The sequence below is a fragment of the Chenopodium quinoa genome, unplaced genomic scaffold (assembly GCF_001683475.1).
Source record: "Chenopodium quinoa cultivar QQ74 unplaced genomic scaffold, ASM168347v1, whole genome shotgun sequence".
In the NCBI taxonomy this organism is placed as follows: domain Eukaryota; kingdom Viridiplantae; phylum Streptophyta; class Magnoliopsida; order Caryophyllales; family Amaranthaceae; genus Chenopodium; species Chenopodium quinoa.
The window spans coordinates 1747877-1819965 of NW_018744093.1; the positions used below are offsets into that span (position 1 = coordinate 1747877).

Sequence of the window (72089 nt, forward strand, 5' to 3'; positions counted from 1 at the left end):
CTCTCTGAATTCGAACCCGAAAGAATGGATGGTGGAATTAAGAATTGGTGGATGTTTGCCAAATGGAGTGATGAATATGATCAGGGAGTAGACGAATATGTAAAAAAGGCTTTTGCTACTAAGTCTCAAGGAAATCAAATATGTTGTCCTTGTTCACTTTGTCATTATCGTTTTTGGCGTAATGAAGGTGTTGTGAGAGATCACAAAATTTGTAATGGTTTTGTTCCAAGAACGGATAACTTATTAAATTTAGGGATCAATATCCAAAGAGAAGAAACTATTTTGGATAGGGATGAAGGGTCAAACCCAAATGAGTTTGACGATGACATAGTAGGGTTGTTGCATGATGCACGTGATGCTTTTAGAGAGGGTCCAAATGATGAGGCAAAAAAGTTTTTGAGATTAGTTGAAGAAGGCCAGGAAGAATTGTATCCTGGTTCCAAAAATCATTCAAAACTTTCCTTTATGATTCGCCTTTTTATTTTGAAGTTTGATCATAAGCTAACCAATGCTGCATTTGGAGATATATTGGAGCTTATAAGGGAGGTGTTGCCTGGTGCAAAGTTGCCTACTTCTTTTAATGAAGCAAAAAGTGTTTTGAAAGTGTTGGGGTTGGATTATACAAAGATCGATGCATGTCCAAATGATTGCATGATATATTGGCGTCATTATCCTGAAAAAACCAACAATAATTGAGGAAGTTAAGGAGGTTTTAGAGAGGGAGGAATTGGAATGTTTGAGAGAGAAAGATGAAATGATTCAGGTCCTAAACAAAGAGAAAGAGGATTTAGTTATAGAGTAGAAGAATTTAACAGTTAAGATGGAAAAAGCCGAAAATTGGTTATCAAAACTTGAGGGAGATAACCCAAAATGATGTGTTTGGATTTGATTTGGAAAGAGATGCTATATTTACAAGTACCCGGCGAGGGAGAATTTTATCAGTAAGGTCTCACTTGCAATGCTCTTATCTGACCTTACTACCTGTAATTTTGATCAATTAGGATGGTTAAATTATTTGAAAGATTCATCACTTGCAGAGATTTCAGTCACAGCCAAATCATGTCCAGGCAGCTTAATCCCATCTAGATGGAAGTCGGTGTCATCATTCTCTGTTACAACGAGAATCAGACCTGTAACTTCTCACCTGAGTATCTTGATGTAAGGAAAAGTTTAGGTGAGTGTCATAAGAACTTTTAGTGGAACACCAATCTAGACAACAGAAGCCACAGTCACACATATCATCATTGTTCCTCCATGGCATTTTTTGGATTCCTATTTTGAATTCTTTTACTAAATGTTTCTAAAGTGTAATCGGGTGATTACAGGTAGAAGAGAGGTGATCTTGTAAGTGCTTTAGGTCTCTAAAGGAAGAAATAAAAAAATAAGTTTAAAAACCTACGGGTTGAACAACCCTAGGCAGAGACGTAGGCATTTTTTTACCGAACTTCGTAATAATATCCGTCTCTTTTACTGCTTTTTTGCTTTATTTCTACTGCTTTTACTTCAGTTTTATTTACGCACTTGTTTTTCAGCCCTGAAGTAAATCTCAAAGCCTTGACACTGAATAGTTAAATCAGTTTATTACGCCTTTGAAAAACCCTAGGCAGAGACGTAGGCATTTTTTGCCGAACTTCGTAATAATATTTGTCTCTTTTACTGTTTTTTTGCTTTATTTTACTGCTTTTACTTCAATTTTATTTACGCAACTTGTTTTTAAGCCTTGAAGTAAATCTCAAAGCCTTGTCACTGAATAGTTAAATCAGGTACGCATTGAAACTGCGTTCGGCAAGACCTTGAAATTTAAAACTTGCGACAATTGGCCATACACTAGTAGAAAAAAAGAAATAGGCAACCCCCCTATGGCAACGGTTTATGAAAACCGTTGCCAACTTAAATGAGCGCCATTTTAAATTTCAGAGTTGGCAACGGTTAACCGTTGCCAATTTAAAAAAATAAAATAAAATAAAATGTTAAGTGTTGGCAACGGTTAACCGTTGCCAATTTAAAAAAAAAAACCCGGGTATACTGCTTCATTCAATTCCAACGTCTCTTCATTCAATTCGTTCCCTCTTCTCTTCTCTGTTTCGTCCCTCTTCTCTTCGTCCCTCTTCATTGCTTCCCTCTTCTTGCTATTCCATTGGAGCACCCGACGCAGCCGCCGCCATACGCACCACCTAGTATCTTCAATTCCATACGCAATTGCCTCCCTTCCATTGAAGCATCTTCGAGGTAAGCTACCTAGTATACCTAGGTTTCAATTACTCCATTGAATTCCTTCACATTCATGCCTTTTTTTGAGGATTTGTGTTGCATTTTAGTAATTGTAATTAGTATGTTGAAATATAGGGTTTCTCAACTACAAGCGCACGTACGGCCCCCCTCCACAACGACCCTCCATCCACATATATACTTGGGTATAGGAAATGTAAGTTCTTATTTCAAGTAATTTGAATTTCGTTCTTCAAAGCTTGCCTAAATTTGCTTGACCAGTGATTATTAATACTCAGAAGTGCATGATTGATAGAAAATGCTGGGCAGACAATACTCGAAAGTGCATGATTAGTTTAGAATGCTTGCGTGTGTGGTATTTGTGAATGAAGTTTAGGTAAAAAGCTTATAGCATGTTTTATTCAATGTAAAAAGGTTTGATGGAAAGTTTTATTTGATTGAATAATTCATAGTATTATTATGGAGAGATTTTGGCTGGTTTGGCTGTGGGTGGGCTGAGGTTGCTGCAGGCTGCTGTGGGTGGGCTGAGGTTGCTGCAAGCTGCTGTGGGTGGGCTGAGGTTGCTGCAGGCTGCTGCTATGCCTGCTTCTCTGGTTTGAGCTGTGCTGTTTTTCTGATGGCTCGGTTCTGCCTTTATGCTAAACGTGTTGTTTTCTGTAGCTGTTGTTTTTGTCCAGTTGCTATCTTGGCTGTGGGCTGTTTGGCTGGTGTTTGGTTTTGTTTTATTCTTGTTTTGGGTGTTTTTAATGTCCTAGTCCTTGCTCGAAGTACCCTTCCTAGAAGGTCCCTTCTTGTTTGAGGCTAGGTAGTGCCCCTCAATGTTGAGGCTAGGAGTATTGAAATTCTCCATTGATGATGTTCCTATGGGGAATATGTCCCAAGTTTTGGTTATTTGTTGCCCTAATTAATATAGAAATTGTTTGAAGTAGCTTATATTTGTCCTTTTTGTGTTTTACCTTTTGTGGTTGGTGTGGTTTGTTGCCCCATTTTCTCTCTAGTTCCTTAATTATATATAAGGCCCTATCTTTTCTTATTATCCATTTCTCATACTTACTAACTTTTGTTTTTTGTTTTGTTTTTTCTTTTTGCGTTTTTATAGATTCATATGTGATTTGAAGTTCAAGTTTAAGCTTGAAGACTACATATATACCTCAAGTGTGAAGTTAAAAAGAATACATTATCCATTGTATTGGTATGAATTATAAACTTCTCTAATAAGATATATATATATATATCTATCTCTTTATTGTCTTAATAAAAGTTTTTTCATGACAAACTAAATACAACAATAAATATATGAAATGTTTGCATTGCTTCATCATATGCTTAGATACCCGTTCAAGGCTTTCTCATTAGGAGAAAGTCTTGAATAGTCCCCGGTTGGGACTTTTCTTGAACATTTACTCTCACTTAGGTGGTGAATGTATGTCTTTTTTTTCCGATTTTAAGGAACATCTTGGCTTACCATTTCCTCGATCACCATGTTCTCTGGGTACATATGTGGGTAAGTAATTACCTACGTCGTTTACTTGGAGAACTGGGGGGAAATGCTGCCTGATTTTCCTTAAAATTGGAAAGTTGACATACATTCACTAGTGAGAGTAAACGTTCAAGGATGGGTTAGGTTGGAGTGATAAGGACCCTTTGGAAGCATATATTCATTTGTGTATGTATATGAAAGTTATATGCATGGTGTGTGTTTGAATTTGATTTATATATATAGTAGATGTAGCAATTATACATTATTATTCGTAATATGTTGCCATGTTTAGAGACAATTTGCTTAATGGAGAAGGATTGTGGATGGATGTATGGTAGACGTGATACATTGGAATTCTTTAATGGGGTTCAAGAGTTTTGCGAGACGGCTTCATCTTATCAGCGCAGAATGGGTTTTGAGTGCCTCTATTGTCCTTGTGTTGATTGTAATAATGTGAAGGTGGTCAATAGTGTTGATATCATTAGAGATCATGTAGTTTGTCGTGGGTTTAGGGTTAAATATCATGTGTGGATTTGGCATGGTGAAGAAGGAGAGTACAGTGGGGATGTTATTGGGTATGATGTGCATGATGATAGAAGCAATGATATCCGTGTGGACGAGGAATACAAGAATGATGAACATTTTGTTGATGATGGTGCTGAGGAGGGATTTGAGGATGATCATGTGGATGAGGTTGAGGATGAAGGTGTGGATGAGATGATGCGTGGTTTTGAAGGTGACGTGTTTGAGTCATTATCGGAGGCTTCTAAAAAGCCTTTGTATCCTGGGTGCAAAAAATACTCCAAACTATCAGCTGTGCTTACTCTTTTTAACATTAAGTCGAAGCATGGGTGGACGGACATTAGTTTTACTTCCTTGTTGAGCATGTTAAGTGAGATGTTGCCCGATGGGAATGAAATTCCTAAGTCTTACTATTACGCTAAGAAGTTCATGTGTCCATTTGGTTTGGAGTATAAAAAGATACATGCATGTCCTAATGATTGTATTCATTACCGAAATGAATATGAACAATTGGAGGAGTGTCCAAGATGCAAGAAGTCGCGCTACAAGCGAAAGAGTTGCAATGCTGGTACGAAGGGACCTCCATCTAAGGTGTTGTGGTATCTTCCCATAATTCCAAGGTTTAAGCGTCTGTTCTCTTTACCAAAAGGCGCTAAAAACTTGGGTGGCATGCAGAGGGAAGAAAGAAAAACAGAATGCTGAAGCACCCAGCCGACTCCCCGCAATGGAAGAACCTTGATATGAAGTTCGGGGAATTTGGTGATGAAGTCAGAAATTTAAGGCTTGGTTTGTGCACGGACGGGATGAATCCATTTGGCACTCTTAGTACCCAGCACAGCACATGGCCGATACTTTTAGTGATCTACAATTTGCCTCCTTGGTTGTGCATGAAACGGAAATATGTAATGCTTTCACTCTTGATATTGGGGCCAAGGCAACCTGGAAACGACATAGATGTGTTATCTTGCGCCATTGGTTGATGATTTGAGAAAGATGTGGGACGAAGGGGTTTCCGTGTTTGATGCTCATAAGAATGAGATGTTCACATTGCGTGCAACTCTTATGTGGACCGTTAATGATTTTCCTGCATATGGCAACTTGTCTGGGTATAAGAATAAAGGGAAAAAGGTATGTCCCATTTGTATTGATGATACGCCAAGCAGACGCCTTGATCATTCTTTCAAACAGGTGTATTTGAGGACAAGAAGGTTGCTCAGGCGCGATCACCCGTACCGTCGGCAGAAAAAGGCTTTCGATGGGACGGTGGAAGAGGGGACTGCTCCTAGGCCACTGACTGGTGAGGAGGTTTACGCTCGGGTTAAGGGTGTATGAACAGTATTTGAGAAATTTGAAAAAGCGGCGGAATCAGTTGCTCTCTTTAAAAAAGAATCAATCTTTTGGTTGCTCCCGTACTGGAAAGAACATGACGTTAGGCACGGTCTTGATGTAATGCATATAGAGAAGAATGTGTGTAACGCTCTTGTGGGAACGCTGATGAATATTCAAAACAAGACAAAGGACGGAAAGGGTGCACGTTTAGATTTGGAAAAGATGGGGGTGCGTCCAGAATTGTGGGTTCAGCAAAGGGTTAGTAAGGGAAAGGAACAGGAAAAGGAAAAAGAAATGGGTTCGAAAAAGGGAAAGGGGAAGAGCAAAGGAAAGGGAAAGGCCGCAGATGCGTCGAAGAAGAAAAATGAGGGAAAAGCCAAAGAGGGGAAGACCTATTTACCTCCGGCTTGCTACACATTGTCAAGGGTAGAAAAACGGATGTTTTGTGAATGTCTGTATGGCATTAAGGTTCCATCAGGGTACGCATCTAACATGAAAAGATTTGTATCCTTAAATGGAGAATTGAAGCTGACAAGTATGAAATCCCATGATTGTCATGTTCTGATGCAAGTTTTTCTACCAATTGCAATACGTGGTATTTTGCCAAAGCACGTGAGGGAAGCTATTACAAGCCTCTGTTTGTTTTTCAATACAATATGTAGCAAAGTGCTTGATCCTTGTACACTTGATGCTTTACAGGCGGATGTGGTTGTGACTTTGTGCAAATTTGAGATGTACTTCCCGCCCTCGTTTTTTGACATAATGGTGCATTTGATTCTTCATTTGGTGCGTGAGATTAAGTTGTGCGGTCCAGTGTTCATGAGGTGGTGCTATCCTTTTGAAAGACACATGGGTACATTGCAAGATAAAGTTAGGAATCGGGCTCACCCGGAAGGAAGTATGATTCAAGGGACCGTGGCCGAGGAGATTGGTAATTTTGTGGCCGACTATGTAGCCGTTGCTGAACCTATTGGTATTCCTACTTCTCGACATGAAGGTAGACTTGATGGTCATGGCACAATCGGGTCGAAACGAATGTCACCTGATCGAGAGAAGTTCTTACAAGCACACCTTTATGTGTTGCACCATGTTGCAGATGTTCACCCATATTTAGATGAGCACATGTCTAGTTTGCGTGATGAGTTTCCGTCGAAAGGTGAAAGGGCACTGATGCAGTTGCACAATAATAAGTTTGTGAGTTGGTTTCGTGATCGAGTGATGGGTGGAATGGATGAGAGTGTCGCAGCTACAGTAAGGTGGCTTGCTTATGGTCCTAGGGATGATGTTCGCTCATTTGAGGGATATGACATAAATGGGTACACATTTTGGACTAAGCGTCAAGATTTGAAATCGTCCTCGACCCAAAACAGTGGTGTAACGGTTGTGGCATCGTCAAGGGAGTTTGCAAGTGCTAAGGATAAATCACCTGTTGATGCAGAGTTGTCATACTACGGTCGAATTCAAGAAATATGGGAGCTTGATTATTGTGACTTCACGATTGCTCTTTTCCGGTGTAAGTGGGTTGATAATATCAGGCGTAACGTCAAATTTGATGACTTTACTCTTGTAGATCTTGGCAACCTGAATGATAGTGCGGAACCATTCATCCTTGCATCTCAAGCTAAGCAGGTGTTTTACGTATCTGACCCTGCCGACTCAAAATGGTCTATTGTGCTAGCCAGCAAAAGAAGAATCCTTGGTGTTGGAGATGTCGAGGATGAGGAAGAATATGATGCCTTTGATGACTCGACACCTTTCACTGTTCCTAGACCTGCTGTGCCAAATGAGATAGACGACCAAGCCAATTACATGAGATCAGACCACGATGAAGGAATATTAGATTGAGGTACTGTATAATTTCTGTTAGTTTGAATTGCAGGCGTAGAAAGAATTACAAAAATCACATTTTAGGTGAAAATGAATGAAAATGTTGAATTACTTACCCATTTTTCTTATATTCTTTTAAATGAATAAAGTAACTTGCATCACCATTTTCTATGTTTATTTGTATTATAATTAAGCAGTTTATATATGATTATAAGTTTACCTTACAATTCAGCAGCTAATAACGTGTTATGTTTGTAATGACAGGTTTTAACATCTAATGGCGGATGATCAATACCGTGTTCGAGTTGAGGATGTTGAATCTAATGATGATGATTCATCTAATGATGGGGACCAGCTATATGATGTGAACAAGGAACCTGATTTGGGTGAGCCAGAAGATCAGGCGCAAGATGTATTGGAGAGAATGATAGATGAGTTTGAAATTGTAACTGAGCAAGCGCCTCCAATCGATAATGCCATTATGGAGCCGTTTTGTGAGGATCAAAGTGGAGGGGGGGGGGGGTGCAGACACCAGCGAAGAAAAAGCAGAGGGGTCCGACGACAGCTTTCAAGAAACCTGTTGGTCCTATGGTCTTGGAATATGACAGGGTAGAGCAACCCTCAGGTAAATGGCGTCGTCAGTATGCTGGTCAAGTTGGGATTTGTGCACGCAAAATCCCCATTACGCTTCGTATGAGCGACGTACCTACAGGCTTGATTGACATGTTTTGGAATGATACCAGGGTAAGTTTTATGGAATCCACATTATTTATAAACAATTTCAATTTATTGTTATGTTATGGGAAAACTAATAATGTTTGTTATTTACGCTTGTAGAGTCTATTTAACATTCCAAATGAGTACGCCAAGCGAAGGGTGTTTGAATCCTTACTTGCAGCAAGATTCAGAAGCTTCAAGTGTAACTTAGTTCGTCGGTTTATCACAAAGAAACTTGTGAGGAAACCAAAGAACAAGAAAGGAGGTGGCAGTGATGATGATGTCATCGATGAAGAGAAACTCCCATGGCAAATATGGCCTAGCATATCGAAGGATGATTGGGAAGCTTTCGTTCTTCAAAAATGTAAAAAAGAAGAAATTGTAAGTTTAAAGAACTCTGATGAAAATTGTGTTGTAATTTATCGTCTTTTTTATTAGAAATGAAACTAACATGTATTTTTATGTAGGAAATGAGGGAGCAGAATCCAAGAATGCATTGCAAAAGCAATACCACCATCATATGGGAGCAATGACGTATGATGAATGGAGGGATACGTGGGTGAGTGAAGGAGTATACCCCACTGCGCTTCTAGGGTCCTCCACAACGCCGTCTGACTCCACGACCAGTACTTTGGTGAGTCGTGCTGGGGATTTCTTTTGCTCTATGCATTCGCGGGACAAGAAAACCGAAAAATGGTCCATCAAAGCTCCGGAAACCAAAGAAATGACAGATAAGCTAGTAAGCAACTATGAACTAGTGAACTACATTATTCATTTGCATGTATATCACTTTATATAAACACTTACTTCATGTTGCCATTTTGTTTTTGCTACAGCTTGAGTACACTGGAGAGCTTGTTGAAGACAAGCTCGTCCCGACGGTAGAGAAGGACCCCTTCACCTTGGCTATGGGAAAGCCCTACCATCCGGGACGGGTATTAGGTGCTGGGGGGAGCTTGCTAGGATGGGAGAAGGTAATGGGTCCCAAATATACCAAATCTGGAAGATCCCAAGCAAGTGTGAACTCGCCACAGAACTTTGATGCCACAGTGGCATCAATTAAAGAACAAGTGCGCAATGAGATGAGCGAAGAGTTCAATGCATGGGCGAAGCAAATGAATTTGCCGACCTTGCCCTTTTCCTCGACAAATCCGGCCGACTCAAGTAGCCACCCACGAAGACAAGGAGAACAGGAGATAAATGCACGCGAGGAGGTACATGATTAGAATTCAACTCTATAAGTTTTGATATGTTGAGTTACGTGGGTACGGTTCTAATTAATGTTTCACTATCAATACACTATTGCAGATTGGTACTCCTTCACATGCGAACTCAAGGGGGCTTGATACTCCGACACCTCATGACTTTCCTATTCTACAGGTGATTTTTTACTTACTTGTTTGGATAATGATATTGGTTTTTGGATTGTGTTGTGAAATGGTGTTTCTTCGCTGTGTTGTGTTGTTGGTGTTGCTTTGTTGATGTGATCTGTTGTTGTTGTTTGCTCTTCCTTCTCCTTCTTCTTCTCCTTCTCCTCCTCCTTCTCTTTCTCCTTCTCCTTCTCCTCTTCCTCCTCCTCTTCCTCCTCCTTCCCTTTCTTCTCCTTCTCCTTCTCTTTCTCCTTCTCCTTCTCCTCATTCTCCTCCTCCTTCTCCTTCTCCTCCTCCTCCTTCTCTTTCTTCTCCTTCTCCTTCTCCTTCTCTTTCTCCTTCTCATTCTCTTTCTCATTGGGTATCATGCGAGGAGGCTGCAGCTGCACTGCAGCAGCTGTGTAGCCTCCTCGCTGTGCACACGCTGCCCTTCTCGCCCGATTTTTGTTTTTTTTTTTTGCACTCGTTTTGGTTTTTTTTTTTTCTTTTTTTTTGCACCTAAGATACTTAGTTATGAATATTTATGGCTTGAAACAACATAAAAAAAGCAATTTCACAAGTTTTAGGTTCATTTAAAGTGTTTACGGTTCAAAATGGGCAAAATAAGTTCTAACTTGCCCATTTTTCATGATTTTAGCTCAATGCTTGAATTAACTCAAATATTACACCTAAGATACTTAGTTATGAATATTTATGGCTTGAAACAACATAAAAAACGCAATTTCACAAGTTTTAGGTTCATTTAAAGTGTTTACGGTTCAAAATGGGCAAAATGAGTTCTAACTTGCCCATTTTTCATGATTTTAGTTCAATGCTTGAATTAACTCCTATATTACACCTAAGATACTTAGTTATGAATATTTGTGGCTTGAAACAATATAAAAAAGCAAATTTACAAGTTTTAGGTTCATTTAGAGTATTTACGGTTCAAAATGGCCTAAATGAGTTCTAACTTGCCCATTTTTCATGATTTTAGCTCAATGCTTGAATTAACTCCTATATTACACCTAAAATACTTAGTTATGAATATTTATGGCTTGAAACAATATAAAAAAGCAAATTTACAAGTTTTAGGTTCATTTAGAGTATTTACGGTTCAAAATGGCCTAAATGAGTTCTAACTTGCCCATTTTTCATGATTTTAGCTCAATGCTTGAATTAACTCCTATATTACACCTAAGATACTTAGTTATGAATATTTAAATGAAGTATCTTCCTAACTGGTGCAGGAATAGACCCGTTGTGAACTTCTTCACCCGGGCGAATCATATGATGGACCTTTGAATGTTGTTTCCTATGGTAGTGCACAATCGGCCGAACAAGGTACGGTCCATCTTCGACCTCTTCTGCCTGAGCATTATTCTGTTGGGATCCATTCTGTGGTTCCCGGGTTCGAGGACATCTTAATACCTGTGCCCGTGGAGGAGGATGAGTTCACTACACTCTGGCAGCAATAGGTAGTTTTGTGCAATGGCCATCTGCTTGGATATGGTTGATGAACCAGGTAATTAAGATTTAGATTTCACGATTTAATCTTTTCTTCCCAAGAGTTGGATGGAAATCTTTTCTAACCATTTGTGTGATTTGTCTTATTAGCCATCGAGGAAAAGCCAAACTCCAAAGAAGAGGGTGGAGGGGCCAAAGAACAGGAGTGAACATGGCTCGTTGAGTGGAAAAGCGTCGATGAAGAGCCCTTCACGAGGTTCAACTACGCAAGCTACTCCATTAGTTGAAGACACGGTGCTTCAATCGCTATCTCAGGAGTTAGCTTATTTGCACAACCGTGTTTGCGTGTTGCCTAATAACAGCCCCATCCAAATCTAACTTCCTAAGGAAATGTTCCACTATGATGATGATGCAACGGCATGGCTATTCAAAGAAGATGTGAAGGAATTTCTAAGTGGTGCAATGCTTAAAATTTCCCTCATTCAAATATCCATGAGGTAATTCAACTGGTACTCAATTTGTATTATTCAGTTTAGTGGTATTTGTCGTTTGGTTTTCGATTAACATTGTGTTATCATGCATGCAGAGGACTCCAGGAGCAAATATGGGAGCTTGAATCTCCTTGTCAAGTTGGGTGGTTGTGCCCTAAGCAGATGTCCACTGCTAGAATCTTAGGCAACTCCGCTGACGTGTTGTACTATGCTGAACGGGGTATAAGGCAATCAGTGAGTGCGGGAGAAAAGTTTATATTCGTCCCATACTATGAGGAGTACGTCTGATTATGCTAGTCAAGTTCATTTGTTTTCCCAGTTTATTTGTTGTAATAGGCTAACTATTGATTTGTTTGTCTCGTGTGTAGTTATCATTGGACCCTACTTGTGATTTGTGTTTCCAGTAACACAATCTTCTACTTTGATTCTGCTCGGTTACCTCAAGTAAGAAAGCGCCTCGTGAGGTCCATACTGCAAAAGTAAGCATCTAGTTTGTTTCACTTCTTGTTATTCATTTTCATATCTTAACTAATATGTATTGATTATACTAGTCAAATTTGAACTTATTACTTTGATTTTTTGTAGTACCATGAAGAAGATAAATCCTCGATCTCCTCGAGGTCCTACATGGAAAGCACCTAAGGTAATTCACCCATGATGTTGTGATTTTCTTACTGTACAATGCTTAAGATGTTGCTTATTTGCTATGCATTTTGATTCATGTGCTTTGTTCCTCATGCTAGTGCGCACAACAGGAAAACAAAGTTGACTGTGGCCTGTACGTGATGAGATTCATGTATGACATAGTGATGAGTCATTGTACAGACACACGTTAGCTTGAAGAGGTATGCCATTTTGGTTGAAATTGCGTCCCAAAACCACTTACTTGCTCTTTTTTTGTAATCTCAAGCGTTAGGCACCTATAACTAAGTGATTATGACATGTTTTAACTAGTTATGAGTTCAATAGACAAGAATTATAGAAAATAGGCATCATAGTAGCCAAAATGGCCTTACTTGAGCCATTTTGGTTGAAATTGCGTCCCAAAACCTCTTACTTGCTCTTTTCTTGTAATCTCAAGCATTAGTCACATTTAACTAAGTGATAATGACATGTTTTAACTAGTTATGAGTTCAATAGACAAGAAATATAGAAAAAAGGCATCCTAGTAGCCAAAATGGCCTTACTTGAGCCATTTTGGTTGAAATTGCGTCCCAAAACCACTTACTTGCTCTTTTCTTGTAATCTCAAGCATTAGGCACCTATAACTAAGTGATTATGACATGTTTAACTGGTTATGAGTTCAATAGACAAGAATTATAGAAAATAGGCATCATAGTAGCCAAAATGGCCTTACTTGAGCCATTTTGGTAAGAAATTGCGTCCCAAAACCTCTTACTTGCTCTTTTCTTGTAATCTCAAGCATTAGTCACATTTAACTAAGTGATAATGACATGTTTTAACTAGTTATGAGTACAACGGTTAACGGTTAACCATTGCCAACTCAAGCAATTGGCAACGGTTAACCGTTGCCAATTATTTTTAAAAACAAAAAAAAAGGGCGCCATGGTCAATGGCAACGGTTAACCGTTGCCAATTGCTTGAGTTGGCAACGGTTTTGAACCGTTTCCAATTATTTTGGGATTTGGAAACCCTCAAATACGCAACGGTTCAAAACCGTTGCCTTTGGGGGGGTTTGAACCGTTGCCAATTTGCTCTTTTCGTGTAGTGATACTCTATTCAAATTCCCCTTCTAGAGTATACTTGTTATTATTTCATCACCCTATTGACCCTTCATCCTTGCCGGAATTCAACAAGGGGAGATAATATGTGCTATAACAAGCTTATATCAGTTGTGATTTTGACTTGGGAGTGGGCTGTACGCTTTTTTTGTATGTTTGACGGAAGTCAAAGCCATTGCTAATATGCAGGTTGTATTGTTCAAGTCCAATATTTTCTAAGTTTGTTTTCTAAGTTATAATCGGCTTTATTTTCAAAAGACAAATTCGGATTAAATATTCACTTATCTCAAGGCCTTGACCTTCACCCTTAAATGAAATACAAATAGAAATACAAATAACTGAGCTCATTGATTTCTTTTTCTTTAAGGCCACTATAGTACAAAACTGATTCATTCAAACACTAGTTTTGAAGACACTCTACGAATTATTTTACACAGCCTTGAAAATGATCTCAAGACCTTAACCCTGTATTATTAATACAACAAACAATTGACAATTGGAATAATATTTTATATTATTAATACAACAAACAATAGGAATAATATTTCGTCAATTGACAAACTTTTTGAGTATTAAACAAAACTGAAAATAATAATCATATCCTAGAACCCATATTACACATTCCAAACTGAAATGAGTTAACAATATCCAAATCCTGTAAGATTATTCAGAACATTCCACACTGGAAAAAAATACAAATAGAAATATAAGTAACTGAGCTTATTCATCTGTCACCTCAGGCATTCGGCCCCTCCTTTTCCTAGCCTTGAAGTTAACCCCAGGAACCGGTAATTCATGCATTTGCATCCAAACAAAGTTACTTCAGATTCAGATTCAAAGTACACAGGTGAAACAACTACTTTAAGATCAAACCTCACATTATTCGCTCCAACTCGTAGGGGTCCTACACTATCCCTTGCATCCCTTGGGTGTTGTTCACCGTAAGTAACATCCAATAGCTTCAACCACACAAAAAAATACAAATGGAAAAAGGTTACTCTAAACCTTATTTGATTGAAGCAGAACACTATGCATACTATGCAATATAATACAAATACAAAAGTGCTTACCCCTAGTTTCCCATAGTCGTCGGACAACAATTTGTCTGATTTTGCTGCCTTCCCAATCTGTTGCATTGTCCACACTTTAATTCTTGTAAAAACATCCCACTTAATAGGATCCCTATCTAATCGATCCAAGTAAAATATCTTCCAAATAATAAAGGCAAAACAAGCAATTACTAAACCATAAAAGCACAAGATTAAAAAAAAAAACAAGCAAAATTTTGTACGCTCTCTAGCAACTTCGACAACACTAAAGAACACCAATCGTACTCAATTGCCTCCATAGCACAACTTACGGCAGGTAGTAGGTCAGACGCAAGCCGAGGTGACTGCGTGGGACACAACACTATCTCTAAAGCAATTATCAAGAACAACGTCTTGAATTCCTCTTCCTCTCCAGCATCAAAGTACCCCTCCAATCGATTCATCATATCTGAACTTAATGGTATGCCTACAGACGTGTAGACCTGACCAGATTGTCTACCAGACTTGGACTCCCACGATTTACCATACTTGAGAATAAATCTCTGAACCTTCAAACGATCATGTTGGGTCATGGTTTTAGTACTAGGAACAGTCCTAGAACCCATTGGTATCCCTTGTACCCATCGAACCTGATTCTTTGAAAACCGAAACTCAAGTCCGTTGGGACTTCTAAGCATTTTACTGATTGGATCCATCCGTGTCATGACCCAATGTGCCAATTGCCTTGGTAAATGCATATCTAAAGCAAGATGTAAAAGACTGCCAAATCCCATCTCACAAACCCAACGTCTTCGCTTGTCATCAAATTTCTGACATATGCGCCCAAATGACTCGACGCGGCAACCTGCCAATGAAATTACAGTAATTAAGTTAATGTTCCTCTCCCACACCCACTGACAACTGAATCAACAAGAAAACTTACCCGACTTCTGGCCTTTGAATGTTCAGCTATCACCTCCGCCCTAACATTGACGGCCCCTCTATAACTTAATCCGTCATCCTAAGCACACCAGGAACTAAATACATGCATAAACCTTAATCGTGCAAACAAAGCAATTTCACACACGCAGAATTCCGTAATGTAGTACCTTAAACAATTCTAGATACAAAGGCATGGTCTTCTGCTCACATACATTACTCTTGTTACTGAGTCCATACCCCCCATACCCCTCTTCATCTTCAGCCCCAACCTTCATAACCACAACATACCAAACATTAAACCATAATTCAAAACATAAGCAAATCCCCATAAAACCACAATTCAAAACATCATCACATCCCCAGCCTAAAGAATATCTTTAAAAAAAAAAACCCTCAGCATTGTACGTTTACGCTTACCATTCCCCGCTGACATTTTCGTAATTTGTCACATAAGAATACCCACAATAACCAATCAAAACAAATCGAATCTTGACACGATTTCATACCATAACACAATATCACATAGAACGAACGAATAATGACCACCAATGAATGCATAATTCACCTCATTCCATCAAATTTAATAATGGAATGAACAGCATAATTGCACCCGTAATTAAAAAATTCCAATTATATTTCGCAAATTCCACAAATTCCATTAATTTATTCCATTTATATCCAATTAACAAACATAATCGCAACAATTCCATTTTTTAATTTCCACTTATATTCAGCTAATTCCACAAATTAACAATTAAAGTGAAACTATTACCATTTTTACTTTTTCTTTAACAGATCCGAACTGGAACTGCAACCCTAGCATCGAATTAATTCTGTCAACAGAAACAATTGACGTACAGAACATCAAACCCCAACCATAAAACATTCGAAAAACCGAAAAACAAAAAGCCTGTTCGAAATTAAATTGAATCAGAAAGAACCTGGATACACCAACAATTCGAGTTGGGACCTCCTCGACTTGAGTTCCGCCCAGAATTCGAGTTGGACCTCTTCGAGCCTCTTCGGGTTCGATTCCGCCCGAAATTCCAGTTGAGCTTCAACGAAGTCGAATTGAAAACTCAGAATTCGTGCCTTTCTTCGACTAGGGCTTCGGAGTTTTCATGAAACTCCATAAACGTCCGATGTTAACGGCGTCAATTGTGAGAAACCCAACATGAGTACAATTGGTAAACCAAGTAAAACACATCAGCAAAATGAGGCCATATGACCCATCCACCAAGTGACTTACAGTAGGTGAAATGTCGGCTATACCCCTGTGAGTAACATAACCTGTTACTCACTGTGAGTAATGGGGGCGCCCTCTAATTTAATTAATATATAAAAATTTAAAATAAAAAATTAGCTTATCACCTCGACATCCATCATTTCATCAAGACATTTGCGGATAGACCTGAACCGTGCCTCGGCTATACCCTCCCTTGTAATACTCCAAGTAGAAGAACGAGTACCATGAGAACCACATAATAGTTTTTCTCTGCGAGGCCAAAACATAGGAAAGTACTCGTAAATCCAAGCTTGTAACAATGTTAGACATCTAGAAATGCCCTCAGTCTTAGCCCTACTAGCTATCCCTAACTATCGATATAGGTTTGCCAACATGGCGACGCCCCATGCGTACCTAGAAATTCCCTCTATCCGAGGAATAAGCTCTAACAACTCTGAAGGTCGAACCTTGTTGCCACTCTTGTCCACGAATAACGTGGAACCAAATAGCAACAACATGTATCCCGTCAACTATGTATCAACATAACGACCAGCGGCACATCTCTCAATAATGGAATCTACGCGTATAACACTGCTTTTTCAATGCCCTTCATCAACGAGAGTATTTCGATCTACTCCAAGAAAAATCATGGCATCACTCTTTCAAATCAGTCGGGCTAGTCTGAGAACAAATCGAATCACCCTCAACTAGGATACGTAAGATCTCCCAAACATCATGAAGCATGATAGTCATCTCCCCCCATGGGAAATGAAAGGAGTTTGTGTCAGGCTGCCACCATTCGACAAATGCAGAAATTAGCGGTGTATCAAGGTGGCTAAACATACAACTAGAAAAATGAGATAATCCTATCATCTCCGCAGCCGTCAACATGTCCGATGTAAAACTCTTGGACCACGACTGAAGTGAAACACAAGCTCTGTCTCTGTTATGACACTTTAACATACTTCTCTTCTATCTAGCCCATATCCAAGCTGCAATATGTCCTCCAAAACTAGGGATAACACTCCCATTATGTGGGCCACCCGACACAAGTTCCTTAACTACCCACAAATCATCACCTCGGTTTTCTGTCTCTTATTAGGGCGTTGTGTACTAGTGGTGCTTTTTCTAGTATTGGAGCTACCCCTAAGCATCCCTATGAAATCCAAGCTCACCCCCGTAAGTAATAGCTCTAGGTGATGACGTAGGTGACCGTGTCGAGGTGTGCACACCCTCATCCTCTTCCTCATTCATCTCAGAAAGGCTGATTCTACCAGAATCATTCTCGTCATAATAAGAATGTGAATCCTCATCAGAATGATGATCACCCTCAACAATTGGATCTTTGCCCAATTTTTTAGCTTCCCTAGACCTCCCAATTGAAGCGTTCAAACCACGTTCAACTCAACAATAGGCGATTTTCCGGAGCCTTCCTATATTTTATATAACTAAAATAAATACATGAATTTTCTAAATATATTGTCCAGGCTTTTATTATTATTATTATTATTATTATTATTATTAGTATTATTATTATTATTATTATTATTATTATTATTATTATTATTATTATTATTATTATTATTATTATTATTATTATTATTATTATAAACACCTACAAAGTCAAACGATTTACAAGAAATTAGTGGGGAGCCGAGATACAATCTGGGCCCCCACCCCTCTAGATATAGCGAACCCAATCCTGTTAAAGATGTGAGCAGCCGCACGAGCACCAATATCATGAGTCCTAGCGAACGCCTGAACCTGCTTCAGCAATGCAACAACATCTTTCTCTAATTCCCCCAATGAAGAAAAGGAGAAAACCATAGCCAATAGCCCTGCAACGTGCCCCATACTTGTCTCACTTCCGCTGAGCTGCAGCCGCCATAACACGACCAGGAACGAAGTCAGACAACCCAGATTGAGTCAATGGAGAAGACCCCATCAAGTCAACACATACATCTAGGCCTCTATCCCAGGAGTAAAGCAACACATCTGCTGGCCGAAGAGCCCCGTCGTTCCCTCCAGTCAACCCAACGTTGACCTCCTTCCTTGCAGAAATCCCAGAGCGAAAACAAATATCAACAAGGGTATCACGAACAACGTTGTGCCGATGTTTAATACCCACCATCCCAGCACAAGACACTGCATGATCCCCATAAATATCCCCAGCAAAAACCCTTGAGCAAGCAGAACAAGGTGCCGAGACGGAGAACAAGGGAACACCCAACCGGTAGCAAAGAACACAACGGTAAGTCTTACCATTCATAATCTGACCAAGACCTGATATCGGGACCGCACGCAACCAGGCAGAAGTGTGATCACCCTGCTGGGACTTCCATAAGGCAACCTGACGCGGAGATAAGGAGAAAGTGGATTCTGCAAAAGCAGTGACCTTCGTGAAATATATATCTACCAATTTCTTCATGAGTTTGGGGGTAGCGATCTCACTAGGGTTACGCATAAGGTCAGTCTCCACAGTCCTATTAAAAAGACTAAGAGCGTTGTCGAAGCCCGGACCTGGACCAACAATACCAGAATTGCGAAGAAGCGAAGCCTGAAGACCAGAAGACTGCAAACGCGACGCAAGGAAAGCATAGTGTCGAACATCACCCGCTGAATAGACACCCAATCCTCCATAAGAAAAAGGTAAGGTGGCAAGTCGCCATTGCCAATCACCAAAACCTGGCCCCGAAGCAGTTACAATGAGCTCCACAAAACCTCGAAGGGCCACATCAAAAGAAATTTAGGCCGCTTCAAAAAGACGAGGAAGACAAGTGCGCATAGAAAAGTAGAGTTTTGAAACTCCAGTACACGCACGAAGAAGTAACAACTCACATTGGGGATCCTCAAGCTTAACAACAGCATCCATGAGCACAATGGTCTTCAACACTCTCTGCGAAACAAGCTCACCACAGAAAGAGGCATCCGCACTGACAGGACCCCCAAGCAGCTTAACACCATGAGCAGGACGAGCAATATCCGGAGGAAAGACACCGGCAAGACGGCTACAAGGGTCCTCCGAGGGCCAGAAAACTTCCGTTTTCTCAACGTTAACATGGAGGCCGAGATGAGGTCCCTCCACCAAAATCAACTCCATAACCTTTCCCTACCACCAAGGTGTCACCAATAATAGTGTCATCATCCAAATACCAAGCCTGCAAACATAAGTCGAAAGAATCCCATTATTATTATTGTTATTGTTATTGTTATTGTTATTGTTATTGTTATTGTTATTGTTATTGTTATTGTTATTGTTATTGTTATTATTATTATTATTATTATTATTATTATTATTATCTAACTAATAAATAAATTTTAAATTAAACTATAGTTAATATAAATAAATTACGACTACAACTAATAAACATGTTTAATCAAATGACATTAATGTGCGCATAATTATACAAAATTAAACCAAATTAAGGACACATATTAGATTTAAAATTATTAATTTAACTAATTATGAAAAATCAAATTAGATGCAAAACATTTATTTTGACTAATTGAATAATTTTGACTAATTATTTTTGAAATATTAAAAAAAAACAAATTTTAAAAATTTTCAAAAATAAATAAATATCGGTGGATATCTGTAGGAGATATCTCTACCATGGCAGGGACATCTCCGACATATGTCTTTACCAACAGAAGAACATTTACAGCTAATGTCCTCCACGTGGTGGAGACATCTGAAGGGGATGTCTCTACCGTGGTAGGGACATCTCCGAAAGATGTCTTCACCGTGGAAGGGACATCTCCGACAGATGTCTCCACCACGTTGAGGACATCTCCGACAGACGTTCGTAACCAACAAAAAAAACAAAAAGAAAAACTTATCGGCGCGGTGGCCGGCGTTTTTCCCCGTAGTTGCTTTCCTTGGTGAGGCATGACGGTGGTGGCGTCTATCTCGCGCTCGCCTTAGTTGACGGAGCCTCGCCAATGTTGCGTGGTGGGCTGCTATCGTTGTGAAAAGGATGTTGTCTTTTAGGCCCTGGTCGACGGAGCTTGGCCGGTGTTGAGTGGTGGGTTGCTGCCGTCGTGAAGAAGTTGTTGTCGTTTAGGTTGGTGTTGTGGGTGGTGGCAGCTTGGTGAACAGTGTGAAGGAGATGGTGGAGTATGAGGTAGATTGAATTAGGGGGAAGGGATTATTTGTAAGGGTATGTAGGTCATTTATAATGTCGTCCTAAGTATTTTCATTTCGCCGAATAGTAACTCTCTTATTATTTCAATGACTCAGCAAGGTCTTATACATACATTCCCTTTTTCTTTTTTTCTCCATTTCTCACTAGTCGTGATAAAGGGGACATGAAAATTTGATTAATTTACAAAAAATTAGCAACCATGCTTATTTAACTGAATTGTAGTTGTTAAAACTTTGTTTAAAGGAGAGTAATACCTGGTGTTATTTGGTTTCCATTGAAATAACATGCCCTTGATTCTCCAAAATGGCAGTATAAAATTTGCTAAAGTTTATCCTTGTATAGTTGGATCTAAATAGACAAGACAATTTCATCTGTTACTTTCTTTTAGTTTGATAGATTTGAATTTCAATTGAGCTTCTTAGACATGTAAGAAGACTTACCCACAACTATAGAGGATACTTTGGATCATGTATGTTTGTCCTAGTTTGCCTGTCCAAAATGAGCTTATTATAGCTCTCTTACATCAACTTTTTTGTTAGAACAATCATAAAACTGCAATTGATATTCAAATACAAGTTCACGTAGTTTTGTCCTTTCAAGTCTAGATGCTTTATTTGGATTAATGTCCATGTAATTATTTTTTCCTGTATACATGCTTTTCACCAAAATTCCCTCTAGTTTATGGTACACCTTGTATACAAAAAACAAAATAAATTAAAAAAATTTGTTTAATAATGTAACAATTTTATCTACCATTTTTTGTTATCAGCATAAAAAATATAGGTTATTTGAGAAACCTACCTTCCAATAAGTGATCCCACAGAAGAGGATGGTGTGTGGTTGAGGCCTTGGGAGTATGCTATCTAATGTTTCCGAGCATAGACAATGATCTATATAGTAATAGAAAATTATCATATTAACTAATATTCTGCCTAATTATATATCTGAACATATAAGTTTATAAACATATAGAAATCATAAGAAAAGCTTCAGAGTATATTTACAATGGTAATAAGAACAAAGCCACTTATCTCAAGGGACATCCTGCAATTTAAGGTAGAAAATCATACAGTACATCAGTCCTTGATAAAGATAATTACATATTATTTTACAAAAAAAGTCCATACATGCATGATTGGATATGCATATGTAAGGTGTATCGTAAGAAGGTTAGATGGGATTATTCATCTAATTTCTAATAATTTTTTTTATTTTTTTTGAAGGGAAGACCCGAATTCATTAATTAACCAATATCCATTTCCGCAAGCGTGATGATGCTTTCCGGAAATTGCTCAAAATTTACAATCTCATTTGCCTCCGGAGGGACAGTTCTAGCAAGGAAATGTGCAACTGTGTTTCCTCCCCTTTTAACATGGCTACAAATAAAAGAAGAAAAGCTACTACTTAAGCTGATGATACTAGAAATAAACAAGAACACATAATTATAGCCCAACTGTTTTTGTTGTATCTTCTGGACAACATTTAGAGCATCACTTTCGCACCACACATCTCTATACCCAAAACGAATGGCCAGCTCAACTCCGAAATGTATAGCAGCCGCTTCAGCAATGCAGGAATCCCACCTCCCTCGCCATCTCCTTGCCCCTGTAAACACAATATCACCATGGCTATTTCTAGCAACAACACCCAATCCCACTGCATCATCAAAAGTTGCTGCGTCCACATTGATTTTCAGAGTGCCTGCAGGTGGCTTCTTCCACGTACTATTTGATATCCCGCCATTTCCCCTCCTTCCTCCAAATACCTTTGCCGAGTATACCTGAAAATCGCTCACATACTTGGAAAAACCAGTGGCCAAAAGTATTGGGTCATGGGGTGAGTTCTCAAACAATGCTTTATTTCTACTGGTCCACATGGCCCATGCTAGTGCAGAGAAGGTGTAGACGTCATGGTGGCTGTAATGTTCAGTTACACGTTTGAAGACCTCAAAGCTCTCCTCGCCAATTTGCTGAACCTCCTCCCAGAAGCTGCTATTTTCCCACACTGAGCGCACTGTTGGGCACTTAAAAATGGCATGAGTTACCGTCTCAACATCTTCCCTACATCGTTGACAGTAGTTATCCTCAATAATGTGGCGCCTATGGAGTTCAGAATTTACTGCCATCGACTTCGAGCACGCTTTCCATATAAAATGTTTCATTTTTTGCGGGCCATTAATCTTCCAGATGTATCTCCAATTTTCAGCGCTTCCAGTATTATGCAACGTTCTCAGTCCAAGGATCCCGAGCCAATACGCTGACTTCACTGTATAAATCCCATCTGCCGTAAGTCTCCAAAAAGGGAGTCTGCATTTCCAGTGTGCAGAATAGGAATATTGCTAATTTTGTCCAAGTCAGCTTGTTGTATATGCAGTTGCATTTCCTGAATATTCCAGCGATTGTGCACGAAATCAATCAAGTCCTCCACCATTAAATTTTCATCATGCAGCCCGTTTGGTGGCGGAATAAGAGACATAGGTCCGTTTTCATCAAAAGCCCATTTGTCCTTCCAAACTTTGACACACCTTCCATTCCCTATCCTCCATTGCAGACCTTCCAGAAGTAGAGCTTTCGCCCCCCAAATACTCCTTCATCATTTGCAGTAGTCTCCACCCTTGTTTCGCTAGGAGGGCCTGGTTGAAAACCTTTAAATCTCGGAAACCCATTCCCCCCATTGCTTTTGGCCGACACAAAAAACTCCAACTCTTCCAATGCATTTTATTTTGAGTACCATTCCCCCACCAAAACCACCCTAGTATTGAATGAATCTCATCCAGTAGCCCATCGGGGATTTTAAAGATGCCCATTAGATATGTTGGAATTGCCTGTGCCGCTGCTTTGATAAGTACTTCTTTGCCCGGTCTTTAAAGGATTTTTTCCTTCCACCCTTGGAGCTTTTTCCATATTCGATCTTTTATTCCTCCAAACACTGCCTTCTTAGATCTTCCCACAACAGTTGGAATGCCTAAGTATTTTTCATGCCGGTCTACCATTTTTACCCCTAACAGATCACATATTTCTTGCTTTTTCTCTTCTGGGACCGATTTGCTGAAGACTGCCTCTGATTTGTCAAAATTTATTTTCTGACCCGATGTAACACCCCAATAATTCTCTCTTTAGAACCTGTATTAACCTGTAATAACCTGTAGTAACCTGTAAATACTTTTAATAACCTGTGAGAGAATTACTGGCGTGCTACCGCCACGTGTTCATACGTTAAGGCTAGTTTCAAATATCAGCAGCGGAAAACTAATTTAGTTTTAAAAGAAAATGTAAGTTTCAAAACTAATAATCAAAACCAAATTTAGACTTACAAGTTGGAACCATAACGACCCTTATTCAAAAACCCTGTAAAATAGGAAGCGAGTAGAGTTAGAGTCAAAATAACATCAATTTATGAAATGAAATAATCTAAATGATTAACCAACGCTCCACTCAAATCCCATCACCCTGATGCAAGTTCAGTTTATGCAAAAACCTGTGATTAGTCTGCTCCCCAATATTACAAGTGTAAGAATTGGATCATTACAAGGTCATTGAAGGCGAAGGCCATGACCAAGAGAAACACACAAAAGCACGTTATCAGCAACGCTGAGTACATACAAGCTACGAAACACAGTAAAGAGCCTTAGCATGATACTAACAAGCATTCCATACACTCAATATAATCATTGACTCGAACATATGATTCAATTGTTACTTATTACAAAGTTTTTATTTAAGTAGCATTGACCACTTTATTAATTGATTGGATTAAGCAATAGACCGGGTTGTCCCCCTGTGCTCCATTCCGGAACATTAAATAAGAAAACCCTATGCCTCCTTTCGGAAGACATTAATAAACATCCAATGGCAGACGGGCGCGACTCCGTGGCCATAGCTAGTATGAGATCTCATCTAACTCATTATAATTTTAAAAGAATTTAAAACAAGAGACTCGTAGATCAGACGGCCTCTGAAAAGTGCATGGCTAATTCCCCGTGAACCCCAACCCCTGTTTGTCATTACTCTAGATGTGCACAAATCCAGAGTTTTATTGCTCATTCTTCTTGCACTTTACGTGATTTACCAGTTTAAATTTAGTGATGACTCATATGCAAATAACACACCAATCATACATCAATCATTCAAGTTTCCAATTCAATTCTTAATTTATTAGTGACAAACAACATTTATTATTGAATTCTTTAACTACCTCGGTGTATAAACAACTTAAATGCATAAGGCACCTCATATCCACAATCACCTCATATCCACAATCTTGTCTTATAAGACTTTAACTCTTCCTTTACTCATTCCATTTCAATACAGATGAATAAGTAATTAAAATGATTCATTCCATATATACTCTTGTAGCTTTGCTTCTAAGCTCACTTTGCAAAGTATTGCATAAATAATGCTCATAAGGAAAAATCAATGCAAATTTCTCATACATGAATTAAACCAATCATCACATTTATCATCAATCAACTCATTACCAAACAATTTCAACCAATCCACAGTTTCTTAGCATGATTCTAGGTTTTTCCAAGTCCCTAAGCATGCTCCTAAATCAAGATTCCTCGTATTCTTGTACGTACCTTGAGTACACAAATTGATTGACCACTTTAAGGCTAGAAGTCACCTTCTACGAAGTCCTCTCCTAAACAAAACAACAATAGCTCAATTAATACCCAAGCAATATATTTTACAGCAATACCAAACTACTTTAAAATCCTTTAAATCATTGAAATAATGCTCTTAAATTATTCCCAATAGCCAAAGTTAGAAATTTAGTAATTCAACTATAAGTTTATATGTTAAAATCATGAAAATATAGCTTATAACATAAAATTCCAGCAACTTTAAAGTAAGGATTATAATATGGAAATTTAGTTTAAGAATATAAAACAACCTTATAAACATCTCTACTTGAAATAATCATTATATGGTAGGTTAGTATGTTAAAAACCTAAAAAAAATCCATCATAAAACCATGATTTAAAACCCTTAAAACCAAGATTAAAATCTAAAAATTTAATTTAATAGTAGAGTGTATGAATACAACAATCTAAACTTAAAATATATATTTAGAATTCAAGTAGTTTCATAAAAACTCAATTAAACCTTCAAAATTCAGTTAAACAACACTTTAAAATTTTCCTTTTTGCTAGAATTAAAAGCTTATATATTATTCTTAAAATTTCCTATATAAAAACAATAAAATACATACTTATTCATAAAATTACAGCAAGTTTAAAGCTTTATAAAAATCTAAAAATTTATTTTAAACATTAAACCTTCGTTAAAAATCAAAAATTGCCCGAAAACCATATTTAGAGGCTGAATTTGGCCACGAGAGGGTGGTGTTTACTACCAAAGGTAGTGAGTTTTAATTAAAACGTTGTTTACACACGAAAAACACTATTTTTTTTTTGCAATAATCAGACGAGTTACAGTCAAAACGTGATTAAAACGTGCTTAAGGAGAATTACGAACGGAATTCAAAAATTAATTACGAAAAAAAAAATTAGAACTTTCTATTGAATTAAACATCATCATAGTCATAGCAAAATCACAACAAAATCATGCTCAAATTGAATAACTTTAGCAATACGCTTTTAAGCCCTAAAACCATGAAAATCAAGTTTTAAACCCTAATTTCACAAATTATGTAAATCTGAAAATTTAAACTACATATCATAATTTATAAACTTGATAATTTCTCATGTTTTTAAAGAATTTAAACATTATTAAAGTAATTAAAACTAACAATATAAATTAAAATAACAATCTTTAATAATAATAAGGAAGAAGGAGAAACAAGGAAGGAAGGAGGAAGAAAGAAAACCGGCGGCCTGGTGGTTGGGCGACGGTGGTCAGGCAGCAGCAAGGGTCCTGGGCGGTGCTGTGGTGGTGGTTACGGTGGCAACAAGCTTCGACCCTTTTTTTTTTGTTTGATCGTAAATGCAGTAGGAGGGGGAAAGCTTGGGGTTTTTTTTTTTTTTTTTTTTTTTTTTTTTAAAACGTGAGATTAGAAGGGGAAATAAGGGTTTTAGTTTTTCTAGTTCTAATAAAACTAAGACTAAGGTTTGGGCTTAAAGTAAGTGGGTTTTAGGTAAAAGAATGGGTTTAGTAATTTATGGGTTGGGCTTGCATATTAATGCATGATTACAATATGGGTAGGGAAATAATTTAATGAAATAGTTTTATTAGTTTTATAAACATTAAATTTATTTGCTTAAATCATAGTAAAATAATTTATGTAAATAAATAACTATAATCAAATATTCACAAAAATATGTTAAAATATAATTTTAAATTTCACAAAATTACGGGGAAATTACACCCGAGGCCTTTTCATATACCTGCAATATTCTAGCAATCTCCATGCACTCCTCTCTATTAGCTCTTGCAAAAAGTATGCTGTCGTCAGCAAATAGTAAGTGAGAAATGCTAGGCGCATTCTTGCAAATCCTCACTCCATGGATAGAGCCATTATCTACAGCTTTAGATAAAAGACAAGAAAAAGCGTCAGCCACCATGAGAAATAAATAGGGGGACATCGGATCACCTTGTCGAAGACCACGTTGAGGAGTCACATCTCCAAATATTACTCCATTTGCCTTAAATTGAAACGAGTAACAAGACAAACATTCTACAATTCTTCTAACCCAGGAGACACAAAATCCCATTTTTAACATTATCTTTTCCACAAAACCCCATTCGACCCGATCATAAGCCTTCATCATGTCTAATTTAAGAGCCACCGCACTTTTCCTCCTTCCCCCTTTTCTTTTCATAGCATGGAAGATTTCAAAGGCTAGAAGGCATTATCTGTAATTAACCGACCCGGGACAAAAGCGCTTTGTTGGGGGGATATCATACTTTGCAAGAGGGGTTTTAATCGATTAGCAAGCATTTTGGAAATTATTTTATAAAGCACATCACAAAGACTAATTGGTCTAAACTCGGTAATCTTATGGGGATCATGACATTTGGGAATAAGAACAATACAAGCTTTACTTGTATCCGAAATGTCCACATAACCATGCCACCAATCAGTAATATAATTAACAATATCAGTATGAATAATGTGCCAAAATTTTTGATAAAAAAGAGCATGCATACCATCAAGTCCCGGTGCTTTGTTCGGATGCATCTCGAAGAGGGCCATACGAATTTCCTCTTCACTGGGGTCCTTTCGAAGCTGTGCATTCATATCTTCAGAGACTTTGCAATTTATACCACTCAGCGCCTCAACAATATTTTCAACTCCTTCTGAAGTGAAAAGCCCAGTAAAATAATTTGTGATTACACCCTCAATATCCTTTCTGCCATGCACACGAACACCATCTGCATTCTCAATTCCGGTAATGTTGTTCTTGCTTTTTCTCATGCTTGCTTTGTGGTGAAAGTAGGATGTGTTCCTATCACCATCTTTCAGTTCATTAACCCGGGCTCTCGCGTGCCAGTAAAACTCCTCAAACAAGTGAAGGTTATCAAGTTCCTCCGACACCGTTCTACACCTCTCCAAGGCCACACCGCCCATCACCCCTCTTTGCAAATTGACAAGCTTCTCTTCTGCCTCCTTAATTTTCTTCTTCACATTGCCAAAAGTTATGGATGTCCAGCTTTCCAGTTTAGCAGCACACATAGCGACTTTGAAAGGGGTATGGCCCTCGGTTGTGAGCGTCCACCCTTCTTTGACCACCGCCTCACATTCCGGGCTCGAGAGCCAATATGCCTCGAACCTAAAAAGCTTTTTTTGTCTCCTATTTTCTTCACGAACTCCAGCTCTCAATATTAAAGGGGCATGATCAGACCGTCGAGTATTTAACGGTAAATCGGTGATCAGCCCAAGGAAAAAGGCCACACCAATCCTCATTTGCTAGAAATCTCTCAAGCCTCTCCTGGACCAAAGTTTCAGGTGTTAACCCTCTCTGCCACGTGAAATGTCCTCATTTGTAGCCCAGGTCCTTCTCGCAAGTAGCATCAATGGATCTAATTAATCAATATATAGATTTTGGTAAAACTTGTTTTTGAAGTTTATTTTTAAATTTTAAAAATTAGATTTTTTTTTTAATCGACAATTTTATATTGACAATGGAAATATAGTACAGGTAAGGAAAAACACGCCACGGTAAGGAAACATGCGCCACTTAATGTATGGGTTTTTCCGAATTTCAAGATCACCTTTTAATATTTCTTACCAATTTATTATTAGGTATCAAAGATTGATGTGTAAGACTTTTTTGAGTTCATATGATTGTCAAACTATATAACCTTTTTCAAGATCTAAAACAAACAATCCAAAAAGACCTACCAACACTAATATTTTTGTAAGATACTCCTTGTACACTTCTTAACTAACAGAAATGAATTATAAAAGAACAAAGGAAAATTGCTTTACAGATTTCTCCATATATGATGATATAGGATTATGCACTTCATAACATCAAAATTAAATTATTTTTCTAATAGCACTCTAAAGTTTTATAATTTTTTAAACCAACAACACCCTATAGTTGATAAGTATTAAAGACACATATAGCAGTATGTATATTATTCAAAAATCTAAAATCTAACTAAATAATCAGACTTAATTTTGCAACTGATTACTCTTAACGACTATATACAGTGAATATATTGGTAGATTATTCAAAGTAACATATTGTCTAATTGCTCACGTCCTCAAAATTTTAAAAACAAAATAATTATATCACATTAATTTAGACAAGGTTCATATGTTAATCAAACAAAGTTTAAATGCATAAGAATAAGTAAAGAAATGAAAAAGTAATAAATAAACCAATCTAATTTTTGTACCTGTGAGATATTGTATTTGCTGATAGAGTGACGATTAGACACAGAAACCATGGTTGAATTTGCCCCTGCATCCTTGCGATCAAATTCAAAGATAGAGTTACAATAAGTAAAAATTACCAAAAGAAAACGCTACATTATATGTATATATATATACATATATGTATGTATATATATGATATATGTATATATATAGAAATGGGATCATGTGAGAACCCATGGCTTAGGTGAGAACCAAGTTAAAATGAGAGCTCATCTAACACCATTCATTTTTATTAGATGAATGGTTCAGATTTATTGGCAACAATAGTGGGAATTCATGTGGGCCACCTTGAACAAGTGTAATGATTGTTTGTAATTTTTTTTTTAATTTTTGTGCATTGGAAGACGTTGTATTCCATTGGAATTCATTCCGTCAGTCCATTGGAAGACGTTATCTTCCATTGGAATACATTCAGCCATTCTTTCTGAAAATATTATCAAAGGTTAGAGCTCATTTTTTTTTTCTGTAACTATATTAAGCATGGATTTTTCTGTTGAATGTGGTACGTCTAATGTTGTTCATGTTTGTACCCCTGGTGGAACGAAGATATAGATTCCATGTTGTGATAGTGAAATTAGACCAACTATAGGTATGAAATTTTCAAAACTTGATGAAGGTTTGCGTTTTTATGAGTCCTACGTAGCTGTTGTAGGATTTATTACTAGAAATTCGACGATCAAAAAAAGAAAAAAATGGTATTATTTCTTTTCAAATTATTGTATGTAATAAAGCTGGGTTTAAAGAAAAATGAAATAATGTGGTGACAAAGAAAGTTGATAGTATCGGGGAAGAAGATGATCATTTTGTAGAGGATATGAATGTTGAAGAAGTGGTTGTTGGTCAAGATAAAGAAGACTATCATTGTCAAGAAGCGAATACTCCTATGGTTAAAAGAAGATTGTCTACTCGAGTTGGTTGTAAGGCAAAGATGATTTTAAAGTATTGCGAAGATGGAGGTTACATTGTTTCTAATTTTGAAGAAGGGCATACTCATCCTATGTATTCATCCGAGAACTCTCATTTTCAGAAGTCCAAAAGAAAGATGACAATGTTGCATAAGAAAATGATTATTGATAATTCAAAGGTATTTGAATATGGTTTTGTTTAAAATGATTAAACTTTTAAATATGAAGTAACAATTGTGTACATATATGAAACATTAGTACTGTAATATGAAATATATATTGTTTTGGATGGAGCAATTATTGGTAATGTATGTACTCAAGTAGGTGTAAGTACAATTGTATGGAACAATGGTTTTGATAAGTGGAACAATAGTACTTATAATTGAAACATGGTTGGAGCGAGTGGTTGTAAAGGTTTAATATATACAATTATTATAACAAATGTAACAATAGGGTAATGCGGAGGAACAGTAGGTCAGATATATGGAACAATAAAGTACATTTTTGTTTCATATCACTTTCATATCATCGAATTTCGCACTATACATCAAGAATAACGTGTATTGTTATTTGTAATTAAATGTGTACCTTTTTGTTTTTTGTACACATCTATATTTAGAATCTTTTTTGCCTTTTTTTTCATAAAATTAAATATGCACTGTTAGATCTGTTTCCATATATAGCATGGTCCTCAAACAGTCTAGTGTTTTTACATTCTTTTTCATACTTTTTTTGTTGCTACACAGGTGAATATTGGTCCTGTCAAGACATACATAATGGTGAAGGAATATCTTGGTGGGTATGAGAATATAGGTGCCAGTAAGAATGACTTCAAGAATTTTCATAGAGATTTGAAGGCGTATATTGAAGGATCGGACGCCCAGATGTTTGTTGACAATTTTAAGAGGAAAAAGTTGATGTGGTCGGCTTATTTTTTTGATTACGAAATGGATGAAGACGACTGTCTATGTAGAGCTTTATGGCAGATCCTATTTGCCGGAGAAATTATGCCGTATTTGGTGATATGATCTCGTTTGATACAACCTACCAAAGCAACAGGTATCATAGTGTTATTTTTAAAGTTTTTTGAATTTTTTTTTTGGTGTTACAATTTGATGTAACATTTGTTTAAATTTACGGAACATTGGAATAAAATTACGAAACAGTAGACATAAATATCGGAATAGTAATTTCAGCGTATGTTTTATGTTTTTCAGATATAATATGGTGTTTGTTCCATTCACGGGAGTCGATCACCACAAGAAATGTGTCACTTTTGCTGCTGGTTTTATTGCAAAGGAAGATGTTGCTTCATTCCAATGACTATTTAGAACATTGCTTAAGGAAATGGGCAGTAGGGAGCCCAATTGTTTAATTACGGATCAAGATCCAGCTATGAAAATTGCTGTAAATTCTGTTTTCCGGCAATGTGAGCACATGTATTGGATATTGTACTGCAATTTATAATGACTCATTTGTGAATACTATTGTTTCAAAATATGTGTCTGATGTTTCATATTAGTTTATTGATTTTTCCAGCTGTTGTTATGATGTTAAATATTATTATTCTGAATTAAAAAAAAAAATTCCTGTTCCTAAAGACTGTTTTATTGTTTCAAATTTATGTTTTGATGTTCCATTAGGTTAATCAATTGTTACGAGAATTTGCCTAATTATTCCAATTATTTATTTTATTATTTCAAATCTTCAAGATAATGTTCCATTAGGTTAATCAATTGTTACGAGAATTTGCCTAAATATTCCAATTATTTATTTTATTATTTCAAATCTTCAAGATAATGTTCCGAAATTTTACTATAATGTTTCAGTATTAAAAGCTAATGTTCCTAAATAGTGGTCTAATGTCCCATAATTAATGTCCTTCAGATTTTGTATGTGGCACATAATGAAATAGCTGCCTGATAAAGTTGGAAGGAATATCATTCAGGAAACTGAATTTTTGAAGGAACTCAGTAAGTGTGTTTGGAATTTAGAAATTGAGGCACCTGAATTTGAAGAGAAGTGGAACAATGTTCTTGTTGAGTTTAAATTACAAGACCATGATTGGTTGAATTTGATGTTTGAGATGAGATCTATGTGGATTCCAGCGTATCTTAGAGATGTGTTTATGGGTGGTATTATGAGAACTACCTCAAGGTTAGAGAGTGAGAATAATTTTTTTACATCCTTTGTAAATCCTCACGTGTCTCTTGTGGAGTTTTTCATGAGGTATGAAACTGCGTTGGATGCACAGAGACATAGTCAGACAGAGAATGACAATGAATCACAGGAGAAATTCCCTCACTGTAAGACAAAATTGTTGATTGAGAGGCATGGTTCTGAGGTATACACCGTTTCTTTATTTTATGAATTTCAGGATGAAGTTCATAGTGCTTTTTATTCTTGTGGTGTAGACGAATTGAGGAAGGAAGATGGTATTGATGTAGCAATTGTTACTGAGGCAAATAGGAGAAGGAAATTTAAAGTTTTGTTTGAGTGCTTTAATTATGACACTACCTGCTCTTGTAAGAAGTTTTATAGGATAAGAATCCCATGCAGACATATGATATGGATGTGGAAGGCAAAGAATTCAAAAAGCATTCCAAAGCAATATATCTTAGATCGGTGGACAATAACTGCTACTCAGAAACCAGTGTTAGATATAAGTTGTTTAGACACCGATGATGATAGGAGGGTGGTGTTGAATGAAATGTGGTTGGAGATATTTTCTTGTGTGAGTTGGGTTAAAGGTCATGAGGAGGACTTTATTAAGAATATTTGAGAGTTCAAGAATAAAATTGAAGCGACAAAAAATGTGAGTGTAGTTGATACTCAGAATGTAAGGTCTAGTGAACATGATATTGAGATGTTAATAGGATGTAGCATTCCTGATGAAATACTTGTTCAGCCTCCTAAAGTGTCGAAGAATAAAGGTACAGGTGTTCATGATGGTTGTGGAACTAGTGGGTCTAAAAGATTAAAGGGCGCCAAAGAAATAGTAGTTGAACAATCTAAAAAGAAAACGAAGAGGAAATGCAGTGGCTGTGGCGCGCTAGCATATCATGATATTCGGAATTGTCCTCACAAAATATTATGATTTGTACAGTTGTTGTTCCTTCTTATGGGAATGTTTTACTCATTTTTATGTTTGTTGTAATGGAACAATAAGTTACATTTGGGAAACATCAGTTTTAATATATGTTATAACTGTTGTTGTAAACGGAACATTACAATTAATGTTTCGGAAACGTCAGTTTTAATACAATGTTTTATATTGCATTTTTGAAAAATTAATATACTTAGTTACATGGAACAATAAGTTACATTTGGGAAACATCACTTTTAACATATGTTACAACTGTTGTTGTTAACGGAACATTGCAGCTAATGTTTTGGAAACATCAGTTAAAAGAAACATTAGTTCTAATATATGTAACATTGTTTCATTTAAGGGAACAGTAGGAACATTATCTGAAACATTAAGATTCGTTTTAGCATGTTTTATATAAAAAAGTTACGGAGTATATAATATTTTTCAGAAAATGTGCAAATTGATTTTATGTGGCATCGTGTATTGATTTGACTAGTCATCTTTTTTTTAAAGTACTGGCGTGGTATGGTTGCTTTGGGAACATATTTATTATAAAGTTTAAAAGAAACCTTACAGTTGTCAGTTTCATGTTGAAACGTGTTAAGTTGTGACAATGCATGGTTTAAATTTATTTCTTACCGTTGACAATGCATGTTGTGACATTGTTTCATATTACCTAACCGTTGTTTCATTCTATATATTTATAGTTTCATTTAATACTTCTAATGTTTCATATTAATAGTTCACAATTGACAATAATGTATGCACACCTTTACATTCGAAGAAGTAACTGTTCAGATATTAATAGAAAATCATTCTAGAAACATAAAAAGATTAAAAGCTAAATTATCCAGAACATGCATAAAAATTATATATCTTACAACTAATGTGGAAACATTCATAAACATTGTTTACTAATTAACATGACGAAGCTCCTCTAATGCCCAGGTCTTTGATTTGGCTATAATTTCATCTTGTAGTTCGTTTGCAGGGCTTGTCAATATTTTCCCACAATACTCAATCCTCAGCTTCTTCATTATATCAGGCTGAAATATATTAACAATTCAAAATAAATACCGGAACAATGAACCATAAATTATGTATAAATTAATATAACAATTACACAAAAACTTACATCTTTTGGGTCGAATCCAATATCCCAACATTCATCTAGCTGCCCCATGTAAGTTTCCATGTGTTTTAGAGCGTATACACCGCAATCATTATGATTGTCATTATTTTTCCATCTCATTTCCTTCAGAGTGGTATTGAATCTGGACACTGCCCGTCCATTCCCAACTTTATTTTCATTTAGTAATTTAGCAAATGCCTTGATCTGTATAATATGAAACAATTAGATGTACCAAGGAACAATGAAACAACAAATATATACAATGAAACAATTGATATATAATATGAAACAACGTAAATAAAAAATGAAACATCAGATGTATGAAACATAAGCTATCTAACATATATAAATATGAAATAACATATATATTTACAATGAAACATATTCTATTTAATATGAAACAGCAGTTATGAAAAAATGGAACATCAGATGTATTATTTGAAACAATATATACATATATTGAAACAAATTGTATATAATAAGAAATATCAGAAATCAACAATGAAACACCAGATATACTAATTTAAACAACAAAAATTAAAAATGAAATACTAGTGATGTTTAGTGAAACAGTGTTATATTTTTACCATGGTAGCTTGGAAATTCCCGTACTTTGCATCCATTTGAACACCTTCTTCTAGTAGTCTGTTGTCTATAATTTGCATTTGCTTGCGTGAAAAATTGAAACAGAACAGATAATAGTGTTCAAATGCTGGGACGGGAAAGAAAACCTATAATGAAACAATAAGTAAGTTATATGTAACATTAAGTATGTCTTATTGAGCAAATATATATGCTAAGAATCAGTACTAGTTTAGTATCTAACCAAATCTACTTTGTCAAAAGTAGTTATTTTAGAATGCTTCATCTCGTCCATCATCCTGCTCTTGAAAGCGTTGTATCTCTCTGCAAACTTGGTATTTGGCGTAAAGTACTTGTTACCGCACAACATATTCTGTTTTTTTCCAGGTAATTAATCATTGTTATAGTTGTTAGTGTATCAAAAATATTATAGTTGTTTCTAGTGGAACATTTATTATCAATTGAAACAATGGAATATGTTAATGAAACAGATAATCGATGAAACATTAGAGCTTAATAGTGAAACAGTTAAATAATTTTAGACATAATTACCCAACATTCAGAGGTGCAGAAAAAACAGTTGATAGCGCCTGGTTGCCTTCTTTTGTTTTCCATGTTAAGGATGTGGCCCCAGGAGTCTATTATATTGTTGAGCACATATTTGTCACCTTGTAGTCCTAAAAAGTCTTCCCTAGTGATGAAGTTAAGCCCGTCATTGTACAGCTGCTCACTGAAATTGATGGGACAGTAAAACAATTGAATGAAACAATATGTATATAATATGAAACAATATAATATTGTATATAATATGAAACAATATGTATATAATATGAAACAAAGCATTCCAGAAAATTCTCACGATTTTGGGCCTGCACAAAAGGCATATTCAGCGACTGTTCTTTGTAGGGCATCAATTTTTGCTGAAATTTTTTCATTCTGCACCATGAATGGGGATCGAAGGTGCACAGGAAGATTTTGTGTGATTCTTTTTTCTCTTTGCATACCAGTCACTGGCTCCTCACAATGTTCACTTGTTATCTTATGAACGATGGATTCAGTGAGTGACTCCAACTGCTGATCCGTTGAAGATTCTTCCTGCTCTGGTGACTTTCCTTTTGCCAGGGGTGTTGGAGGCAACGCCTGTGAACCTACAAACAAATTATAGTTTGGCATGGATTCCGTTAATGGAACAATGTGTAGAACGGATTCATTGTGGGGTGTAGCTTGTGGGGTTTCAACATGCTGGGGGGGTTCATCTTGCTGTTTGTCTTTGGCCTAAAAATTTGCCCATGCTTTGTTCATTACATCACTGAGCTCAGATAAAAAAGCTGGCTCATGAAATAAGTTCTCATCTTGAGATAGAAAACCCGGGGTCTTGATTCCTTGTTGACTCATAGTGGGCTGTACTGATGTGTACTTGCCCCATACATTTCTAATGAGCTCCTTCATCTCATCTGGGATCTCCACCTCTTCAATCAATTTGTATGCCTTGTCAATCAGTGCATACATTGACTGGACATGGCCAGCAAGTTCCTTGGCTATGTTGTTGAATTCATCAAGTATAAATCCTTATAACAAACCAACAACATTTCAAATTCTAGTATTATATACAATGAAACACGTGATATAAAATATGAAACAGCAGGTAGCCAATATGAAACATCAGATTTATTATATGAAACAGCGTACACCTAACATGAAACATCCGAAATATATTACGAAACAATAATGTCATGAACAATGAAACAATAGGCATATAAAATGAAACAACATACATCTGAAATATATTGTGAAATAGTGTACACCTAAATTGAAACTGCTGAAATATATTATGAAACAACATACATCTGAAATCACATTTAATATTTATATATTGAAACAGAAATTATAAAATGAAACATCATATTTTAAATATGTAACAACATATATTCAACATGAAACAACAATAAATGAGAAGTGAGATTTATTACATGAAACAGCAGGCATCCTATATGAAACATCAGATTTATTATACGAAGCAATAGGTATACAAAATGAAACAATAGGAATATAAAATGAAACAACATACATCTGAAATCATATACATTATTTGAAACAACAGTAATATGTAATGAAACAAATGATATTTAATATGAAACAGCATACCTTAACAATGAAACATCAGGTATATTAATTGGTTTTTTTTTTTTTTATTTTTTATTTTTTTTTTAACCTTAACATCTTCGGGAGCAGAGGACGACGAAGCCCTTTATTTTCTTCACCAGAATTTGTGTTTATGGCAGTTAACCTGTCGAGGACTTTACCCTGTCCAAATCCTCTCTTCATCTCGACCTTCATCCGTTCTTGTATCATCTGCTTGTTCCAAACGGATATTAGGGGTATTGTCCATCGTGGTTGAGCTGTGCCACGCTTCATTCTATCAAAGTACATAACCTATTTAAGAAGGTATGGAAAAATGTTGGTTTAAAATATGAAACAATAGGCATTTAAAATGAAACAACATACATCTGAAATATATTGTGAAACAGAACATACATTTGAAATCACATATAATATTCAAATATTTAAACAGAAATTATAAAATGAAACACCATATGTTAAATATGTAACAACATATATTCAAAATGAAACAACAATTAATGAGGAGTAAGATTTATTACATGAAACAGCAGGCGTCCAATATGAAACATTAGATTTATTATACGAAGCAATATGCATATAAAATGAAAAAATAGGCATATAAAATGAAACAACATACATCTGAAATCATATACATTATTTGGATAATGGACCATAAATTATATATAATATACTATATGAAACAACAGTAATATGTAATGAAACAAATGATATATAATATGAAACAGCATACGTAAACAATGAAACATCAGGTATATGTATGTTGTTTCATTTTATATGCCTATTGTTTCATATTTTAAACCAACATTTTTCCATATCATCTTAAACAGGTTATGTACTTTGACAGAAGATATCAAAGTACAAATACTACCAGTTGGTTTAACATATGTAACGACAAATATATAATATGAAACAGCTGATTTTAAATATGAATATGGAACAACAGACGTTTAATATGAAACTGCAGATTTATTATATGAAACATTATATATTTAACATGAAACAACTTATATAAAATATGAAACAGCTAATACTAAAGCAAGTACTCAAATAAACAGTGTAACAGTAAGGATTATTTTAGTAACATTGTAATTATTCAGTGAAACAGTTTATTAAGATTATGAAACAATATAATTACCATCAAGAATGGCAGGGATCCTGTGAAGTATGCAGCTCCTTCCTTCCATTCTGCTACGGAGTTTATCAGATTCTCAAAGGTGTATGTACACCAGTCGTAAGTCTTAATTTGTGAGACATTCTCACAGAAATACAAAAATTTAAAATTTACAGTTGTACGAGATGTAGATCGTACACAACAATTTATGGCAGCCACAATGAAATTCTAGATGAATTCATTGGTTACATCTTCATCTTTTTGGGTCTCAATCAGTTGTATTAACACTAGTAGAAAAAAAGAATTAGGCAACCCCCCTATGGCAACGGTTCATGAAAACTGTTGCCAACTTGCTGTGAGCGCCATTTTTTTTTTTTAAAAAAATTTAGTTTTATTTGGCAACGGTTAACCGTTGCCAAATGTTAAAATTTTAAAAAAAAATAAAAATTAAAAGGGGTAGATTGGCAACGGTTAAACCGTTGCCAATTAAAAAAAAAAAAATTTCGGATTTTTTGAATACAAACAGCAAGCTGTGCACTAACGTTCTTCTTTCACCTCCAAAAACGCGCGCCTTCCTCTCCCCAAACCATTCCTCCATTGAATTGAAGCTTCCATTGAAGGGTTTTGTTCTTCTGCCTCCCTCAAGCACGCACTCCCCTGTTCTTCTGCCTCCCTCAAGCACGCACTCCCCTGTTCTTCTGCTTTCACTCCTCAAGCACGCACGCACTCAGGTCTTCTCTTCTGCCTCCCTCCATATATAGCAGCTCCTCCATTATTGAAGTATGTAGCAGCTCCTCCATTGTTATAACGCTCCTCATTGCTAGGTAAGTCGTAATAGCGCTTCTCCATTGTTATAGTTTTTGAAGAATTGGTCTTTAAATTAGTTAATATTGACAATGCAAGTTGCTTGTAATTGCTAGGGTTTGTCAAGAATTGGTCTTTTGTGTTAGCATGAATTGGGTCTGTGATGTTGGAACTTGAATAGAGTTATTTATAGTTAGAAGTTCCTTGGTATTGAAAAGATGATATACCCTTGTATCTTATTACTATCATTTGACAGATGTTTGTGATGATACCGTGTCTGTCAAACTGGCTTCGAATGAATTGAATGAAATTTTAGCAATGCACCAACTGCCCTCAACCTTGTTGCTGCTTTCATTGCTGAATTTCAGCCAAAGACATGGATAGAAAACAGTTGTTATTGTATTTAGTACAAGCTACATTTACCTATATTTCTAAATTGTTATGAGAACTTTATTTATCATCACTAATAAAGTTGAGAATTTTATTTTGTTTATAGGATAATTTAGTCTTTTTTATTTAAGAGAACAAAGTTGAGAGTTTAGGGTTTAGGGTTTAGGGTTTAGGGTTTAGGGTTTAGAGTTTAGAGTTTAGGGTTTAGGGTTTAGGGTTTAGGGTTTAGGGTTGAGAGTTTAGGGTTTAGGGTTCAGGGTTAAGGGTTTAGGGTTTAGGGTTTAGGGTTAAGGGTTAAGGGTTAAGGGTTTAGGGTTTAGGGTTTAGGGTTAAGGGTTAAGGGTTTAGGGTTTAGGGTTTGAATATACTTTTCTTTATGAGTTGCTTCTCACTATATATATGCGTGTTTCAGGCTAAGAAATGGGTGTCAAGGGCTTCTAGGGTAAGATCATCAGTTTGGAGAGTGGGCGGAAAACATCATGGTATGGTATCTTACTCTGACTGTCCTTGTCCTTGCATTGCTCACTAATATCATTCTTATCTTTTCCCTTAATCTGGTTTTCTATTTGTATTCTATATAGGTTACACTGAAAAAGATTATCAGGAATTTTTGGGCGAAGCATAGACCTTGGCATTGACCTTCTATTTGACAGTGTTGAGCCTTTATAGGTACTCAGGTATATATATATATGCCGAGTTACGTGGGTACGGTTCTAATTAATGTTTCATTATCAATACACTACTGCAGATTGATACTCCTTCACATGCAAACTCAAGGGGGCTTGATACTCCGACACCTCATCACTTTCCTATTCTACAGGTGATTTTGTGCTTACTTGTTTGGATAATGATATTTGTTTTTGGATTGTGTTGTGAAATGGTTAAGTTGGCTGTGAAATGGTCGAGTTCGCTGTGTTGTGTTGTCAGTATGCTTTGTTGATGTCGTGTGTTGTTGTTGTTTGCTCTTCCTTCTCATTCTCCTCTTCCTTCTCCTTCTCCTCATTATCCTCCTCCTTCTCTTTATCCTTCTCCTTCTCTTTCTCCTTCTCCTTCTCCTTCTCCTCCTCCTTCTCTTTCTCCTTCTCCTTCTCTTTCTCCTTCTCCTTCTCCTTCTCCTCCTCCTTCTCTTTCTTCTCCTTCTCCTTCTCCTCCTCCTCCTTCTCTTTCTTCTTTTTCTCCTTCTCTTTTTCCTTCTCCTTCTCCTTCTCCTTCTCCTTCTCCTTCTCCTTCTCCTTCTCCTTCTCCTTTTCTTTCTCATTGGGAAGCGAAGAAGGTAGGAGAGGCTGCCGGAGGGGCTGCAGCAGCTGTGCAGCACTGCTGCAGCCTGCAGCTGCAACCCTTCGCGCTCGGGTTTTTTTTTTTTTTTTTTTTTTGCACTTTTTTTGGTTTTTTTTGAACTAGCACCTAAGATAATTAGTGATGAATATGTATGGCTTGAAACAACCTTAAAAAAGCAATTTCACAAGTTTGAGGTTCATTTACAGTATTTACGGCTCGAAATGGCCTAAATGAGTTCTAACTTGCCCATTTTTCGTGATTTTAGCTCAATGCTTGATTTAACTCCTATATTACACCTAAGATACTTAGTTATGAATATTTATGGCTTGAAACGACCTAAAAAAAGCAATTCCACAAGTTTTAGGTTCATTTACAGTATTTACGGCTCGAAATGCCCTAAATGAGTTCTAACTTGCCCATTTTTCGTGATTTTAGCTCAATGCTTGATTTAGCTCCTATATTACACCTAAGATACTTAGTTATGAATATTTATGGCTTGAAACGACCTAAAAAAAGCAATTCCACAAGTTTTAGGTTCATTTACAATATTTACGGCTCGAAATGCCCTAAATGAGTTCTAACTTGCCCATTTTTCGTGATTTTAGCTCAATGCTTGATTTGACTACTATGTTACACCTAAGATACTTAGTTATGAATATTTATGGCTTGAAACGACCTAAAAAAAACAATTCCACAAGTTTTAGGTTCATTTACAGTATTTACGGGTCGAAATGCCCTAAATGAGTTCTAACTTGCCCATTTTTCGTGATTTTAGCTCAATGCTTTATTTAACTCCTATATTACATCTAAGATACTTGGTTATGAATATTTATGGCTTGAAACGACCTAAAAAAAGCAATTCCACAAGTTTTAGGTTCATTTACAGTATTTACGGCTCGAAATGCCTTAAATGAGTTCTAACTTGCCCATTTTTCGTGGTTTTAGCTCAATGCTTGATTTAACTCCTATATTACACCTAAGATACTTAGTTATGAATATTTATGGCTTGAAACGACCTAAAAAAAGCAATTCCACAAGTTTTAGGTTCATTTACAATATTTACGGCTCGGAATGGCCTAAATGAGTTCTAACTTGCCCATTTTTCGTGATTTTAGCTCAATGCTTGATTTAACTCGTATATTACACCTAAGATACTTAGTTATGTATATGTAAATGAAGTATGTTCGTAATTGGTGCAGGAAGAGACCCGTTGTGAACTTCTTCACCCAGGCGAATCATATGATGGACCTTTGCATGTTGTTGCCTATGGTAGTGCACAACCGGCCGAACAAGGTACGGTCCATGGCCGACCTCTTCTGCCTGAGCATTATTCTGTCGGGATCCATTCTGTGGTTCCCGGGTCCGAGGACCTCTTAGTACCTGTGCCCGTGGAGGAGGATGAGTTCACTACACTCTCGGCAGCAAAAGGTAGTTTTGTGCAATGGCCATCTGCTTGGATACGGTTGATGAGCCAGGTAATTAAGATTTAGATTTCACGCTTTAATCCTTAATTCCCAAGAGTTGGATGGAAATCTTTTCTAACCATTTGTGTGATCATACTTATTAGCCATCGAGGAAAATCCAAACGCCAAAGAAGAGGGTGGAGGGGCCAAAGAACAGAAGTGAACATGGCTCAGTGAGTGGAAAGGCGTCGATGAAGAGCCCTTCACGAGGTTCAGCTACGCAGCTACTCCATTAGTTGAAGACACGGTGCTTCAATCGCTATCTCAGGAGTTAGCTTATTTGCACAACCGTGTTTGCGTGTTGCCTAATGACAGCCCCATCCAAATCCAACTTCCTAAGGAAATGTTCCACTACGATGATGATGCAACGGCATGGCTATTCAAAGAAGATGTGAAGGAATTTCTAAGTGGTGCAATGCTTAACATTTCCCTCATTCAAATATCCATGAGGTAATTCAACTGGTACTCAATTTATGTTATTCAGTTTAGTGGTGTTTGTCGTTTGGTTTTCGATTAACATTGTGTTATCATGCATGCAGAGCACTCCAGGAGCAAATATGGGAGCTTGAATCTCCTTGTCAAGTTGGGTGGTTGTGCCCTGAGCAGATGTCCACTGCTAGAATCTTAGGCAACTCCGCTGACGTGTTGTACTATGCTGAACAGGGTATCAGGCAATCAGTGAGTGCAGGAGACAAGTTTATATTCGTCCCATACTATGAGGAGTACGTCTGATTATGCTAGTCAAGTTCATTTGTTTTCCCAGTTTATTTGTTGTAACAGGCTAACTATTGATTTGTTTGTCTCGTGTGTAGTTATCATTGGACCCTACTTGTGATTTGTGTTTCCAGTAACACAATCTTCTACTTTGATTCTGCTCGGTTACCTCAAGTAAGAAAGCGCCTCGTGAGGTCCATACTGCAAAAGTAAGCATCTAGTTTGTTTCACTTCTTGTTATTCATTGTCATATCTGAACTCATATGTATTGATTATAAACTTCAAATTTGAATTTATTACTTTGATTTTTTGTAGTACCATGAAGAAGATAAATCCTCGATCTCCTCGAGGTCCTACATGGAAAGCACCTAAGGTAATTCACCCATGATGTTGTGATTTTCTTACTGTACAATGCTTAAGATGTTGCTTATTTGCTATGCATTTTGATTCATGTGCTTTTTTTCCTCATGCTAGTGCGCACAACAGGAAAACGGAGTTGACTGTGGCCTATACGTGATGAGATTCATGTATGACATAGTAATGAGTCATTGTACAGACACACGTCAGCTTGAAGAGGTATGCCATTTTGGTTGAAATTGCGTCCCAAAACATCTTACTTGCTCTTTTGTTGTAGTCTCAAGCATTAGTCACATTTAACTAAGTGATAATGACATGTTTTAACTAGTTATGAGTTCAATAGACATGAATTGTAGAAAATAGGCATCCTAGTAGCCAAAATGACCTTACTTGAGCCATTTTGGTTGAAATTGAGTCCCAAAACCTCTTACTTGCTCTTTTGTTGTAATCTCAAACATTAGTCACCTATAACTAAGTGATAATGACATGTTTTAACTAGTTATGAGTTCAATAGACAAGAAATATAGAAAATAGGCATCCTATCAGCCAAAATGGCCTTACTTGAGCCATTTTGGTTGAAATTGCGTCCCAAAACCTCTTACTTGCTCTTTTCTTGTAATCTCAAGCATTATTCACCTATAACTAAGTGATAATGACATGTTTTAACTAATTATGAGTTCAATAGACAGGAAATATAGAAAATAGGCATCCTAGTAGCCAAAATGGCCTTACTTGAGCCATTTTGGTTGAAATTGAGTCCCAAAACCTCTTACTTGCTCTTTTGTTGTAATCCCAAACATTAGTCACCTATAACTAAGTGATAATGACATGTTTTAACTAGTTATGAGTTCAATAGACAAGAAATATAGAAAATAGGCATCCTATCAGCCAAAATGGCCTTGCTTGAGCCATTTTGGTTGAAATTGCGTCCCAAAACCTCTTACTTGCTCTTTTCTTGTAATCTCAAGCATTATTCACCTATAACTAAGTGATAATGACATGTTTTAACTAATTATGAGTTCAATAGACAGGAAATATAGAAAATAGGCATCCTAGTAGCCAAAATGGCCTTACTTGAGCCATTTTGGTTGAAATTGCGTCCCAAAACCTCTTACTTGCTCTTTTCTTGTAATATCAAGCATTAGTCACCTATAACTAAGTGATAATGACATTTTTTAACTATTTATGAGTTCAATAGACAGGAAATATAGAAAATAGGCATCCTAGTAGCCAAAATGGCCTTACTTGAGCCATTTTGGTTGAAATTGCGTCCCAAAACCTCTTACTTGCTCTTTTGTTGTAATCTCAAGTATTAGTCACCTATAAATAAGTTATAATGACATTTTTTAACTAGTTATGAGTTCAATAGACAGGAAATATAGAAAATTGGCATCCTAGTAGCAAAAATGGCCTTACTTGAGCCATTTTGGTTGAAATTGCGTCCCAAAACCTCTTACTTGCTCTTCTGTTGTAATCTCAAGCATTAGTCACCTATAACTAAGTGATAATGACATGTTTTAACTATTAATGAGTTCAATAAACAGGAAATATAGAAAATAGGCATCCTAGTAGCCAAAATGGCCTTACTTGAGCCATTTTGGTTGAAATTGCGTCCCAAAACCTCTTACTTGCTCTTTTGTTGTAACTCAAGCATTAGTCACCTATAACTAAGTGATAATGACATGTTTTAACTAGTTATGAGTTCAATAGACAGGAAATATAGAAAATCGGCATCCTAGTAGCCAAAATGGCCTTACTTGAGCCATTTTGGTTGAAATTGCGTCCCAAAACCTCTTACTTGCTCTTTTCTTGTAATCTCAAGCATTATTCACCTATAACTAAGTGATAATGACATGTTTTAACTAGTTATGAGTTCAATAGACAGGAAATATAGAAAATAGGCATCCTAGTAGCAAAAATGGCCTTACTTGAGCCATTTTGGTTGAAATTGCGTCCCAAAACCTCTTACTTGCCCTTTTCTTGTAATCTCAAGCATTAGTCACCTATAACTAACCCCAATTATTATTATTTCACTTCTACTAACTCACGTTTTGTGTATTCTAAGTTTTGCAAGGGGCAAACGGGACTTCCATACACGAGCGAGGAACTCTATGTAATTCGGGAGATGTTGGCGACCTACATCACATTTAATTTGTAAATATCATCATACATTTTTGTACTATATCATCTCTTCATCAATCCTAGCCTTAGATGTATAATTATGTACTATACATGAAACATTTTTCTAATTTATTATATCATCTCTTGCGATTGTTATTATTAATTATTTATGTTTTGTTATTAATGTTACTAATTATTGTTACTATTATCATATATAATAATAATAATAATTATTATTATTAATATTATAATATTAATAATTATTATTATTATTATTAATATAATAATAATAATAATAATAATAATAATAATAATAATAATAATAATTATTATTAATAATAATATTGCAGCCAAAAAAAAAAATACAATACAGGTCATTGGCAACGGTTAACCGTTGCCAATGTTTAAAAAAAAAAAAAGCGCGCCATTTGCTTTGGCAACGGTTAACCGTTGCCAACTCAAGCAATTGGCAACGGTTAACCGTTGCCAATTACTTTTAAAAACAAAAAAAAAATGTGGCATGGTCAATGGCAACGGTTAACCGTTGCCAATTGCTTGAGTTGGCGACGGTTTTGAACCGTTGCTAATTTTTTTGGGATTTGGCAACCCTCAAATACTCAACGGTTCAAAACCATTGCCTTTGGGGGGGGGGGGTTTGAACCGTTGCCAATTTGTTGGTTTCGTGTAGTGTAATGAGGTATTGGTTGGACTTCCATTTGCAAATTGATCTCTCCATTTTTGCAGGAAAACCTGCGATTCTTCATCCTCTTCAATCCACTTATTGTCTTTAATTTTTCTCCATCCAATTGGAAGACCAAATACAGCATGGACGTCTTCCGGGAGGACTTCTATCTCCTCTCTATTTGGCAATTGAATAGAGGCTCTGTCGGGGTTGAAGCTTGTCATAAGCTCGTGACAAAAACTGTTTTTGTTAGAATCCAGGTCCAATGGTAGGAAGGACCCAAAGCCTACATCCCTTATAGCTTGCTTGTGAGCTTCCGGAAGTCCTATAATAACGTTTTTCATGAATTGGGTTGCTGGAATACGTTGTCTAAATACCATTTGTTCCTCCTCATCGCTGTCTGCTTGCACATGTCTGATTTTTTTTCCCTTCGCAGACTGTACATTTGCTGAAGGTTCCTTCCTTTTTTTTGCACGGGTACCACTTTTTCCTTATTAGCGACCCTAATATAAAATATGAAGCAATATAATTATTATTTGAAACAATACATTTAATAAACTTCAATAATGTACATTTCAATTAAATTATTTTGAAACCCCAAAATTATCTTATGTAACATCTAATAAACAATACGAAACATCAGACATGACTTATGTAAGAATAAATATGAGAAATGAAACAGTAGTCATTGAAAAACGTCAATGACTTTTATGCATGGAACAATATCATTAGTATATGAAACAATACATATATTTTATGGAACATAATTAGTATAAAATGAAACAGAATTGTTATTATTTTGAACAATTAATGGAAAACTGAAACAATTTATATATTGTATGAAACATTTATATGAAAAACTGAAACAATTTATATATTTTATGAAACATCATTAAAGAAAAATTCAACTACATTTTAACATAACGTTGACAACACAATTCCATGTAACATTAGATTTTTTAATTGAATCAGCGACAAGTCTTTTTGAAACAATAATAACACCTTATGGTATAAGTCAAAATTATTGTTATAATACAATAAAATTTGAAACATTACTTTGTAGATTGTGTTTCTGGTTTTGGTGGTTGTATGTTTTCCGTCGCTTGTACGATTGCGACGGGAACGGCGGCCTCATCCACAGGGTTTTCCGCCACTTCTTCTTCCAACTCTCTTTGCAATCTTTCGCTGTTCAAAACCAAATTTTTTTAAAATTTCCAACAAATATTATGGTTTATATGAGAACCAAGTTCAAATGACAACACTCTTTGATCGCATTCCAATAACATTTCACGCACAGCCCATACATATTATTATTTGAAACATAAATATTATTATTAGAAACAAATTATATATTGTATGAAACATTTTAAGTAAACTTGAATAACGTACATTTCAATAAAATTATTTTGGAACCCAAAAAAAAACATTGAAACATCTAACAAACAAAACGAAACCATAGTTATGACTATGTAATAATAAATATGAGAAATGAAACAACAGTCATTGATATAAGGTATGTAAAAAATGAAATAGTATATCATTAGTATATGAAACAATGCACATATTTTTTGGAACATAAATATAATTAAATGAAACATAGGGTATGTTTTTTTGAAACATAATGTATAAGATATCACTACACCTAGATCATAAAGAATCCAACTATATGAAACAAGCAATATAATATATGAAACATTAATATGAAAAATTGAAACACTTTATATATTTTATGAAACATCATTAAAATACAATTAAACTACATTTTAACAGCACAATTCAATGTAACATTAGATTTTTTAATTTTGAAACAATAACAACTTATGGAACAAACTGTACCTGGATTCGGCGGTTTTTTTAGTCATCTTCCTGGGTTTTCCCGTCCTGTTTCAATAATTAACAACGTTCAGATACAATGGTTCACTTTTTCGTTACATTAATTCCAAATACAGAAACAATATAACAAAATTATGGAACAAATATAATTTTCAATATTTTAAATCCCTAGTTGCAGTAATTTCAAAAATACCAAAACACAATCTATATAATTTTTGTAACCCTAAGTATAATTCGCGTGACATTAACAATAAAATTTGAAACATTACTTTGTCAATTGTGTTAACGTCGTTGGTGGTTGTAGGTTTTTCGTCGCTTGTACGGCTGCGTCGGGAATGACGGCCTCCTCCATAGGGTTTTCCGCCACTACTCCATCCAACTCTCTGCACAATCTTTCTCTATTCAAAACCAAAATTTTTTAAAATTTCCAAAAAATAAGTGTTTAAATTATCTTATTTTCATCATAATTTACTGAATTATAAAAAACTTACTGAAATTTCTTGAAACTCTCCTTGCTTCTGTAGTCCTTTTTTTGCTTTTGTTATCTCATTTTTCTAACAAAATCGAAAATGGGTAATTTTGGGTAGTTTTTGGGGTTTTGATAGAACAATGTAGCAGTTACTTCCGTTTTTTTCCAATGGAAGTTATGGACACGAATAGAAGTGAAGTAAGATAATTGGGTTATGAAATAATGTAAAATTGTAAGAAAAATCGTTGTGTAAGGGAGGCAAACCAACCGTCACTTTGGATTAAACATTAGGAAGGCAGTTTTAAATTTTCGAGGGAAAAGTGATCATTGTCTCATTAAATGCACAATGGGTATACGTGTACATATGTTTAATCTCAGCCGTTAGATTCATAATTTTTAACGGCATAAGATTGGTTCTCATTTTAACTTGGTTCTCACATGATCCCTCCCCTATATAAATGTAAATATAAATATATATATATGTATATATATATATATATATGTATATATATATATATATATATGTATATATATATATATATAGATAGGGTTGGGATCCGGTGAGAACCACCTTCTATGTGAGAACTCATCCTATATGTGAGAACCAATCTCAGCCATCAAATTGTATTCAATCCAACGCATGTGATTAATCACATAAAACTCCTAAAAATCACACCTAACTGTCATCTCTCTCCACCTAGCTAACTAACTTCTCTCTCCACCACGAAGCTTCATCAATGGCGCCTAATCAGTAATGCTGTTTCTCATTGCTTCAAATTGCTTCATCAATTGCTTCAACAAAGTAATCATAAGCAAGTTCAGACTGACCTTGCTCGCCTTGCGCTATATTACTAATCGCGATTGAAATCGCTGCTACAAATCAAATTCGCCAGGTTATTGAATTGCATGTTAATTGGATGATAATTTTTTATTTTTTGGTTTGTTATGTTCTTATTAATTTGCATATTTAATTGCATCAATCACCAGATTATTGAATTGCATGTTAATTGCATGATAATTTTCGATTTTTGAGGTTTGTTCTGTTCTCATTGAATTGCTTGTTTAATTGCATCAATTATGGATTTGATTGAATTTACTTCTTTGAAATTTTTTGAATTAAATCAACAATTTAGGTTTGATTAATTTGATAGAAATTGGAAATTTGCAATCAAATTTAAATCAAATTTAAAATGAGCAAATGAATTGAACATGAGAAAACCTAAATATTTGTAATAATATAAAAAACATATAATGAGCAAACATAATTAAATTGAGCAAATCCAAAAAAAAATGAGCAAATATAAAAAGAAGCAAATGAGCAAAATAAGTTGGTAATGGTGGTGGTGGTAGGGTGCAGGGGACAGGAGCGGCGGCGAGGGAGTGAGAGTGAGACAGGTTGTGGTGGTGATATTGGTGGTGGTAAGGTACATGGACAGGGGCGGAGGAAGGAGAGAGAGTTTGGTGGTGGTGGTGATTGTACAGTGTAAGAAAGAGGGTGAGAAATGGGATTCAGCTCATTAACATGAGTTGCAGAAGCAGTGAAAGTGAAAGAGGTAGCTGTAGCTAATGAGCAAATATTTAGTTGCTCATTTATCAAATGAGCAAGTGGTTGTGCTTCTTAGATTGAGCACTTCTGTGTGCTGTGATAATCTAAAATTACTTTGTGTGTGTGTGTGTGTGTGTGTGTGTGTGTAAGTGAGTGTAAGAGTGCTTGTGTTAGAGTGTGTGTGTGTCTAAGAATGTATGGTTTTTGTAGGCAAATATGCTATACTGAATGCTATATATGCTAGGTTTTGCAAATCATAGTGAAGGGTAGCATTATCAAGTTTTACTCCTTTTCAAATCATCTAGTTTATGCTATCAAAGCATTAAGTTCCTTGGTTTTCTTGCCTGCACACAAGCCCCATCCCCCTTCTTCTTGGTCTGTTTGCTGCACACCAACCACACTCCCTTCTTACACTTCCTTATACAAACCTATTCCCCCCCCCCCCTCATCTTTTTGTTTGCAATTCTGATTTCTAAATCTGATTTCAGATCTATTTTAGATTCTGAAATTTTTTTTTTTTGTGTGTGTGTGTGTGTGTGTGTGTGTTATGCTGTAAGTAGTAATTAGTATGGTTAAAAATATGATTCAGCAACACATATGAGATTTTTAATGAACTTCCTTAAACTATTTTATGGAATTGTTACTAACCAGTTATTTCTATTATATTTAATGTCAGAAATGATGAGCAACAACGAAGAACTTGACAGTCATTCTAGTACCATCACAAATGTGGCAACTACTCCTACAATAGTAGTTTCTCCTAAAGTAGCACCTTTGCTCACTCATGGAGGAACAAAAGAATGGCTTCCAATATGCCCCAATGAGTTGAAACCAACTATAGGGATGAAGTTTAATAATCTTGAAGAGGGCCTTGAATTTTATAAAAGATACGCATTTGCTGCTGGATTCAACACAAGAAAGTTTACAACTAAAAGGCAAAGAAGAAGCAAAATCACAGTATATCTTATGCAATAAAGAAGGATACAAAGAGAAAAGAAAGCCTACTGTTGAAAAAGATTTAAATAACAACGAAGGAGAAAGCAATGAAGAAAAAACTTCAATCAAAAGGAAGAGACTCGTTACTCGTGTTGGGTGCAAGGCACATATTGTCATAAAGCATTGTGATGATAACAAATTCATAGTGTCACAATTTCATGAGGGACATACTCATCCACTTTATACACCTAGTTGCAATCTCTTCCAAAAAGAAAGAAGAAAAATGAACATATTGCACAAAAAAATAATTGTGAATAATTCTAAGGTACAACTTTCAAAGTCTCTTATGTTTCATGAATTCTCTATATGTTCTAATAAAAGTAGTGTGCTCATTTGAAAAATGAGCATTTAATTGTTTGTTTATTTGAAAAATGAGCATTAAATTGTTTGATCATTTGAAAAATGAGCATTAAATTGTTCAAATGAGTAAGCAAATAATTGACTTGTTTGCTCATTTTATAAATGAGCATTAAATTATTTGCTCATTTGACAAACTGTTTTGTTCTTTAAATAGGTGAATATTGGTGCTGTTACAACTTTTCGAATGATGAAGGAAATTGTTGGAGGATATGATAACATCGGTGCATCTAAGCAAGATTTCAAAAAATTTCATAGAGATTTGAAAGCATACATTCAAGGAAGTGATGCTCAAATGTTCGTGGATAACTTTACCAACAAAAAGCTAATGTGAAGCGCTTTTTTCTTTGATTTTGAGATGGATGAAGATTATAGCCTTTGTAGAGCATTATGGGCTGACCCCCTTTGTAAAAAGAGTTACGCTCTATTTGGTGATATGGTATCCTTTGACACCACATACCAAACCAATAGGTAATTCATAAAAATCACAATTCATTTTTATGTTATAACAATAGCTTAACTTAATAACTTTGTTTTAAATGAACTTAGTATAATTGTTTGCTTATTTCACAAATGAGCATTGACTTATTTGCTCATTTCAGAAATGAGCATTCAATTATTTGCTCATTTGACAAAAAAGCAAACAATTGTTTGCTTATTTCACAAATTATCATTGAGTTATAAGCTCATTTGACAAATGAGCAATCAATTATTTGCTCATTTGTCAAATGAGCATTGAATTATTTTAGTAGTTGATGACAATTCTGATTTCATAATCCGATTTCATATTCTATTACAGATTGTGAGTGCGTGTATGTATGTGTGTGTGCGTGCGTGCGTGTGTGTGTTTGTGTCTAAGTACGTGTGTGTGTAGTTATTTGATCATTTAAAATTTAATCTGTATGTGTAAACAGGTACAACATGGTGTTTACTCCATTTACAGGGGTTGACCATCATAAGAGTTGCATTACTTTTGCTGCTTGTTTCATAGCAAAGGAAGATATAGTGTCATTTGAGTGGTTGTCAGATTATTTCTCAAGGCAATGGGTGGAAATGAACCGAATTGTATGATTACAGATCAAGATCCAGTAATGAAAATTGCTGTTAAAAGTGTGTTTAACAAGACTGAACAACGCTTCTGTATGTGGACCATAATGAAAAAGTTACCAGATAAGGTGGAGAAATCAATCATGCAAGAAGAAACTGGTTTCCTAAAAAAATTATGTGCTTGTGTTTGGCATCTTGAAATTAAACCCGTTGAGTTTGGAGAAAGGTGGAACAAGGTGATGGTTGAATACCACTTGGAAGATCATGAGTGGTTAGGTTATATGTACAAGATAAAGGACAAGTGGATTCCAGCATATTTCAAAGATGTGTTCCTTGAAGGAATAATGCGTACAACATCAAGATCTAAAAGTGAAAACAACTTTTTCTGCTCCTTTAAATCCTCATGTGTCACTTGTTGAGTTTTACTTGAGATATGAAGCTGCAATTGATGCCCAGAGACACACTCAAGGTTAGAATGATAATGATTCAAAGCACAAATATCCTGAGTGCAAAACACGACTAGGGATAGAAAAGCATGCCTCACATTTATATACTAACTCTGTCTTTTATGAATTTCAATATGAGGTTGAAATTGCTTGTTTTTCTTGTGGTGTTGATGAATTGAAGAAAGAAAATGAATTGGAAGTTGCAAAAGTAAGTGAAGGAAATCGGATTAGAACATTTGATGTTGTGTTTAATCCAACTAACTATGACACCACATGTTCTTGCAAGCTATTTTATAGACAAGGAATTCCATGTAGACATATGATTTGGGTTTAGAAAGGAAAAAGGTTTGAAACCATCCCTGAGCAGTATATGCTACAGAGATGGACTACTATGGCACTGAAAAAACCAATTTTTGACTTGGGTGGAAACCTGTTGGAGCAATGTGCTAATTTCATTGACAAGAAAAAATTGTTAAATGATTTATGGTCAGAGATACACACTTGTGTAAGTTTGGCAGAAGACAATGATGAAGATATTCAAGATCTTGTGATAAATCTTCAAGGAATAAGAAAGGATTTGGAGGCTAAGAGGATTGCAAGGAATAATGAAACAATAGGAAGTGCAAACAACAAAGGACAAGACATTGAGCTATTGATTAGAGCTAGTGTGCCAAATGAAATAATTGTCAAACCTCCAAAAATTTCAAAGAATAAAGGGACTGGAGTTCATGTATCAAATGTAGAGACTTCAAAAGAGAAAGGGGCTGAGATTGATGTGCCAAATGTTGAAACAAGAGGTAGAAGTGCAAAAAGGCCGAAGGGAGAAAAAGAAAAGGCTGTAGAACAAAACCAGAAAAAGAAGAGATTATGTAGAGGTTGTGGTGAATTGAGTCATCATGATATTAGAAATTGTCCAAACAAAGTATAATGATACTTTTATACTAATATAAAAGTTAATATTTTTATATAAATATAAGATTTAGCATTTTGTGTTTTTAATTTTGTTGAAATGAGCAAATATTTTGCAAGCTCTGTTATCTATCATACACACATGTAATTATACCAAAGCTATTCTAATGTCCTTGGCAACAGAAATAGTCCAATCCAAGATATTATACAATGAGTTCAGTAAAGAGAACAACCCAACATACCCTAATCTTCAAAATCAAAGAGGCTAAATTAACTAGATATATGCTGATATTTGTATAATGATAATTTTATACAAATATAAAAGTTAATATTTTTATACAAATATAAGATTTAGCATTTTGTGTTTTTAATTTTGTTGAAATGAGAAAATAGTTAATGCTCATTTGTCAAATGAGAAAACATTCCTTTTAATAATACATTAAATCAACAACCATTTCTTTGCTCATTTGTGAAATGAGTAAGCATTAGTTTGCTCATTTTTTAAATGAGCAAATAATTAGTTACTCATTTAAAAAATAAGGAAACATTTCTTTGCTCATTTAGCAAATGAGCAAATAGTTAGTTGCTCATTTGTCAAATGAGCAAATATTTATTTGGTCATTTGGCAAATGAACAATTATATACTGTTTGGCAAATGAACAATTAATTTTTTGCTCATTTAAAAAATGAGCAAATAGTTAGTTGCTCATTTGTCAAATGAGAAAATATTTATTTGGTCATTTGGCAAATGAACAATTATATAATGTTTGGCAAATGAACAATTAATTTTTTGCTCATTTAAAAAATGAGCAAATAGTTAGTTGCTCATTTGTCAAATGAGCAAATAGTTAGTTGCTTATTTATCAAATGAGCAAATAGTTAATTAGCAATTTAACAAATGACCAACAACTTAGTTAATAAGATAGAAAATGATATCCATTACATTGATATAGCAAAAGTTATACTTAGAAAATCCTAACAACATCATAAAAACATTTGATCAACTAAGAACATTTATCACATTTGTCCTATTAAGAACATCATAAAACTAACACTTCTATTGTTCTATACAAAAACTATACAAATCCTAAGAACAATTGATCAACTTCAGTCTTCAATTCTCTCCGTTAATTGCTCTTGGATTGCTGCCCCTAGCTTTCTTCAGCATCACTTGCTTCCTCAGCCTTTTTTTTCTTTTTGACAACTTGTTTAACAGGTTTAACATTATTTACTTCACTTGAAATAATTGAGAGGGTATACTTCAAACGAAGTTTTTCAATGATTATGTCCTGCAAAGAGAAAAAATGAAGCAATAATTCAGGGTAAGTATAGGGTAAGTAATGGCTTCATGAATGTATATCAACAAGCTACTCACAAATTTTAACCTAAAAAGTGCAGATTTCCCATTTCAGAAGAAGCAAATTATAAAAATTGCAATTAGACTTTTTCTGGTTGGACTTACATTATTTTTATTTAAATGTGAAAGACTATAAGTTGCAACAACAAGCATGAAATGTGAAAGACTTACATTATTTTTCTTTAAACCTGAATTCCACTTTTGCAAACCCATATATGTTTCCATATGCCTCATCATTGCAACACCGCAATGCAAATGATGACCATCAGAAGACTTCCAAGGTAAATTAACCACAACAGACTCCATAAACTTGATCTGTTTTGACAAAACAACACTTTGTATACTTCCTTCACCATTCATGAAATATGAAAATGCACTTTTCTGTAAATGAACAAATAAGTTAAAATAAGAACAAAAACAGGTGGAACAAATATAGTTAGAACAAGCAGAACAAGATCAAGATAAACAACTAAAATTAAATCATTTTTCTAAAATAATCTAACAAAATCTTGAGCCATTACTGCCACCTACCCACACAAACCTACCCACACAAACCTACCCACACATTACACAATTCTGATTCCAGAAACTAATTTCAGAATCTGATTTCAGATTCTATTATAGGTTGTATATGTGCTTGTGTGTGTGTGTGTATGTGTGCGTGTGTGTATGCGTGTGTGTATGTGTGTGTGTGTGTGTGTGCGTGCCTGTGTATGTGTGTGTGTGTGTGTCTGTGTGCGTGAGTGTGTGTGTGTGTATTTTCTTATTATGGGAGAAAGGAGAAATTTAGAGGAGAATCCTGAAAGGGTTAGGGTACCAGTGATATAATGAGAGGAGACATGAATAAGGAATCTGGTAACAACATGACAGACATTAATGAGGAAATTGATGATGAAGTGATTTATGATGATGAAGAAGTGGCAGAAGACATACCAGATTTTTAAGCAATTTCTTATTTTCTCTAGGACCTTCACTGTAATCAATAACCTCAATTATACTACGGTCTGTGGTGGTGTTAAAACATACCAGATAACAGTGATCCTTTTCAAATACTGGGAAAAATAAAAGTTCAATATCTTTCTTTGGGATGATTATTTTGCTGAATTCCAACTCCACAACCTCACAAAACACATTATTTCCTGAGCACGATCACTTTCGTATTGAAAAAGGCAATTCTAAAAAAATACATAAAGAAAAATACATAAATAAGATGAATATAAATGAAAAGAGTAAATAACAAATGAGCAAAGTGAATATGAAATGAGAAAAGTCATATAAAATGAGTAAATTGAATTTTTTTTACAAATGAGCAGTGAATGTTTTGCTCATTTGACAAATGAGCAAAAAATTAATTGCTGATTTGGCAAATGAGCAAAAAATTAATTGCTCATTTGGCAAATGAGCAAAAAATTAATTGCTCATTTGACAAATGAGAAAAAAATTAATTGCTCATTTGACAAATGAGCAAAAATTAATTGCTCATTTGACAAATGAGCAAAAATTAATTGCTCATTTGATCAATGAGCAAACGCAAGACAATACACTACAAAGTGCAAACAAACAACCATGACATGATTATGCCTTGAAGATAACTATAATAGGAAAATTTCTTAAATTAATTCTGTATTTCAAATCTTTTATCAAAAGATTTTATGTTATTTAGTATCCAATAAGAGACTTAAATTAGTTCAGTATTTAGTTTTTGCTCATTTGTCAAATGAGCAAGAATATTTGACAAATGAGCATTGAATAGTTTGCTCATTTGACAAATGAGCAAAGAACTAATAATAGTTTTTGCAAATACAAAACAACATCTACATTCAAATATAAAAAAAATATATGAAATGAGAAAAGTGAACATGAACAAAATAAAACAAAATAAAATGAACGAGTTGAACTTACAACTGCATTAAGACTGAACAAAAACGTCCACTAGACCAAGCATTAATGATATCGCCATGAATATTGCTCTGAGTTTTTAGTATTTCCAGTTGAAATAGCATTACTTCAGTATCAGGCTCACCCTCGCATAAAAACCCTGCATCACTACATATAAGATTTAGGGAAGTTAAAATAATTTTAATCGTAGATATGTAAAGTGAGAATATAGAGCTAGACTTGTTTTAAGAGAGAAAAATAAAGTCAGTTGCCAAAATTTTCAGAACTGAAAAATTGAATAAATACTTACAAACGATTTTTCTTCTCATGAAAAAATGAATCCATAACACCTTTCTGAATTGCTGTTAATGGTGTATATATGTTGATATTCCGAGACTTAAAAGGATATCTTATCTGCAACAATGGTTGCACTTTACGCTTCTTTGGAATACAACTCTCATTTTCAGCATCTCCTTTTCTCTTAAGCGTAATTGGATCTTCTTGAGCATTCACAGCATCAGCATCATCAGCAACATCTGATTTAGAAGCACCAAATTGTGCACTAACAGGAGCAACTACAGGTTCATCAGTAGGTGTAATGCCAGGGGACTTCTCCTGAGAATCAGTTTCTTGAGAAGAGATTCCTAAGCTGAATGAAGGAGTTCCACATCCTTTGGCAACTGAACTTCTTAAACTATATCTCATACTTGACTCTCCAAGTTTTTTAAACACATGTTCAGCAACCTTAGGTTGTATGATAATAGATGGAGCTTCAACATCAGGTATACCACTTGCTATGTGAACACATTCAGCAGCAATCTTAGTAACATCAATTGGTTCTGATTCAATCAGATGATCAACCTTAGCATTAATTGTAGATTCAGCATGCTTGTCATTGCCTGAAATCTTTGAAAACCTATCCCAAGCTTCAATTACAGCTGGATCTTGCCAATACTGTTCATCTTGGCTAAATGAGAGAGGAATATCTTCAGTCAAAGCTTTAGAGCTCATCTTCTGCTCATCACAAACAGTCATTGCATCTTCCTTCAGCTTTTAAATCTTCTCATTGTTTGGAAAATACTTAACAGCAGTTTCTTGTTTTTCACTAAAATCCATGTATGCCAAGACTAGATTTGTAGATGCTGTTGCAAGCTCCACAAGGCATTTCTATTAAAAAAAATACATAATAAGATTAATATAAATGAAAAGAGAAAATATGAAATGAGCAAAGTGAATATGAAATGAGCAAAGTGGATGTGAAATGAGCAAAGAAATGTGGTACAGAAATGTGATATTAACCCTATCCTCCCTAAGATACAACTAGAAGATGTATCTTAGGGAGGATAGGGATTGGGCTGATAATTATGATGTAGATTCAGACAACTTTTCATAGGTTAGCTTAGGGGAGGAGGCACAAATCACTATTTACAACGTCTGGGCAGAGTTCCAAGTCTGACACTAATATGGTACAAGGGTAGGACAGGTAAGCTACGTATGGGACATCCATGGTAGAAGTGATATATGGTAGAAGGGCAGGACAGGTAAATAATGCCCTAAATCCCTACTTTTCCCAGTAGAGGTGGTGGAAAGGCATAACGCCTCATGCCAGAAAGCTGGTAACCAGGCAACCTAAAAATCAGTTGATAGTAACAAAAAAGTTTAAAAATATAAAGATGATGATTCATAGAATGGAAGTACGCAATTTTGAAAGCTGAGAAGCCAACACTAGCTATTCTAGTACTACTAGACATAACAATACGATCAAACAATCTAAAGTGGCCTCAAAACTTTGATCTGGACAGTTAAACTTCAAAAGGGAGATATTTGAGTGTCTTCAAAGATAAAAGCACTAGTCAAATGAAAAAGGAGCCTGAACACAAGAATTAGTGTGTTTTTTTTTCCTCCCCAAATTCTCTTCAAATAAATCTCTCTCAAATTTGCAACTGGCAGTCTTGCACAATATCTCTGGATTCTCTGGTACATTAGAACTTTTATACTGATGGTTTGGCCACAACACTATCACATGAATACTCAATGATAATTGTGATTGTCTAACATAGCCCACAAATTGACAACAAAAAGATTCATAATGGAAAGAAGCCAAGAACATCGTGAATACTTAAAGGACTCCAAAACTTTAGAGCAAAATCATGATCAGCTTGTTAGAGTTTTCTTTTGCAAACAATTGAAGCATCATTTAACACTACACCTGGATCCTTAAATCCATTTCCCCAATAGCTAAAAGTCCTTTCATGCAGTCAATTAACTTGCATTTTAGCTGTAATTGCTCCTAACGACTTCAGCCTATGTAACCACCTATTTCCATGGTAGAAGGCCAGAAGCCAACAAGCAGTGTATTTACAAGTTTACATTCAACTTGCAGTTGGGAAAGAGTTTCAAGCATGAGGTAACATTATAAACAGGGATCATGCTAGGTAAATTGATATCGGATTCAATTAATATGCACAACTCAAAGGATATTCACCATGAAAGTCACGCTCACCTCATAACAACTCGCACACCCCCAACCTTTTTAACCCCCTACTCTTTCATCTCACAGCAACCCCCAAATTCACAAAACAACAATAGAAATTCACAAATTAAGTAAAAAATAACAAAAAATTAGGAAAAAAAAAACAAAAAATGAGCAAAGTTATATTCGCAAAGTCAAAAGATGACAGTTAGATCGAGCAGTCAGAGCTAATTGCAAAAGAGCTGCTAAAACAATGTATTACAAAGAACCAGAACATAATCGCAGCAAAATAGCAACAAAAACGCAACGTATTCGCAACTAAATTTAGCAAAAATCGCAACAAAACCACAACATAATTTCTCAAATACACAACCAAAGCAAGAACACTTGTAAAAACCTAAATTCAGGCAAAATAAAACTAAAAATAACTTGATAATTACTCAAAAATACAAAAATAAAACTAAAATCAACAAAAAAAAACAAACTAAAATATATTCGACACAAAGTAACCTAAACTTCATGAGCTAAAATCAAAACAAATTAAACGAAAAGCAAAACGAAAATAAACAACAAAATCGCAACAAAATCAAAGCAAGGACACTTAGTAAAACCTAAATTCAGCCAAAATAAAACTAAAATTAACTTGATAATTACTCAAGAAAACGAAAATAAAACTAAAATCAACAAAAAAACGATAATCAAAACAAATTAAACGAAAATCAAAACGAAAATAAACAATGAATGTAACATAAAATTAATTAAAAAACAACAAATGTATAAACAATAGACTCACATTAACGAAGAATTGATGAAGATTGAAGAACTTGTGATGAAAAATTAGAGAGCAACAGAGTAGAAAACCGTAATATTGAAGGAGGAGAGAGAAAATTGAGCGAAAAAGAAGGAGGAGAGAGAAAAAACGCAGGAAATTAATTTGAAATAAATGAGCTTTGTTTTACCGGGTTGTATTACATCCAACGGTTGTAATATGTCCTCACATATAATAGGGTTCTCACATAAGAGGGGTGGTCTCATATGATCCTATTTCTATATATATATATCATATATATATATATATATATATACATATATACATGTATATATACATGTATATATACATGTATACATGTATATATACATGTATACATGTATATATACATGTATACATATATATATACATGTATACATGTATATATACATGTATATATATATATATATGTATACTCCTCCGTTAAATATTATTTGCAACAAAATTGAAGTTTACGGTTGCCAATGCAAAAGTTAAAGGGCAAAGATTAGAGAAAGTTAAGTAACTTGTGGCATGTAATTAAGGTGGAGAGAGAATGTAATTAAGTGGCAAAGACCAGCTAACACCACCTTCACCAACACCACCGCCGCCTTCACCACCACCACTACCAACACCACCTTCCCTCCTTTTCCGGCAACCCCCTCCCTAACCTAAAAACCCAGAAATCTAACCTTCTCCTCCACCACCAGCCCTAACCACCTCCAACCCAGACCACCCCACCACCCAGACCCACCTCTAACCCTGACCACCCCACCACCTAGACACACCTCTAACCCAGATTACCCTACCACCCACGCCACCAAGACCCAACCGTAACTCAGACCACCCCATCACCCATGTACCCAGACCCACCCACCACCGTAGAAAACCCCTTAATCCTAACCCATCCACCGCCCCACCCACCCCCCACCGTAGAAACCCAGAAAATCAGACGAAGAATAGCAACTCAGAAAATCGAAATCAATACCCAGATAATCGAAATCAAAACCCAGAAAATCAAAATCAAAACCCAGAAATACGAAATCAAAACCTAGAAAATCAAAACTCAAAAAATCGATCAAAATCCAGAAAATCAAAACTTAGAAAATCGAAAGAAACCTAGAAATTTCGAACATAAATCCCCCAAAAAAAAACGAAAAAATGATGATTACTCTTAAGCATGTTTGTCATCTACTATTCCTAAACAAAAAACTGATTCAAGATCCAAAATCGATGATCATTTTCTTCTTCTTCTTTCTACTTTAGGTTTCCACTTTCAAATTTCCATTTCCGGTGAAGTTGTAATCAATGGCGTTTTGGTGGCCATTGTAAGTGCTTCTGTTTGCTTACGCCATTTGTAGATTTCTCTTGATGCTTATTCCTCCTAATGTTCCTTTTATCGGCGTTGAAGGAGGAGAGAGGATGGTGGTGGGAGGGGTGGTGGTCCTGAAGGAGGAGAGAGAATGGTGGTGGGAGGGGCGGTGGTCATGATTGTAAAGAAGGAGAGAGAATGGTGGTGGGAGGGGCGGTGGTCGTGACTGTGAAGGAGGAAAGAGAATGGTGGCGGGAGGGGCGGTGGTCGTGATTGTGAAGGTGAAAGAGATGAAGAGGGTGAAGGTGATGAAGAGAGGTTGAAGAAAGAGATGAATGGGTGGTGGGTAGACTAGGAGATGAGTAAATGGGGTGGGTGGAATTAGGTTAATGATTTTAGATTAGATTAAAAAGGTTATTGTGATTAAAATAAGATAAGGGTAAAATTAAGAAAATCAAAATTTTTAAGTAAGGGTAAATATGTAATTTCTAGGGTTTTTGTTTACTAAAAATAGAAAGAAAACAGAGAGTTGCACATAACCCTGATCATCCCGAAATGGCAAAAGTAGCAGATAATATTTAACGGAGGGAGTATATATATATATATATATATATATATATATATATATATATATATATATATAGGACCGAGTTACGGTGAGAACTAGGCGAATTGAATAACAAGAACTAGGAACTCGTGACGACCGTCTGATCTATTAAGAAACACGCTTAACAAATGCCCGAGATCAATTCAGACAAATAAGATGCAGTTCCCAAAAATCAAAGCGCGCTCTAGCATTTTCTCTTTCCTTCGCCATTATCTATCTCCTCAAGCGCTCTCTCTCTCCTCCGCGGATTTCAGGAAATCAGCCATCAATTGCATAATCAATGTCTAACACAGGTATTTTATTAAAATTTTCTTGATTTTTTTTTGTTAATAGTAGCAATAGAGTCACTTCATATTGTAGGAATAGGTGTAAATTTTCTTCGGATAAGAAACATGGGAAATTGAAAGAGTGTAAGTGGATGATGAAAACAAGTGCAATTTTAGGATATATTTAAGACATTTGAATGGTGAATCCACTCTTCAAGTGAAGACCATGAACCTAAAACATACTTGTGGGTTTTTTCATTCAAATTCAAAAGTGAACTCAGAGTGGCTTGCAAAGATTCATATTGGAAAGAAGCCAAAAGCATCGTGAATACTTAAAGGACTCCAAAACTTTAGTGCAAAATCATGATCAGTTTGTTAGAGTTTTCTTTTGCAAACAATTGAAGCATCATTTAACACTACACCTGGATCCTTAAATCCATTTCCCCAATAGCTAAAAGTCCTTTCATGCAGTCAATTAACTTGCATTTTAGCTGTAATTGCTCCTAACGACTTCAGCCTATGTAACCACCTATTTCCATGGTAGAAGGCCAGAAGCCAACAAGCAGTGTATTTACAAGTTTACATTCAACTTGCAGTTGGGAAAGAGTTTCAAGCATGAGGTAACATTATAAACAGGGATCATGCTAGGTAAATTGATATCGGATTCAATTAATATGCACAACTCAAAGGATATTCACCATGAAAGTCACGCTCACCTCATAACAACTCGCACACCCCCAACCTTTTTAACCCCCTACTCTTTCATCTCACAGCAACCCCCAAATTCACAAAACAACAATAGAAATTCACAAATTAAGTAAAAAATAACAAAAAATTAGGAAAAAAAAAACAAAAAATGAGCAAAGTTATATTCGCAAAGTCAAAAGATGACAGTTAGATCGAGCAGTCAGAGCTAATTGCAAAAGAGCTGCTAAAACAATGTATTACAAAGAACCAGAACATAATCGCAGCAAAATAGCAACAAAAACGCAACGTATTCGCAACTAAATTTAGCAAAAATCGCAACAAAACCACAACATAATTTCTCAAATACACAACCAAAGCAAGAACACTTGTAAAAACCTAAATTCAGGCAAAATAAAACTAAAAATAACTTGATAATTACTCAAAAATACAAAAATAAAACTAAAATCAACAAAAAAAACAAACTAAAATATATTCGACACAAAGTAACCTAAACTTCATGAGCTAAAATCAAAACAAATTAAACGAAAAGCAAAACGAAAATAAACAACAAAATCGCAACAAAATCAAAGCAAGGACACTTAGTAAAACCTAAATTCAGCCAAAATAAAACTAAAATTAACTTGATAATTACTCAAGAAAACGAAAATAAAACTAAAATCAACAAAAAAACGATAATCAAAACAAATTAAACGAAAATCAAAACGAAAATAAACAATGAATGTAACATAAAATTAATTAAAAAACAACAAATGTATAAACAATAGACTCACATTAACGAAGAATTGATGAAGATTGAAGAACTTGTGATGAAAAATTAGAGAGCAACAGAGTAGAAAACCGTAATATTGAAGGAGGAGAGAGAAAATTGAGCGAAAAAGAAGGAGGAGAGAGAAAAAACGCAGGTAATTAATTTGAAATAAATGAGCTTTGTTTTACCGGGTTGTATTACATCCAACGGTTGTAATAAGTCCTCACATATAATAGGGTTCTCACATAAGAGGGGTGGTCTCATATGATCCTATTTCTATATATATATATCATATATATATATATATATACATATATACATGTATATATACATGTATATATACATGTATACATGTATATATACATGTATACATGTATATATACATGTATACATGTATATATACATTTATATATATATATATATATGTATACTCCTCCGTTAAATATTATTTGCAACAAAATTGAAGTTTACGGTTGCCAATGCAAAAGTTAAAGGGCAAAGATTAGAGAAAGTTAAGTAACTTGTGGCATGTAATTAAGGTGGAGAGAGAATGTAATTAAGTGGCAAAGACCAGCTAACACCACCTTCACCAACACCACCGCCGCCTTCACCACCACCACTACCAACACCACCTTCCCTCCTTTTCCGGCAACCCCCTCCCTAACCTAAAAACCCAGAAATCTAACCTTCTCCTCCACCACCAGCCCTAACCACCTCCAACCCAGACCACCCCACCACCCAGACCTACCTCTAACCCTGACCACCCCACCACCTAGACACACCTCTAACCCAGATTACCCTACCACCCACGCCACCAAGACCCAACCGTAACTCAGACCACCCCATCACCCATGTACCCAGACCCACCCACCACCGTAGAAAACCCCTTAATCCTAACCCATCCACCGCCCCACCCACCCCCCACCGTAGAAACCCAGAAAATCAGACGAAGAATAGCAACTCAGAAAATCGAAATCAATACCCAGAAAATCGAAATCAAAACCCAGAAAATCAAAATCAAAACCCAGAAATACGAAATCAAAACCTAGAAAATCAAAACTCAAAAAATCGATCAAAATCCTGAAAATCAAAACTTAGAAAATCGAAAGAAACCTAGAAATTTCGAACATAAATCCCCCAAAAAAAAAACGAAAAATGATGATTACTCTTAAGCATGTTTGTCATCTACTATTCCTAAACAAAAAACTGATTCAAGATCCAAAATCGATGATCATTTTCTTCTTCTTCTTTCTACTTTAGGTTTCCACTTTCAAATTTCCATTTCCGGTGAAGTTGTAATCAATGGCGTTTTGGTGGCCATTGTAAGTGCTTCTGTTTGCTTACGCCATTTGTAGATTTCTCTTGATGCTTATTCCTCCTAATGTTCCTTTTATCGGCGTTGAAGGAGGAGAGAGGATGGTGGTGGGAGGGGTGGTGGTCCTGAAGGAGGAGAGAGAATGGTGGTGGGAGGGGCGGTGGTCATGATTGTAAAGAAGGAGAGAGAATGGTGGTGGGAGGGGCGGTGGTCGTGACTGTGAAGGAGGAAAGAGAATGGTGGCGGGAGGGGCGGTGGTCGTGATTGTGAAGGTGAAAGAGATGAAGAGGGTGAAGGTGATGAAGAGAGGTTGAAGAAAGAGATGAATGGGTGGTGGGTAGACTAGGAGATGAGTAAATGGGGTGGGTGGAATTAGGTTAATGATTTTAGATTAGATTAAAAAGGTTATTGTGATTAAAATAAGATTAGGGTAAAATTAAGAAAATCAAAATTTTTAAGTAAGGGTAAATATGTAATTTCTAGGGTTTTTGTTTACTAAAAATAGAAAGAAAACAGAGAGTTGCACATAACCCTGATCATCCCGAAATGGCAAAAGTAGCAGATAATATTTAACGGAGGGAGTATATATATATATATATATATATATATATATATATATATATATATATATATATATATATATATATATATATATATATATATATATAGGACCGAGTTACGGTGAGAACTAGGCGAATTGAATAACAAGAACTAGGAACTCGTGACGACCGTCTGATCTATTAAGAAACACGCTTAACAAATGCCCGAGATCAATTCAGACAAATAAGATGCAGTTCCCAAAAATCAAAGCGCGCTCTAGCATTTTCTCTTTCCTTCGCCATTATCTATCTCCTCAAGCGCTCTCTCTCTCCTCCGCGGATTTCAGGAAATCAGCCATCAATTGCATAATCAATGTCTAACACAGGTATTTTATTAAAATTTTCTTGATTTTTTTTTGTTAATAGTAGCAATAGAGTCACTTCATATTGTAGGAATAGGTGTAAATTTTCTTCGGATAAGAAACATGGGAAATTGAAAGAGTGTAAGTGGATGATGAAAACAAGTGCAATTTTAGGATATATTTAAGACATTTGAATGGTGAATCCACTCTTCAAGTGAAGACCATGAACCTAAAAAATACTTGTGGGTTTTTTCATTCAAATTCAAAAGTGAACTCAGAGTGGCTTGCAAAGATTCATATTGGAAAGAAGCCAAAAGCATCGTGAATACTTAAAGGACTCCAAAACTTTAGTGCAAAATCATGATCAGTTTGTTAGAGTTTTCTTTTGCAAACAATTGAAGCATCATTTAACACTACACCTGGATCCTTAAATCCATTTCCCCAATAGCTAAAAGTCCTTTCATGCAGTCAATTAACTTGCATTTTAGCTGTAATTGCTCCTAACGACTTCAGCCTATGTAACCACCTATTTCCATGGTAGAAGGCCAGAAGCCAACAAGCAGTGTATTTACAAGTTTACATTCAACTTGCAGTTGGGAAAGAGTTTCAAGCATGAGGTAACATTATAAACAGGGATCATGCTAGGTAAATTGATATCGGATTCAATTAATATGCACAACTCAAAGGATATTCACCATGAAAGTCACGCTCACCTCATAACAACTCGCACACCCCCAACCTTTTTAACCCCCTACTCTTTCATCTCACAGCAACCCCCAAATTCACAAAACAACAATAGAAATTCACAAATTAAGTAAAAAATAACAAAAAAATAGGAAAAAAAAAACAAAAAATGAGCAAAGTCATATTCGCAAAGTCAAAAGATGACAGTTAGATCGAGCAGTCAGAGCTAATTGCAAAAGAGCTACTAAAACAATGTATTACAAAGAACCAGAACATAATCGCAGCAAAATAGCAACAAAAACGCAACATATTCGCAACTAAATTTAGCAAAAATCGCAACAAAACCACAACATAATTTCTCAAATACACAACCAAAGCAAGAACACTTGTAAAAACCTAAATTCAGGCAAAATAAAACTAAAAATAACTTGATAATTACTCAAAAATACAAAAATAAAACTAAAATCAACAAAAAAAAACAAACTAAAACATATTCGACACAAAGTAACCTAAAATTAATGAGCTAAAATCAAAACAAATTAAACGAAAAGCAAAACGAAAATAAACAACAAAATCGCAACAAAATAAAAGCAAGGACACTTAGTAAAACCTAAATTCAGCCAAAATAAAACTAAAATTAACTTGATAATTACACAAGAAAACGAAAATAAAACTAAAATCAACAAAAAAACGATAATCAAAACAAATTAAACGAAAATCAAACCGAAAATAAACAATGAATGTAACATAAAATTAATTAAAAAACAACAAATGTATAAACAATAGACTCACAATAACGAAGAATTGATGAAGATTGAAGAACTTGTGATGAAAAATTAGAGAGCAACAGAGTAGAAAACCGTAATATTGAAGGACAAGAGAGAAAATTGAGCGAAAAAGAAGAAGGAGGAGAGAGAAAAAACGCAGGAAATTAATTTGAAATAAATGAGCTTTGTTTTACCGGGTTGTATTATGACCGTTGGATGTAATTGATCCAACGGTTGTAATATGTCCTCACATATAATAGGGTTCTCACATAAGAGGGGTGGTCTCATATGATCCTATTTCTATATATATATATCATATATATATATATATATATATATACACACATATATATAAATATATACATATATATATATATATATATATATATATATATATACATATATACATGTATATATACATATATACATGTATATATACATATATACATATATACATGTATATATGTATATATATACATGTATATATGTATATATACATATATATATATATACATATATATATATATATATATACATATATATACATATATACATATATATATATATATACATATATATACATATATACATATATATATATATACTCCTCCGTTAAATATTATTTGCAACAAAATTGAAGTTTACGGTTGCCAATGCAAAAGTTAAAGGGCAAAGATTAGAGAAAGTTAAGTAACTTGTGGCATGTAATTAAGGTGGAGAGAGAATGTAATTAAGTGGCAAAGACCAGCTAACACCACCTTCACCAACACCACCGCCGCCTTCACCACCACCACTACCAACACCACCTTCCCTCCTTTTCCGGCAACCCCCTCCCTAACCTAAAAACCCAGAAATCTAACCTTCTCCTCCACCACCAGCCCTAACCACCTCCAACCCAGACCACCCCACCACCCAGACCCACCTCTAACCCTGACCACCCCACCACCTAGACACACCTTTAACCCAGATTACCCTACCACCCACGCCACCAAGACCCAACCGTAACTCAGACCACCCCATCACCCATGTACCCAGACCCACCCACCACCGTAGAAAACCCCTTAATCCTAACCCATCCACCGCCCCACCCACCCCCCACCGTAGAAACCCAGAAAATCAGACGAAGAATAGCAACTCAGAAAATCGAAATCAATACCCAGATAATCGAAATCAAAACCCAGAAAATCAAAATCAAAACCCATAAATAAGAAATCAAAACCTAGAAAATCAAAACTCAAAAAATCGATCAAAATCCAGGAAATCAAAACTTAGAAAATCGAAAGAAACCTAGAAATTTCGAACATAAATCCCCCAAAAAAAAACGAAAAATGATGATTACTCTTAAGCATGTTTGTCATCTACTATTCCTAAACAAAAACCTGATTCAAGATCCAAAATCGATGATCATTTTCTTCTTCTTCTTTCTACTTTAGGTTTCCACTTTCAAATTTCCATTTCCGGTGAAGTTGTAATCAATGGCGTTTTGGTGGCCATTGTAAGTGCTTCTGTTTGCTTACGCCATTTGTAGATTTCTCTTGATGCTTATTCCTCCTAATGTTCCTTTTATCGGCGTTGAAGGAGGAGAGAGGATGGTGGTGGGAGGGGTGGTGGTCCTGAAGGAGGAGAGAGAATGGTGGTGGGAGGGGCGGTGGTCATGATTGTAAAGAAGGAGAGAGAATGGTGGTGGGAGGGGCGGTGGTCGTGACTGTGAAGGAGGAAAGAGAATGGTGGCGGGAGGGGCGGTGGTCGTGATTGTGAAGGTGAAAGAGATGAAGAGGGTGAAGGTGATGAAGAGAGGTTGAAGAAAGAGATGAATGGGTGGTGGGTAGACTAGGAGATGAGTAAATGGGGTGGGTAGAATTAGGTTAATGATTTTAGATTAGATTAAAAAGGTTATTGTGATTAAAATAAGATAAGGGTAAAATTAAGAAAATCAAAATTTTTAAGTAAGGGTAAATATGTAATTTCTAGGGTTTTTGTTTACTAAAAATAGAAAGAAAACAGAGAGTTGCACATAACCCTGATCATCCCGAAATGGCAAAAGTTGCAGATAATATTTAACGGAGGGAGTATATATATATATATATATATATATATATATATATAGGACCGAGTTACGGTGAGAACTAGGCGAATTGAATAACAGGAACTAGGAACTCGTGACGACCGTCTGATCTATTAAGAAACACGCTTAACAAATGCCCGAGATCAATTCAGACAAATAAGATGCAGTTCCCCAAAATCAAAGCGCGCTCTAGCATTTTCTCTTTCCTTCGCCATTATCTATCTCCTCAAGCGCTCTCTCTCTCCTCCGCGGATTTCAGGAAATCAGCCATCAATTGCATAATCAATGTCTAACACAGGTATTTTATTAAAATTTTCTTGATTTTTTTTTGTTAATAGTAGCAATAGAGTCACTGCATATTGTAGGAATAGGTGTAAATTTTCTTCGGATAAGAAACATGGGAAATTGAAAGAGTGTAAGTGGATGATGAAAACAAGTGCAATTTTAGGATATATTTAAGACATTTGAATGGTGAATCCACTCTTCAAGTGAAGACCATGAACCTAAAACATACTTGTGGGTTTTTTCATTCAAATTCAAAAGTGAACTCAGAGTGGCTTGCATTAAAGTACCCGGATGATTGGAGGTCAGATCTTACTTAGAAGTTGGCAAGATTTAAGGATTAGGTGTACAAAGATTTATGCATACATATCAGTTATTACAAGGCTTGGTATGCTAGGGCTAGAGCAAAACTGATATTGTATGGAGATGCATCGGAAGAGTATGCAAGGATTTTTGACTATGGGTATGATATTTTAAAATAAAACACTTGTTCCAGTTCCGTAGTTGTGATTGAAGGAATTGAGAGACCTCCCCCTTATTTTCAAAGAATGTATGTTTGCTTGGAGGCTTGCAAAGTGGGATTTAAAAGGGGTTGTAGGCCATTGCTAGGTGTTGATGGCTGTCACTCTAAGGTCACTTTTCCAGGCCAGATTTTGATTGCAGTGAGTAAGTTGCCTGGGCTATTGTGGAGGTTGAAAACAAGGACAACTGGACTTGGTTTTTAGATTTGCTGATGAAGGACACAGGTTTTGAAGATGGCCATGGACTAACACTAATGTCAGATAGGCAAAAGGTAAGATTGGTAATGCTTTTTGGTTTGTCATTCTTTATTTACTTAATGAACTAACTTTGACATGTAAATGCATATACATATGGGGCCTAATAGAAGCTATTACATTGGTGGCTTCAAAAGCAAAAGTAAGGTTTTGTGCCAGACACAATTGGGCTAATTTCAAGCTCAAATTCCATGGTGATACTTTCAAAGAGTTGTTTTGGAAGGCAGCAAGGTCAACAAATAAGGTACTGGTTTGGTGTTAAGCTTTTTCTAGAATTGTCTATGTGCATATAAAGTAATGTGTGCGTGATGATGATAATATTATTTACCTTTGTACATGTTTGGATTAGACTGATTTTGATGCTTAACTGGAATGCATAAGGCTCTTAGATCAGGATGCATTCAACTACCTACATGCTATCACACCACAGCATTGGGCAAGGCATGCTTTCAGCACTTTCTCTAAGTCAAACATGCTGCTCAATAACCTTTGTGAGACCTTTAATGTTGTGATCAGAGATGCTAGATATAAGCCTGTCATAACATTCCTTGAATGGATCAAAAGGTATGTATGAGAAGGAACATAGAGAAGTGGGAGGCAGTTCAAGCTCAGGAGAGGAGGTTTATGCCTTATGTGAATAAGGTGTTTAAATGGATTTCATCATATGTAGCTAAGTGTACTGTTGTGCCATCTAGGTTAGATGTGTGGGAGGTTGATTTTGACTGTGACAAGTTTGTAGTCATCCTAAATGATAATACATGCACATGCTTTCACTGGGATTTGACAGGTATTCCATGTCCTCATGCATGGGCATGTATTGTGAAAAAAAGACTCAAGCCTGAAAATTATGTCCATGACTGCTACACAAAGCAAAGATACTTGGAAGCTTATACCCCAACAATCAAACCCATACCTGGAATGAAGCAGTGGGAGACATCCAAGATGGTTCAACCCTTGTCACCTTTAATGAAGAAAATGCCAGGGAGACCCTCCTTAAAAAAGAGAAGGAAGGAGCAAGGAGAGGGAGAAGAGTCAAGGTTCATCAAGAGGCCAAAAAGACAGAACAAATGCTCAAACTGTGGAGTTGCTGGGCTTTACAAAAACAAATGCAAAAATCCTCCTGCTCCTCCATCACTAGACAAAGGTGGAAGACCCTTTTCAACTGATGCTTAGACTGTCTCAAGAAGGAAGAACAAAATAGAAAGGGTTTTGAGACAGGTATGAGTACTTGTGGTAATTGATTTTCACAGTTATACATTTGGTTTTTAATTTGGTGTTTATGTATTCCTTTGTTGATGCAAGATGTACCAGTTGCAGGGACTCAAACCATGGATCCCTAATGCAGTCAGGCAGGGTCTTCCAATGTCACTCTTGATCAAGCACATCCTTTCTCCCAAGCTTCAGCAACAGGAAAGGCTAAAAAGGCTGCCAAATCAAAGCAACCTCCA

General features: G+C 35.7%; 4 protein-coding genes across 5 annotated transcripts in view; 3 read left to right on the forward strand and 1 right to left on the reverse strand.

Moving 5' to 3' along the window:
• Positions 1-2550, forward strand: part of LOC110692126 — a 3632-nt gene extending 1082 nt beyond the window's left edge. The window contains exons 1-2 of the mRNA XM_021869116.1: positions 1-2229; positions 2347-2550. The exon at positions 1-2229 is cut by the window's left edge and continues 1082 nt beyond it. Coding sequence (XP_021724808.1) covers positions 25-696 — 672 coding nt within the window. The 5' untranslated portion in view covers positions 1-24 and the 3' untranslated portion in view covers positions 697-2229; positions 2347-2550. The remainder of the gene's footprint in view (positions 2230-2346) is intronic.
• Positions 2551-8428: 5878 nt separating this feature from the next.
• On the forward strand, positions 8429-11262 carry LOC110692221. 2 transcript variants are annotated; one of them, XM_021869219.1, is made up of 5 exons: positions 8429-8843; positions 8941-9318; positions 9413-9484; positions 10704-10978; positions 11071-11262. In XM_021869219.1, the coding sequence occupies exons 1-4, from the start codon at positions 8556-8558 to the stop codon at positions 10707-10709; spliced, it is 744 nt and encodes a 247-aa protein (XP_021724911.1). In that variant the 5' UTR covers positions 8429-8555; the 3' UTR covers positions 10710-10978; positions 11071-11262. The 2 variants fall into 2 exon arrangements, with proteins under 2 accessions (XP_021724911.1, XP_021724910.1); XM_021869218.1 differs by lacking the exons at positions 10704-10978; positions 11071-11262 and having other exon boundaries at positions 9413-9618.
• Positions 11263-21736: 10474 nt separating this feature from the next.
• On the reverse strand, positions 21737-22618 carry LOC110692199. The gene has a single exon (XM_021869199.1). The coding sequence runs from the start codon at positions 22616-22618 to the stop codon at positions 21737-21739; it is 882 nt and encodes a 293-aa protein (XP_021724891.1).
• An 8974-nt stretch (positions 22619-31592) lies between these two features.
• LOC110692200 (protein FAR1-RELATED SEQUENCE 5-like) lies at positions 31593-33027 on the forward strand. The gene is made up of 3 exons (XM_021869200.1): positions 31593-31674; positions 31785-31789; positions 32161-33027. Exons 1-3 carry the CDS (start codon positions 31593-31595, stop codon positions 33025-33027), a joined length of 954 nt encoding a protein of 317 aa, XP_021724892.1.
• Positions 33028-72089: the final 39062 nt, after the last annotated feature.

Bases quoted from the DNA above. Each gene is read 5' to 3' on its own strand.
- LOC110692221 (XM_021869218.1), top strand. From the start codon at position 8,556: ATGTATTTTTATGTAGGAAATGAGGGAGCAGAATCCAAGAATGCATTG. The intron at 8,844-8,940 runs GTAAGCAACTAT...TTTTTGCTACAG, and splicing joins AAGAAATGACAGATAAGCTA to CTTGAGTACACTGGAGAGCT. The intron at 9,319-9,412 runs GTACATGATTAG...ACACTATTGCAG, and splicing joins AGATAAATGCACGCGAGGAG to ATTGGTACTCCTTCACATGC.
- LOC110692199 (XM_021869199.1), bottom strand. From the start codon at position 22,618: ATGGCAGTAAATTCTGAACTCCATAGGCGCCACATTATTGAGGATAAC.
- LOC110692200 (XM_021869200.1), top strand. From the start codon at position 31,593: ATGGGCAGTAGGGAGCCCAATTGTTTAATTACGGATCAAGATCCAGCT.